This window comes from Onychostoma macrolepis, chromosome 01 (assembly GCF_012432095.1).
Source record: "Onychostoma macrolepis isolate SWU-2019 chromosome 01, ASM1243209v1, whole genome shotgun sequence".
In the NCBI taxonomy this organism is placed as follows: domain Eukaryota; kingdom Metazoa; phylum Chordata; class Actinopteri; order Cypriniformes; family Cyprinidae; genus Onychostoma; species Onychostoma macrolepis.
This window is the reverse complement of record NC_081155.1, coordinates 5,570,933-5,626,398: the sequence shown is the minus strand read 5'-3', so window position 1 is coordinate 5,626,398 and position 55,466 is coordinate 5,570,933. Positions and strand designations below refer to the sequence as shown.

At 37.6% G+C, this 55,466-nt stretch overlaps 2 protein-coding genes across 4 annotated transcripts; both read left to right on the top strand.

Moving 5' to 3' along the window:
• Positions 1-5,292: 5,292 nt before the first annotated feature.
• LOC131544493 (polymeric immunoglobulin receptor-like) lies at positions 5,293-41,603 on the top strand. Of its 3 annotated transcripts, XR_009272151.1 has the most exons (12): positions 5,293-5,390; positions 5,478-5,747; positions 5,845-6,486; positions 6,569-6,880; positions 6,960-7,277; positions 7,355-7,630; positions 8,089-8,184; positions 9,555-9,680; positions 39,227-39,317; positions 39,407-39,590; positions 41,058-41,177; positions 41,434-41,603. XR_009272151.1 is itself a non-coding variant. In XM_058782776.1 (9 exons), exons 1-9 carry the CDS (start codon positions 5,348-5,350, stop codon positions 13,951-13,953), a joined length of 2,103 nt encoding a protein of 700 aa, XP_058638759.1. In that variant the 5' UTR covers positions 5,293-5,347; the 3' UTR covers positions 13,954-16,596. The 3 variants fall into 3 exon arrangements, 2 of the variants coding, with proteins under 2 accessions (XP_058638759.1, XP_058638749.1); XM_058782776.1 differs by lacking the exons at positions 39,227-39,317; positions 39,407-39,590; positions 41,058-41,177; positions 41,434-41,603 and adding an exon at positions 13,934-16,596; XM_058782766.1 differs by lacking the exons at positions 39,227-39,317; positions 39,407-39,590; positions 41,058-41,177; positions 41,434-41,603 and having other exon boundaries at positions 9,555-16,596.
• Positions 41,604-47,668: 6,065 nt separating this feature from the next.
• Positions 47,669-53,222, top strand: LOC131544507 (polymeric immunoglobulin receptor-like). The gene is made up of 6 exons (XM_058782789.1): positions 47,669-48,495; positions 48,583-48,879; positions 48,977-49,294; positions 49,482-49,799; positions 49,877-50,152; positions 50,911-53,222. The coding sequence occupies exons 1-6, from the start codon at positions 48,453-48,455 to the stop codon at positions 51,024-51,026; spliced, it is 1,368 nt and encodes a 455-aa protein (XP_058638772.1). The 5' UTR covers positions 47,669-48,452; the 3' UTR covers positions 51,027-53,222.
• Positions 53,223-55,466: the final 2,244 nt, after the last annotated feature.

The following is a 55,466-nucleotide window of genomic DNA, read 5'->3' as shown; positions in this document are numbered from 1 at the left end:
TGAATATCACTCAATAAACCAAAGCAAGACACCTTCATGATGCTCATTTAAATGATTTAAAAGCAGAAAGTGTAAACTAAACTGCTACATCAAGTTCTTGATTCAGCAATGCACAAATGTTTGTTGTGAAACAATATTGCACTTGCTTAAAAGCAAATTACTTTGATTTACTAAAAGGGTCAAGAGCCCAACTAAAGCAAACACTGCTCTCCATGATGGTGGCATCATTTAACCAATAAAACATCAACATCTGATCCTCTGTGATTCTCAATAATAGCAGGTGTTCATCATTAATGCACAATCATAATTTAATTAGACACTTAATTATCTCATTAACTTTAACTCTTTGAGGACTTGGGATTTGACTTGAGACTTGCTTGTGACTTGAAAGGAATGACTTGGTTCCTCCTCTGGTGAAATCAGCTGCAGAGTTCATGGGTGGAACAAAAATATGGCAGGACTTTTACTTTCTGACCCCTGGATTGTCCGCCTCTGCTAATATGTACTTTTAAAGTACCAAAATGGACCCTTTAGGTACAAACATGTACCTTTTTGAAAGGGTACAGCCCCAGTGACAGCTTCTGTACCTTTATTTCTGAGAGTGCAGCTACTGAATGGCTTTCTTGAAAGAAATAGAAATCAGATTTAAAGTTTTTTGCATACAAAAATAAGGCTTTACGTTTACAAATTTGTCTCAACCCCCTGGCATTAAGTGAAACAATGGAAAGTGACATAACAACGTATAACAAATATGAACTAATTCGTTTTATGTGCAAGGCAAAAAAAAAAGTATTTAAGTGATCTACCTCAGCAAGGGATCGAGCTTTGCAGCATGAACTAACAATTTGGCAAAAACAATATAAACAAAACTTAAATTCTCATCTTCTGTGGGCTACAAAATAGAACAAAATAGTGCTAGATTGGCAGCAATATTATAATTATAATATAAAAATGTGTTCCTATTAAATAGTAGTTTAACAATGTGATGACTTAGAGCAATTCAAGGCGAACATAGCCTATGTAAGCTACCACTTTTGGTCATCCTGAAGATGGGAAGATTTCTGTCCCGTTAACGAATCCACGACATCCAACGTAGTAAGCTTTCTTGCCCTCGCTGCGAGCCTTTTCGATGATGGGCCACAACTTGTTCCGACGTTCTCTATCTTCTTTTGAGAGATCCTCTGCAAACTTCCAGTGGTTGTCTTTGAGAAATTGTGACGACTTTGTAGCCTTCCATAGGTTATCTCTGGTCACCCTTGAAATGAATTGAATGAGAATCGGTCTGGGCTTGCTGCTGTTAGGGAGCTTGGCGCCGCTACGATGCACAGTGTCAACGGTGTCACGGATGCGGTTTTTGCATTCAGGTAAAACGGCTTGACAGATCTCGATGGCAATCTGGCGGATATCGTTCTTTTCATTTTCTTCGACACCAAGGAGCCTCAGATTCCACCTCCGAGAGTACCGTTCCAGGTCAAAGATCTGTCGCTGGTGTGTGTCCATGCGACTCTCCTCTTTAGTCATCCTGTTTTCTAGCGTGCCCACTCGTTTTTTCACATCTTTTATCTCCTCACACGCGAAGTCCACAGTTTTTTTTACACCATCTAGCTGCAACGCCAGCCCATCCATTCTTTCATTTATTAGTTTCGACAGGGACGCGACGACATCTATGTCTTCCACCCTAGAAGAAAGCAATGGATTTTTAGGAGCTGGAGATTGTCTGGGTGACAGGGACAGAGGAGGAAATTCTTCCATAAGATCCTCCATTACTGGCAAAGTCACCGAGCCAATCGTGTAGTCATGAATGTTATCAATTAGAGGGTTTCCTCCTGAGGCGGCGTGGCTAGCATCACCTGTTGGCATTGTTAACTTTGCTTTTGTGTTTTTCAGCGGTCTTTTATTGTCGCGGGTCGACATCTTCAAATGTTAAATCCTCCTCACAAAGTTTCTTTAGCGTTAAGCACTATAAATGATTATAAGGTCCGAACAGAAAGGTTGTTTTAACCGTATTCAAAGTTTTCGGTTGCACAGCTCGACAGTAAGCGTCTACCTACTCGGCCATCTTGGTCCTCCCCCTCGCAGACCGAGAGACCCCTCGCTGCAGACTGTTCTAAATTTGCGTTACGTGGTGACGGTAGGTGTTTTCGCATCGTGCGTGACGTAACACGTCATAAAAACGCATGCGCATACTTAACAGAATACTCTAATTACGGCTGTTTCTCAAGCAGAAGGCTGCATCCTCCGGAGGTCGCATTTGTAGGCTGCATACGTCACAACCAAGAACTTATTTTAGTATATTAATGGTTATAAATTTGACCATTATTCTTAGTTAAGTGTAAATTGTTGTAATATGCTTTTGACTCGCAAATGTAATGCTCAGTCAACTGAAATAAACCAGGCTTGATGACGTATGCAGCCTACAAATGCGACCTCCGGAGGATGCAGCCTTCCGTTTGAGAAACAGACAAAATGTAAAAGTATTAAGAACGCTAAGGTGGAAAAAAAATAAAACAATAAAATGTAATACAGCACATATCCATGATTTTAACCATGTCTCATCTCAGGTAAAATGATACAGAATTACAGAGTTTATTCTGTAATATCTGTGTAGTGTTTTATTTACAATTTATTAACATTCTGTTGCTGTGTACTGTGTACTTTACTTCACTGTGTATATTGTAATATTACCCTTTAACGGCGCCTTATATATTTCTTATTAGGCTAGTCAACATTACAAAAGATGACATCAGTGGTCAGCTCTAGTGGCGCAGATGGTAAAACGTGTGTTTTTCACACACTCAAAAAAATGATTTGGTCTAATTTGCGCCAGTGTTCATGTGTTTCCACACTACAGAGTGTTCAAGTAGAATTGAAGCAGTGCTGGAGTTAAGGAGATAATTATGTGATGATTGATCATTAATGATGAACACCTGCTGTTATCAAGAAGAATCACCGAAGGAAAGAGAAACACAAGAACTACAACTGACTTCAGCCACAGCTGAAGATGAAATCAACTGAAATAAAAGAAGACATTAAATCTCTCAAGATCTGATTAAACAGCATCAGACTGACCAGATTGACTTTATTTCTGTCAGACTTCTAGAGAAGCTCTTATTGAGAATTAACAGAGGTTTAGATGCTTTATTGTTTTGTTTGAAATCACCATCAAAGAGACCAGTGTTTCCTTTTGTTGGGCTCTTGACCCTTGACATTTTGGTGTTAATATTACGCTGGTTGCTTTAATTGTGTAATCATTTGAAACACACTTAGCTTAACCAGCAAAGCCAAGTGAAAAAAGAGTTGTGGGTAGATCTTGTCACTAGTCCCTGACCTCATTTCAAGTCCAATTTCTGATTATATAGACATTTCTGATTATGTAGACATTATATGGTTTTAGATTTTTTAGTAGCTTCATATCTTGCAGTATTGTAAATATCAGATAATTTGAATAATTTACAAATCACCTTGTGCACATAAAATTTTCGTCTATACCAATACAAAGACCACAGACATCAAGAATCAGTGTATGAATCTCAACAATGGTGACAGTCAAGAAAATATTCAGATAAAACTCTGAACATCACAAAACAAGCTACTAAAAGTCACAACTATAACAGCATACGTAAAATAAAATAGTAAGAATAAAAGAAAATAATCAGACAATTCAGCTGCGTTGTTTATTCATGCTGCAATGCATGCTGGGATACATGGGAGAGTCTTGTACTATGCTGGTACCCAGCATGCATTGCAACATGAAGCATTTTGTTGACTGTCACCATTGTTGAGATTCATATGCTGATTCTTGATGTCTGTGATCTTTGCGTTGTCACAGATGAAAACTTTTTGAGCACAAAGTGATTTGTAAATTATTTAAATCATCTGATTTTACAAGCCTACTACAGCTGAAGCTATATAAAAAATCTAAAGCAGTACTACATCCATAAAATCAGATGTTGGACTTGAAATGAGATCGGTGGATCATTTGCCCACAACTTTTTTTTTTTTCTTAGCTTTGTTGGCTAAATGAAGTGTGTTCTATATAAACACACAATTAAAGCAACCAGTGCAATATTAACACCAACATGTCAAGGGTCAAGAGCCCAGAGCCCAACAAAAGGAAACACTGGTCTCTTTGATGGTGATTTCAAACAAAACAATAAAGCATCTAAACCTCTGTTAATTCTCAATAAGAGCTTCTCTAGAAGTCTGACAGAAATAAAGTCAATCTGGTCAGTCTGATGCTGTTTAATCAGATCTTGAGAGATTTAATATCTTCTTTTTTTTCAGTTGATTTCATCTTCAGCTGTGGCTGAAGTCAGTTGTAGTTCTTGTGTTTCTCTTTCCTTCGGTGATTCTTCTTGATAACAGCAGGTACTAATGAGAATTTTTAATTAAAGTATATTACAAACTTTCAATTTAGACCCTAAAGAATCATATTAGCTTGTAAAAAAATGGCATTATATGACCCCTTTAATGCATGAGGTGGCAAAATATGATATTTTGAATATGATATATTAAAATATGATGAATATTTTTTGGAGGTTTGATATGTGCCTAATGATGTGGGGTATTTAGAAGCTGAATCACATGTAGTTGAAAAACATGTATATTCCAAGTTGAAATGTTACCAAATCCCAGGAATTACCCTCCTGTCATTGATCAGAAGGTCTGTTCCTATTTTTTATTTATTTTTATTTTTTTAAGTAGGAGCACTAGTGCTCCTGAAAAGAAATGTAAGCATAGAGTCCTCAAGAATGTAATATTAAAAACTAACTGCAACCGTTTTTGCAACGTAATATGTGCAAATTCACACACAACGTATCTTTAAATTTGGCCAGAATTGCAGGTGCTTGTCTAAACTTGAAAGTTTAGAGAAAATATTAAATACGTTGTTAATAAACGTTATTATAGATTATAAAGTGTTTTATAATTAAATACATCCGAAAGGTCATCTAAAATTACCATTATTGCCCCCCCCCCTCCCCCTTTCCAAGCTAGAGTCCCCCCAGTGTGTCCATGTTTTGAAAATGGTCATCATTGCATTCATAGAGTTAACCTTTCGCTGGTTATTTACAGTGTAAAGAGAAGTTAATCACATAAATTGGGCAAAGAGGTGTACAGAGAACATGAAACCTGTATGAACTCTCAGTATCAGACACTGTATCCTCCAGTAGGTGGCGCTCTTTCAGTGTGATTAATGTGATATTCAGTCAGCAGTGATGGTGGGAGGAGCCAGTAAAGCTGCTCGTTACTTATAAAGAGCTGAATAAAGAGGAAGTAACTAAAGCAGCCAGATTTAGAGATTCACACAGAGATAATTCAGCATAAAGAAGACTGAACTCAAGTCACAATGAAGATCCTCCTCATCTTCTTCACTTTCTACCTGATCTCAGGTCAGAGCTTTTCTCTTTCATCACTGCAGTAATGATGCTGTTTTCTGTTCATCAGCTTTCTGATCACATTATCAATCTGATTGACAGATGCAGTGAGATGCTTTAGCGTCACTGGATATTCTGGAGGAAGCCTTCTGGTTGATTCTGGGAAACTTTGGTTCACTGATTCTGCTAAGAACATGTATAAGTTACGTGAATGGAGAAGAATAAAAAATGATGGAAGATTATTAATTTTTCACAATAACAAGGGAAACCTCTTGATCTTCATCAGAGAACTGAACCAACAGGATGCTGGAAGATACAGGATTGGGGTTTCTGGCATGAGGCCTGAATATTTGAATTTAATTGTGTTAGAGGGTAAGTTCCATTGACATCTATACGAGTATAATTAAATTGCTGATCAATTTTAAAGCCTCAATACATACAGATCTTTTATTTTCTACATGAATGATAGATTTGTGTTGTGGGATGTCAAAGATAATTGTGAATCGTGGAGATAATGTCATGATCAGCTGCAAATATTCAGAGAAACACAAAAATCATCCCAAAATCATGTTCAAAAAAGAAAAAGCCTCCATTGAGTTGATTTACACCACTGAGACATGGGAGAATAAAAAAGAATTGAGTTTTTCCAATGACAGTGAAGAAAACCTCTTCAGTGTGAGAATCACTGCTGTGACACCAGATGATGGAGGAGTTTATTTATGTGGAGTTTGGATCAACAGACACTCGTACAGTTACTCCATTATTAATACTGTTAATCTACATATTGTTGATAAGTATAAATCGGCTACATTTAGAGTGAGTGGCTACTCAGGAGGTCGTCTGATGATCAAGTGTGAACATCCTCAATACAAAACCAAGCCAAAATACATCTGTAAAGAATCAGCTGGATGTTCAGAGAGGAAGAATCCAGGAGTTCAGGATGAATGGATGGAGAATGAAGATGTTTCTTTATATGACGACACCAGAGCAGGAATCTTGATGGTGTTTTTTAGAGAGCTGAAAGCTGCAGATGCAGGAACATACAGGTGTGGAGTGAAAGTATCCGACTATACTGAGAGCTTCACTCAACTTCAGCTGAGCGTCAAACATGGTAAGGAACTGCAAATACTGTATCTTATGTGTATATGTCTAAGTATTTGTTCTGATTTTCTGTCATTTCTGATGGTTAACAGCTGCAAAATATCCAAAGAGAGTGACAGAATCTGCTCCTTTTGGTGAAGAAGTCAACATTAGCTGTCAGATCCCAGAGGAACATAAAGTTCATTTCTGCAAAGAGGATGATAATTACATCTGTCAGAACATCAGCTCATCTAAAGTGACACAAATGAGTGGTTCATCTGAGAGAAATGAAGAGAGAGTTTTTACAGTGAGTATCAGTAATGTGAGCGTGAGAGATGCTGGAGTTTACTGGTGTGGAGCAGAAACCAGAGACACATATTTGACTTTCATCTCCCTGACCACGGAAATACAGCTCAACCTCATCAGTGAGTCCATTCAGATGATTTCACTGTAAATACAGTATATTCAGAATAATTTGTGTGAAAGGTCTGTGTTTGTTTTTAGTGGCTCCAGTAGTGAGACATGAAGGAGAATCTGCTGAGATCATCTGTCCTTATGATTCAATCTATAAATCAAACACAAAGTCTCTCTGTAAGGGGAAGTGCTCCACTAGAGACAAAAATCCTCTCAGTGAGACTGTGAGAGAAGAGAAAGATACCAAGACTGACAGACTGACTCTGAAAGATAATGTCACTGCAAGTGTCTTCACTGGGACCATCACTGGACTGACAGCAGAGGATGCTGGGAAATACTGGTGTGCAGTGACATTAGAAACAGACCTCAATTATCTTTACACTCATCTGATGGTCATCATGAACGAGGGTGAGGAAGGTTTATTCATCTGAATATGTGAAGCTACGGCTGTGAATTGATGTTCTTGTGTTTGTAATCATTTCCAGAGCTGAACTTGACTAAGTATGAAGGAGACGACGTGTCAATCCAGTGCAAACATCATGATGAAGATCAGAAAAGCTTCTGCAAAGCACATGAAGCCTCCATGTGTGTGAAGGATGGAGTTTCATTGGAGACCATCAGAGATGATCGATTCTCTTTCAGTGATGAAGCATCTACTGGAGTCTTTACTGTGAACATCACTGATCTGAGAGAAGAGGATTCTGGGATATACTGGTGTGGCGCTCACGTCATGTCTAAAGTGCATTTAAATGTCAAAAGGGGTAAAATTACTTTATTTATTCTTGAATATTCAGATATCAACCCTTAACAGGTCATTTAATTGAACATAGATCGTTTAAAGGTATCTACAGACAACAATCACACTCATTTTGTTGGAACTTTATTTTTAAAACCTAAACTTCTAAATGTGTCTCTTTATAGCTTGAAATGTATTGAATGTTGAAATGTATAATAATAAAATGTATAAAACTCTGCATGGAAACTCTCTTAGTGATGTTAGTTAGTACCAGATCATCAAATGTTACCAACAGCATTTTATAAATATTTAATTTGTTTCATGGTACAGATTAGACCTTACTCATATTAAAGATTCATGTTAACAATGGAAATTGAAACTGAACATCATCAGTTTGAATATTTGTGTAGATTGTTATTTCATTATGTGTATCTCTGTGTTTCTCTTTCATTATCACTCTGTGTTTGTGTGTTTTATTCTCAGATTTCTCTATGATCATCATTATTAGTGTGTGTGAGATTCTGCTGCTGATCGGAGGATTCACTCTGACTGTGTGGAAATTAAGACACAAGAGACAAGGTGACACACACACACACACACACACTTTATTTAGTCTGATCATCTTTGTGTCCTTCACAGAATTGCCATATTTAAAGTTATTTGAGTGTCTCTGAGTGTCTCGCTGTCAGCGGCAGTAAATCATGCTCAATGAGTTTCAGACCCAGTCAACAATTTGATCTCACAGCGATGTCACCATGATCTCACAGGATACTCGTGATGAGGTCACAATGTGAGGTAACAGTGAGCTAAAAGTGTAACCTCACAGCGCCCTCACTGTGTGCTCATAGTAATGTGAGGTCAAAGTGCACTCACTGCACAGAGACTAGTTACCCAGCATGCATTGCAGCATGAAGCTTTTGATTGTCACCATTGTTGAGATTCATACACTGATTCTTGATGTTTCTCTTTGTGTTTAAATGACATAGTTAATAATGTTTGTGTCTTATGCTTTTATAATTCTCCATAAATGATTATGAAAGTGACGTGACTCAGAATTTGTGCTCTGCAGTTAACCCATCCAAAGTGCACACACCAAAGTGCAGTGGGCAGCCATTTATGTTGCAGTGCCCGGGGAGCATTTGGGGGTTCTGTACCTTGCTCAAGGGCACCTCAGTCATGGTATTGAGGGTGGAGAGAGTGCTGTACATTCTCTCTCCCCACCTTCAATCCTTGCCTGACAAAGACTCAAACCCGCAACCTTTGGATTAAGAGCCTGACTCTCTAACCATTAGGCCACAACTTCCCAAGACTGCATATGGAATCTAGGTGATGACTGTGTTGTTATCATCAATAACAAACCAATATCACCTGGTTGCAGTCTCTTTTTGGGTTTCCTTGCCATAACAAATGTGCTTTACAAACACAGTTACAGCAGCCCCAAAAAATATAATGTTATAAAGTAAAGGGTCAAGAGCCCAACTAAAGCAAACACTAATCACTATGATGGTAACATCAAACAAAACAATAAAACATCATGAGTGAATAATGAGTGAAGCTGTGGATTTGTCTATTTAAGTTGATTTCATCGAAGGCTGTGTCTGGAAGTCAGTTGTATGTTTGGAGAAGGTTCTTATAACAGAAATCTGTTCGCTGGGCGTGCACTCATGAGCTCATCATGTGAGAGCACTGTGATATCTCTGTGATAGTGTTGAGAAACAGGAAGTAGAATGTCCCCCAGCGACTGATATTTGAACTGCCTCCTCTCAACCTGCTCAACATTTTGAATTCACAATGAGCTCACATATTACTCACACTGTGAGTATCACCGTATGAGAATGGTGTGATGTCACTATGATCATCGCGTGATCTCATGTGTTGACTGGGGATGCTGCTCTGCGTCTCCAGTTTGATGCTTGATGTTAATCTGATTCATGTGATTCTTTTCTCAGATCCAGGACCAGTACAAATTAACACTCATGATGATCTACTCACAATCCCCTCTGATGGGCTCCTGTACGCTGCTGTCAGTTTCCAGAAGCATGAAAAGTCTCTCAGTGACGCTACAATCAGATTCAGTAAGAATGAGATTCACTCTGATTACACCACAGTCAGTTACAGCATGAGACTCAACTAACTTACTTATTACAGAGATCACAGATCATCATGTTACCAATATTTTTAAAACAGACACTGTTTTTTTTATTTTACATTTGTTCACATTCACAATTCATTGATAAAAATGTACTCATAATTCATAATTTAATATTGAAACCGATGTTTTTATTGATCAGTGTAGTTCAGTTCAGTGTGCGAATCAAGAGACACTTTAAAGTTTCTGCTGCTGCTCATGTTGCTTCTTGCACATGTTTAAAATAGTGTAAGCTCAGTGTATGTGAGGGTGTGATAAAAACAGGAAATACAAACACTTCTAGAATATATTGTCAAGTTTCCACTCCAAATGCAGAGACTTGGCACACTGTAAAAAAAAATCTGTTAAATTTACCGAAAAATACCGGCAGCTGTGGTTGCCAGAATTTTACCGTGAAAAATACAGTAGCTAAATTTTAGGATTTACAGAACTGTTCAAATTTACAGTGAATAACCGTATCTCATTAACTGATACAATGTTAATACACAAACCTTTCAGTTAACTCACTTTATTTGCAGAAACCCACTACGCTTAAATTATCCAACTGCCATTTGTTGATAAACTAATATTTATAATGTTTATGTAATGTGAGCATAAGAGTATTGAGAACTATTTTGTTTAAGTCCTTGAAGAAAATCTTACTGATTTATGCAAAGTCATCAACTCAACTCAAATCTCTTGCAAATAACAGTAGCACACATACGTGATCAAATCTAGCAAATATAATCTCATTACATCAGCAACTACACAGTTACTGCCTTTAAATAAAACAACATGCAGTATAACAACAGTGTCCCTCTCTCCGTCCTTGACTTAAACACAGGCTCTATTCTCCAGCACAATGGTGACCCACAAAACACAACAGGAAGTTGACTGTTAGGTTTTACAGTATTTTGCTGTTTTTTTGTCTTGATTTTACGGCGAAATACCGGCAGCTGTGGTTGCCAGTAATCTACTGTTTTTTTCAGTTTGCTTCCGTAACTTAAATTTACATTTCACAGTATGTTTTGTCATCTCACACATTTAACCCCTTTAATCCCACAGCAAAATCCTCAGTTTTAAAGAGCACTTCTATGTGTCCACACTACAGAGTGTTGAAGTAACGCTGAAGCAGTGATGAATTAATGAGAGAATTAAGTGACTAATTAAATTAGGATTGAGCTTTATTGATGAACACCTGCTGTTAACAAGTAGAATCACCGAAGGAACGAGAAACAAGAGCAGAGAAATATAACTTACAGCTAAAGCCACGATGAAATCAACTGAAATAAAAACATGAAATCTCTCAAGATGTCAGAAGAGGGTGATTAAACAACTCCACACCAGCATCTTATTACTAACCACTTTTACTTTATTTCTGTCATACGTGTACAAAAGCTCTTATTGAGATTTTAGTTGTTGTACTTTCATTTGAAGTCACCATATTGGCGATCAGTGGGTGCTTTAGTTGGGATCTTGAATCGTGACTCTTTAATGTCGGTTTTTGTTTGATTGCTTTAATTAGCTGTGTTTATTAAGCACAGTTTTTAAAGCAAAAACACCAAACAAATTTCTCATCACTTGGAGACTTATGTTTGTGATGTCAAAACCAACATGGTCTAGTTTAGTCTCTTGTTAAACATGTAATATGTTAATTACACCATTGATACTACAGCAATAAGATATTGAGAAACAGCTCTAACCAGAACATTCACAAATGAATGTATTGAACTACAGCAGAGCGTAAACACACACAGACATCAGCAATCGGCATATGAATCTCAAAATTGGTGACAATCAAAAGTGATATAAATTTTTTTTTAAAACGGTTCAAATCTGAACATCACAAAACAGTCTACTGAAAAGTAACAACAAAAACAACACCAAAATAAAAGTAAATAAAGAAAATATTAAGAACATTCAGCTGCATAATTTATTCATGCTGCAGTGCATGCTGGGAGTTTTGTACTGGCACCCAGCATGCTTTGTTTTTTTTTAAATTATTACTAGTCACCATTGTTGAGGTTCATGTGCTGATTCTTGATGTCTGTGTTTCTAAATGGTGCTTTAACTCCGAAGGTTTTGTGAATGAAAGGTTTTTAAATTCTTTCATGGTTTGTCAGTTTAATTTATAGCGTAATATTATTACCATAAGCAATGTAAAAATAATTACAAATTACCCATATTGTTTAACACTAACTGATGACGACCACCACTTTTAAGTTTTAACCAAAAGTACTTAACTACAATTTCTCTAAAACTTTTTTCGAAAGAAAAAATTTGTTATGACAAGAAAAGTCAATTGTCACCATTTTCATTTTGAACATTTTTCACACATTTCTTTTCATTTTTTCAACACACATTTAAAAAAACAAGCAGGAACAAATACACATGGTTTAAAAGAAAAATAAAATTTTTGCTAAAAACAAACAATTAAAACCATTGTGTGTCTTGTTAAAACATCCATTTTGTGTGTGTGTGTGTGTGTGTGTGAGCCAGGAGCGGTGGCGCCTAGCCCCCTCGTCGGATTATCGCCGTCCGGTACCCCTGCAGCATTGTTGTTACCTTTAGCTCGCATGCGGGTACCGTAACGCGCTTCCCCACCAGCAGGTTTCTGGTGGCCCAGATGGCATCCTTGATGACGTTGAGGGTGAGCCAGAGCGAGATAAATTTCTGTGCTGTCAAGTCCTTCAAGCCCCAGCCCACCCCAAGGATGGCGAACTGGTACCTAACCGGGCCCCACCCACTGGTAGGCACAGGAAAAACAGGGGGCTGTAGTAATAAATGTGCTTGTCATAACACATGTGCTTTACAAACACAGTTATAATAACCAAAGAAAAACTAACCTTAAACAGCCAAGGGTCAAGAGCATAACTAAAGCAAACACCGATCACCAAGATGGTGAGGTCAAACAAAACATTTGAAATAAAATATAAACCTCTGTTAATTCGTAGATATATGACAGAAATTAAGTAAAACTGGTTAGTAATAAGCGGAGCTGGTAATGCTGTTTGTGGAGTTGTTTAATCATCCTCTGCTGTTTTATTTCAGTTGATTTCATTTAAGGCTGTGGCTGTATGTCAGTTGTAGTTTTGTTTCTTGTTCTTTCCTTCAGTGATTGTGTTTGTTAACAGCAGGTGTTCATCAGTGTCTGAATTCACTCATATGTTCTCAATCACTCTGTCTAGTGGACTATATAGTGAAGTAATGTAGGACTAGTGAATGAGGGTGTAGGGAGTGGTTTCAGACACAGTCTATGAGTGTCAACTCTGAGGCTACTTTCTCGAAAACAAAGGTTAGATCTACTACAGTTATTCACTGTATATAGTAAGGAAACATACTCTTAATCATTTAACAGGTTATTACTGTGGTATTTTACAGTTTTTTACTGTTAAAATCACAATCATTTTTTACAGTGCAGCTTTTGACACATACACACTCAAAACTGAATTTTGCTTCTTTTGTTGTTTACTCAAATAAAATGATGTAATGAAACACAAAACAAACATTTTATCACCAGTTAATTTAATTACATTCATTTTTTTTTATTATTATTTGTGTGTGTGTGTGTGTGTGTGTGTGTGTGTGTGTGTTGCTACTGTGTGAATAATTTAATAAATAAAATAAATAAACAACTGAATCTGGACAGCGGATTCCTAGTTTCCCAGCATGCTTTGCATGGATGTGAATAAATGGAATACATGTTGAAAATAAGGGTTATTTCATGTGTTTGTGAGTGAAGGGAAATATTTGATTGGTGCTTAATGCATATTTTTGGTGGGGGTTTAAAAGAGGTACTGTTATGTTGGAGTTGGTATTGTTTGTGCAGAAGAGTGGAACCTAACAGGCACATACATGACATGACAATATAATAATATAATACTAATAATAATACAATGTAATATTGTCACGGCAAGACATTGATTAAATAGCATTACCATAGTATAGAGGTTGACTGAATCTAGCTTTCATACTGATGAAATAAACAGATACCAGAGAAACAACCAGAAATACAGAATAGGAACATGATAGAACATGACCTGATTATCGTCATGAAAGAGTGAGAAAGGTTTATAATTTCTGCAAAGGAGAAAGACAATTCTATCATTTTATGAATTTGATTTCACATCCCCCTCAAGAGGACTAATTTAAATATTCATAGTTTGTTCAGTCTCATGTCCATTGCATCTTCCCAAACAGAGGCAGAAGATGAACATTGATTGTGAGCAGAAGACAATATTATACTGTAGACATTCAGCAATTCGACTTCAAACTGATCAACAAGTGATCCATATGTGATTTGAAAAATGTAATTATTTCACATAAACAAATCAAATAACACTTAAAGCAACACATTTTATAGACATTCAATGTTATACATTTCTGTTGTTTAGGTTAGTAAATTGCAGTCGATACCATTTTAAACAAGCATAATTTTCATTATTATCTGCCTGGCTGCACTGTAAAAAGTGATCCACTATATTTACTCAATAAAATTGAGTGATACACTATATTTACTCAATAAAATTGAGTAAATATAGTGTATCACTCAGTTTTATTGAGTAAATATAGTGTATCACTCAATTTTATTGTCAACAGATTACAAGCAATATTATTAATTAAATTCAACACAAATTAATTAGAATTAATCAAACGAGATGATTACAAATTAACCATTCAAAATGAGTAAAATTGCACCAAAACATTAAGTAAAATTTAAACAAAAATATTGATTTGACTGGTCCAAAAAAAAAAAAAACCTAAATTCAAAATAAAGTTTATATTTATATGCTAGCTTGCTTTTCTGAATTCATATAAAGAAAAATATGAACATAACTTTCAGTCTAGGAAAATATGTAAGATTATTATTGTTTATTCTGTTTCTAATGTTGTGTTGTGATATACAGCAAAGGTTGAGCTCATCATCAGACATTCAAATACAAGAGCAAGAGACTGATGAGACAGTGAAGTGGACATTCTGTACAGTTGTGTTTGAATGTCTACAAAAGTACTATAAAGAACAAACGTGTTTGATTTGGTAACTAATTTATTTTAAATCAAATGTGTGTGCTGGAAGAGAAACCTGGTATTTTTATTAGGTTAAAGAGACTTGCTTGTATGTCTCAATGATTTATGTTTGCAGGGTTATTTAAAACTGTGGTGAGTGTACTAAAGAAGAGCCAACATGTGCTGCTCTCCAGCTTGTGTTTTTTTCTTCTTGCATCTAAATTATTTCGGTCAAACCAAGACATGCTTCAGCCGCCTGCAGGTGTGATAAAAACAGGAAAAGGTTTTTCAATACCCATTGTAACAGATGTTCTACTTCATAAGATGCTGTGAACTGTGTAATATATGAAAAAGAAAATACAATTCTTATTTATAATAAATCAGTTCCACCAAAAAGTTTAATTCAGGTCATCAGAAATATTTATAAGAGAAAAGTTCAAACTCAAAACTGCAGTTGGTTGGACTCGTAAAAAACAAAGTACAAACTTAAGGGGTTAAGCCAAGGGAAATTGATTTACTCAAACAGTTTGTTACCCTAAACTGTTGGGTTTTACAGTGTGAAAACATTGTATGTTAATTATTATTAAAATATTATCATTGTTGTATATTTTTCTGGCTTAATTTATGTTGATGCTGCTGTTGTTACTGTCAGTTATGCCAAGTTCACACTGCACGATTTTAGCCTGATTTTTCACTCGCCGACAGGTTTTGATAAATCGCCGACAAATGCCCGACATCGGAGGCAAATCGGAGCTCGTTCACGCGAGTGACAATCGCGCAGTGTAAATTATCAAAGACGCGATCTGAGGGAATCACCGACACGTCGCCGACGCATGTGAAATATTTGGCATGCTAAATATCTGGAGCTGTCGGCGATTCACAGTCACGCTGTGTGCAATGATTTCTGACTAAAAACTACATCATGATGACCTTCAGCCAATGAGAGACAAAGATACAGGGCAGAGGGAAGTTCGGTGAGAAGTTATAGACCATATCAGTATTTTAATATGTACAATTATATCATACAGAAACAAGCACAAACGCTTGACCAGCCGCAACATCAGCATAACAGTTACTGTTATTATTTACCACTCTTTGCAGAACACAATCCCTGTTCCCTGCATCTCCCTCCTGCATAATCTGTTTTTCTTTTTTTAGCTGGAAATCAGGGCACAGACAATTTGCGGGCTATATTTTTTTAATACTTCCAGTCTCGCTGGAGAACAACGGGCTGACGCACGCGGGTCCTCGCAATATTTCCTTATCACTTCTCGCATTTGTTTTGGTGTGAAACGTAGTTTGCAGATCAGACAGAGTTGTCGGCGATTCTTCCTATTGTGAAATCGTGCAATGTGAAAGCCCCTGTCGCCGATCCATCGTGCAATGTGAAAACAACAGCGATCCGACAAGTTTGAAAATCATGCAGTGTGAACTCGGCATTAGCTGTCATGTGGATCAAAGTTCATATTTTCACTGATTTAAAATTTGTTTATCCTCACCATGTTTGAGAATCGTGTGCTGAGTTACTGTATATTTGCATCTCATTACAACTTGTTTAAAATATTTGTTCATTATAGCATAAATGTTTGCTTTTACTTTTAAGAGGAAAAAAAAAGAGGAAAATACTACCCATGCTATATAGAAAACTTTGAAAATAAACATGAATCTAAAAGAAAGAATAGTATTGCTGAAATGTATTTGGTTGCTCTGATAGGTCTTTTAACACTCAGTAGACTGATTTTTATTCATTAGATGAACTAAAGTTTTTAAGTTGTCGGTTGCTAATTGAGCTAACTTAAGAAGTTGATTGTGATATTGCCTTATTTTTTTGAGTTAGGTCAACCTTTTTTTTTTTTTTTTTTTACAGTGCAGAACCATTTTAATGATCCCAAGATCATATTCAAAGAAGAAAAAAACTCCACTGAGATGATTTACAGCACATGGTAATCTGCAAATCAGCTCAAAAGGGAAATGTATATAAATAATTACAATTAATTATGATTCATTACAATTATTTATATCGGCTGACAGTAATAACTGTAGCAGAATTAAATTGCCATCAACTGATCTATTCGTCCAGCGAACATTCAGTGTAAGTTCATCCCAGTCAACACGTGAGGTCACACGATGATCACAGTGACATCACACCATTCTCATACAGTGATCCTTACAGTGCGAGTAATATTAGATTAGATTAGATTAGATTCAAATTTATTGTCATTACACAAGTACAGGTACAGGGCAACGAAATGCAGTTTAGGTCTAACCAGAAGTGCAATAGTAGCAAGTGCAGTATATACAATGGTTGAATAAGTGCAGGACAAGGATATGTACTGAGTATATGTATAAATATATATAGAAAGATGGTTATTAATATAAACAGAATTTACAGGTGAATATGTGTAGTGAATAAATATACAGAAATTACAGGTGAATATGTATAGTGAATAAATATACAGAATTTACAGGTGAATATGTATAGTGAATAAATATACAGAATTTACAGGTGAATATGTATAGTGAATAAATATACAGATGGCTATTACTATAAGCAGAATTTACAGGTGATATGTACTATCAATATAATATATATACAGATGACTATTACTATAAACAAGGTGTAAAAGTGCAGTGGAAGTGATTGCGTATTACAATTAGACATACGGTGCAAAATGTTAATGTAAGCATTGATAATGTAACAACAGTCGGCAGTGCAAATGAGCATAATCCAATTTAGGTATGGTAGTGCAAGATACAAAAGTAAACAGTTGTTACTGTAATAAAATTTACATTCAGTAGTGCAAATAAGGCAGATGTGAGGTAGGAGAGAAGAGTTAATAATATATGAGGAAGTGGATCAACGGGGTTAGAGTTCAGTAAAGAGACAGCTCTGGGAAGAAACTGTTCTTTAGTCTGCTGGTCCTGGTCCGAGGCACCTGAAACGCCTGCCGGAGGGCAGGAGAGAAAACAGTCTGTGGGCTGGGTGAGAGGAGTCCTTAAGGATGCTGCGAGCTCGATGCAGACAGCGTTTCCTCTGGATGTGTTCGATGGCAGGTAGTGGAGTCCCTGTGATGCGCTGGGCAGTTTTCACCACCCGCTGCAGTGCCTTGCGCTCCCCAACAGAGCAGCTCCCATACCATACTGTGACACAGTTGGTCAGGATGCTTTCTATTGCGCAGCGATAGAAGTTCACCAGGATAGCTGAGGAGAGCTGATTCTTCCTCAGTGTCCTCAGAAAGAAGAGGCGCTGGTGAGCCTTCTTGACCAGGCTGGAGGTGTTGGTTTTCCACAACATGTCCGCCGAGATGTGGATCCCCAGGAACTTGAAACTGGAGACACGCTCAACAGCCATTCCATTGATGTGGATGGTGTCGTGTGTGCCTCTTGACTCCTTCCTGAAGTCCACGATGAGCTCCTTCGTTTTGGTGGTGTTGAGGAGCAGGTTATTTTCAGTGCACCATGTGGCCAGGTGCTGGATCTCCTCCCTATAGGCAGTCTCATCGTTGTTACTGATGAGGCCAATCACCGTGGTGTCGTCTGCAAACTTGACGATGGAATTAGATCCATACACAGGCTTGCAGTCGGAGGTGAAGAGGGAGTAGAGAAACGGGCTTAGCACACAGCCCTGTGGTACACCAGTGTTAAGTGTGATGGATGTGGAGCAGGTGAATCCTGATCGAACATTCTGGGGTCTGTTGGTCAGGAAGTCCAAAATCCAGTTACACATTGAGGTATTGATGCCCAGGTCTCCAAGTTTGGCTATTAACTTGGTTGGGATGACAGTGTTGAATGCTGAGCTGAAGTCAACAAACAGCATACGTGCATAAGTGTTCTTATTGTCCAGGTGAGTGAGCACAGAGTGCAGTGCCATGGAAACTGCGTCCTCTGTGCTCCTATTGCTACGGTAGGCAAACTGGTGTGAGTCCAATGTGGATGGTAGAGAGTCTTTTAGGTGTTCCAGGACCAGCCGCTCAAAGCACTTCATGACGATGGGTGTGAGTGCTACAGGGCGGTAGTCATTAGGGCATCTCGGGCTAGAGTGTTTTGGCACTGGCACAATGGAAGTGCATTTAAAGCATGTTGGTACGGCTGCTTGGGCAAGAGACAGGTTGAAAATGTCTGTAAAACCCCAGCGAGCTGCTCCGCACATGCCCTGAGAACACGACCAGGGATGTTGTCTGGTCCAGCAGCCTTGTGCGCGCTGATCCGGCTCAGTTCCTTGCAGACATCTGTGGAGGAGAGTATGATTGGTGGGTGGTCATCTGAGGGATTGAGCTTGGTGGCAGTTTCTCTGTTGTCTCTTTCAAAGCGAGCATAAAAGTAATTTAGCTCGTTCAGGAAGTTGACATCAGTGGCTGCGGGGGTGGAGTGGGTGGGTTTGTAGTCACTGATGGCCTGAATGCCCTGCCACATGCGCCGAGGGTCAGAGTTGGAAAAGTGTCCCTCTATCTTTAGCTTGTAGCAGTGCTTGGCCTTTTTGATGCCCCTCTTCAGGTTTGCTCTGGATGTGCTGTAGGCTTGTGCATCTCCTGATCTGAAGGCAGCGTTGCGTGACTTCAACAGGAGTCGCACTTCCTTGTTCATCCAAGGCTTCTGATTTGGATATCTGGTGATCTGTTTCTGGGTTGTAACACTGTCAATGGTGATATTGATATGATCCAATACAGAGGAGGTGTAAGAGTCAATGTCTGTGTGAGCGCCACTGGTGGCTTGAGAAGCAAACATACTCCAGTCTGTATGTAGAAACCTTTCCTGGAGTGTGGAATCTGCCCCCGCAGGCCACACCTTGATGGTCTTCACTGATGGCTTCACACGGTTGATGAGGGGTGCATATTTGGGGTGAGGAACAAAGAAAGGTGATCTGACTGTCCCAGGTGGGGAGGGTGTCGCAACGTAGCTCCAGCCATGTTTGTGTAAACATGGTCTAAGGTTTTGTTTCCTCTGGTGTGACAGGAAACATGCTGGTGAAACTTGGGTAGCACTGACTTTAAGTTTGAGTGATTAAAGTCACCTGCAACAATAAAAGCCGCTTCGGGTGATCAGTCTGTTGTTTACTGATGGCTGCGTGAAGTTCTTTCATAGCAAGTTTGGCATCAGCATCCGGGGAATATAGGCTGCAGTTATAATGGTGGAAGTGAACTCCGCGGTAGATAAACGGTCTACATTTAACCATGAGAAACTCAAGGTTAGCTGAACAATGACTCCCAACAATAGCAGAGTTTGTGCACCAAGCTTTGTTAATGTAAATGCACAATCCACCACCTCTGGTCTTACCGGAGCCATCTAATGTTCTATCCGCTCGAGTGTGTGGCGTCCCGCTAGCTCAATAGCGGTGTCCGGTATTCCGCTGTTTAACCAGGTTTCCGTGAAGATTAGGACGTTACAGTTCAAAAGTTTCTTGCTGTGTGTGATGCTGAGTCGAATCTCCTCCATTTTGTTCACTAGCGACCGTACATTGGCAAGGAAAATGCTGGGTAAAGAGAGCCGGTGTGGTGTTAGCCTTAGCTAGCTCTTAGTCCTCCGCGCTTCCCCCGCCTTTGTTTACGATCTCGACGCCGCCTGCGAGCACTTCCGCCCGGCCGGGTAGGGTGCATAGCCTCGGGTGTCCTAGCGATCTCAGGAAGGAGTCGAAGATTGTCCATAAAAGTGTCGGAAATTCGCAAACCGATATCCAAAAGCTCACAACGGGTGTACGATGTAAAGGCACAACTGTTCTGCACGAACAGGCCCGAGATGAGTAAGAAAAATACAGCAAAATTGCAAAATCTGGAGAGACCCAGAGCCTCGCGATGTACTCGCGCCGCCATCTTGGGTGAGACAATAATATATGAGTTCATATATATGACAATAATATATGAGCTCATTGTGAATTCAAAATGATGAGCAAGTTGAGAGGAAGCAGCTCAAATATCAGTCACCGGGGGAGGCATTCTACTTCCTGTTTCTCAACACTATCACAGAGATATCACAGTGCTCTCACATGATAAGCTCAGGAGTGCACGCCCAGCTAACAGATTTCTGTTATAAGATACAAGTGAAACATTCGTTACCATCATGGTGAGTAGTGTTTGCTTTAGTTGGGCTCTTGACCCTTGACTTTATAACGTTTTTGGGGCTGCTGTAACTGTGTTTGTAAAACACATTTGTTATGACAAGAAAAACCAAAAAGAGACTGCAACCAGGCGATATTGGTTTGTTGTTGATGATAGCAACACAGTCATCACCTACACTCAACATGCAGTCTTGATGAGGTTTTATTAATCTATAGTTTCTAAATATAATAGCGCTGTGATTATACAGTATAGGATCCAGCAGTCTCATAATCAGTCATGAAGGATTATAAAAGCATAAGACAAAAACATTATTAACTTCTCTACCATTTAAACACAAAGAGAGACATCAAGAATCAGTGTATGAATCTCAACAATGGTGACAATCAAAAGCTTCATGCTGCAATGCATGCTGGGTACCTAGTCTCTGTGCAGTGGGTGCACTTTGACCTCACATTAGTATGAGCACACAGTGAGGGCGCTGTGAGGTTACACTTTTAGCTCACTGTTACCTCACTTTGTGACCTCATCACAAGTACCCTGTGAGCTCATGGTGAGAGAATGCAGTTATGGAAAGAGTCCGTTAACCACCTGAGTAAAACCATCAGCGCCGTTTATAACGGGGTCTATAACTTATACTAAACCTCTGTTTTGTTTAGCTAAATGTAGGATACTTGCATTGCCTTGGTCGTTGACCAAGTGTCCGGTTGCAGTCTTGGATGAAAGTTCTGATGGTTTGAAGGTGGTGGTGTTGGAGTGCTTCAAGTTATTCCGGGTTGAAGAGTGATAAACTCCAAAAGATGTTATTCTGGCTCAGTGGTAATTGGGAGTTAATTCCCAGGTAGAAAGGGAAAAAGAGCCAAGAAAGAGATCTGCTGAGATCCGAGGATCCTGGAAAGTCAAGGCCGCAAGGCCTGGAGCAAAAACTTAAGAGCCGCTGAGGAGCTCACATCCTTCTCATCCTCAGAACCGCAGACTCGGGGCGGGTCACTGATGTGAGAGCTTTATCTGATATAGAGGTCACACCTCTGGAGAGTCAAAGAGCCAATTGTGACTTGAACTTTTGGAGGGAAAGTTTATGACTCTTTGTCTCCAAGCATGGTAGTTTGCATATGAACTGGATTGGAAGTTGATATACAAACTATTAAAGATTCTTAGAACACTAATATGTTGAATACCCAGTCAACAATTTGATCTCACAGTGATGTCACCATGAGCTCACAGGATACTCGTGATGAGGTCACAATGTGAGGTAACAGTGAGCTAAAAGTGTAACCTCACAGCGCCCTCACTGTGTGCTCATACTAATGTGAGGTCAAAGTGCACTCACTGCACAGAGACTAGGTACCCAGCATGCATTGCAGCATGAAGCTTTTGATTGTCACCATTGTTGAGATTCATACACCGATTCTTGATGTCTCTCTTTGTGTTTAAATGACACAGTAATTTAAAATGTTTGTGTCTTATCATGCTTTTAAAATCCTTCTTAAACAATTATGACTTATTGCATTATACTGCATAATCACAGAGCTATTATAAAAATCTATTAAAACTAGATTAATATCTCCTCACAAAGACAGCATACTGAATCCAGGTGATGGTTGCGCTGTTATCATCAATAACAAACCAATATCGCCTGGGTGCAGTCTCTTTTTTGGTTTTCCTTGCCATAACAAATGTGCTTCACAAACACAGTTACAGCAGCCCCAAAAAATATTATATTACAAAGTCAAGGGTAAAGAGCCCAACTAAAGCAAACACTACTTACCACGATGGTAACGTCAAACAAAACAATAAAACATCATCTAAATCTGTTAATTCTCAATAAGCGCTTTTGTAGATGTCTGGCAGAAATAAGAACCCCGCTCATCTTTTTGGGTTCACAATGAACTCATATATTACTCACACTGTGAGTATCACTGTATGAGAATGGTGTGATGTCACTGTGATCATCGCGTGATCTCACATGTTGACTGGGAGTCTCTCAGTGACGCTACAGGCAGATTCAGTAAGAATGAGATTCACTCTGATTACACCACAGTCAGTCACCGCATGAGACTCAACTAACTCACTATTAACAGAAATTACATTTACACAAGTATTTTACACCAGATGATCTGCATATGCAGGCCAGTTTACATGAGACTACCGGCACTTTTTTCCCCACTTCAAGCAACTGGATGTTTGATCAGATTACGGTGTACACCACAGTCAGTCACCGCATGAGACTCAACTAACTCACTTATAACAGAGATCGCAGATCATCACACATTACACCAGTATTTAAAAAAAAAAAAAAGACTTTGAATTTTTTTTCTTATGCTCACAGTTCTTTTTCTATTATAATTCATAATTTAGTGTTGAACAGTTGTTTGGTATGATCAGGGTCGTTCAGTTCAGTGTGTGAATCATGAGAAACTTTTAAGTTTCTGCTGCTGCTCATGTTGCTTCTTTCACATGTTTAAATATTTTTTCATGTCAGTTTGAGGGTGTGACGAAGGCAGGAAATAAAAGCCCTGTGTGACACTTCTAGAATATAATGTCAAGTTTCTACTCCAAATGCAGTTTTTGACATATATTTAATAAAGTCACTTTTTATTAGCAGCTCTTAAACAGACACAAGTTCAACCAACTTTTATGACGAGACACATGAAGCTGAAGTATCATAATTTGTACTCATATTAAAATGTTTTCTCTTTCTCTCCTCTCTGAATATTAATTATCCTTGACCCGCTTTAAATTTGTACATGTAAGAGATGCTATTTACATTGGGATTGTGAATAACTTTTTTTAATAACAATTGTTTTAGAACAAAATTATTTGTTGTTATTAGGAAATTCAAAGACATTTAATGACATTTTTAATCGGATCATTTTTTTTGTCTCAAAGTTTCTTGTGAACGCTGGAGGTGTTTATTTTGTGTTTGTGTGGTAAACAGTTTTTTATTTTTTTTCCGTCCAGCTCAAAACCACAAAAAACAGATGAAGGTTCAGGGTCTCAATTTTAGTTTGACTGTAAATATTTAACAGGCTTATTCAGGAAACCCACCGTTAAAAAAGATGATGAACATCATTTGTGAGCAGACAATAAAGAATGCAGACATTTAGCAATTCATCTTCAACATTTCCTGAAAGTCATAAATTTAGAAAAATTATCAACAAATTATACATGTGTGATTTGACAGTTTTGTTTTTATAATAACAAATCAAACAACATTGAAACGAGCTCCTAAATCAATGACAGTGTCTGTAAATCTCATACATTTTTTTTTTTATTTGTATCAGTACCACTTTAAACAAGCGACATTGGAGGTTTTACTGTGTAGTAAAACATGTAAGTGTTAAATCAACACTCCCAGTGTATATATAATCCACACTCAGAGTGTTAAAAAATAACACTGAAGCAGTGTTAAAGTTAGTGAGATAATTAGTTTAGTAATTGAGTGATGATTGAGCATTAATGAAGAACACCTGCTGTTAACAAACTGAGTCACTGAAAGAAAGAGAAAGAAGAACAGAAAAAAGAGACGAGACGAGCAGAAATACAAGAACTACAACGGACTTCAGCCACAGCCTTAGATGAAATCAACACAAGATAAAAGACATTAAATCTCTCAAGATCTCAGCAGAGGATGATTAAACAACTCCACAAACAGCATCACCAGCTTCACATGTTACTAACCAGACTGACTTTAGATGTTGATGTTTTAGTTTTGTTTGAGTTACCATTATCGAGGTCAGTGTTTGTTTTAGTTGGGCTCTTGACCCTTGACTTAAAACATTGCAATTTTTTTAGCTGCTATAACTGTGTGTTTGTTTAGACTTGTTTGTAAATGTCTCAGTGCTTTGTGTTTGAAGGGCAAATTAAAACTGTGGTCAGTGTGCTGCTCTTCAGCTTGTGGTTTTCTGTACGTATTCTTTCTGTCAAACCAAGACGTCCTTTAACCACCTGCATGTGATAAAAAACAGGAAATGGGTTTCCAGTGCCAGTAGAGACAGTCTTTTCACTTTCCACCATCAAATAATTATATGAATGTGTGTAATATATGAAAAATGAAAATCTCATGCTGAATATAATAATAATAAAAAATAAAAAATAAATTCCCAGTGGTATAGCGAGACCCTGACTGACCCAGCCGAAGCCTTGGATCTTTTGTTAAAAGGATAGTTCACCCAAAAATGAAAGTGCTATTTGACTATTGAATATCAACCCCCATTCACTGCCATTATAAAGCTTGGAAGCTTTTTAAAAATATCAAATTCTCCAGTTGTATTTGTCCAAAAGAAGAAAGTCATATAAACCTGCTTGAGCGTGAGTAAATCATGGGGTAATTTTATTTTTGGGTGAACTATCCCGACCTGAAAGTTTTTTTCCCAGGTCTTCTGAAATGTTTACAAGAGGTCATTATGCTTCTTTTTGCATGTAGAATAACTTTGACATTGTGTAGATGACAAATATATTGATCTTTATGTAGCACTGGGACTATTCACATTGTTTTAAAATTCAACTCTATTATGTGATTAAAAGACTCCCTCAATTGCAGCTACACAAAATGAGACGTATTTTTATCTGCCTCTGATGCTGTGTATTTCATGGTTAACTGTTTATTTTGAGAAGCTTCAGTTCTTATTTAGATAGATTATTTATTCAAACATGGCATAACAACAGTACACGCAACAGCCAATGAAGTGTAAGCCCAGTTTCTACTCCACCCTTTTCTCTGGTGCTGCGCGCTGCACGTCCGTTTGAATCAAAACAAAGTTATTGAATAAAAATGTCATATGAACGGGAAGATAAGAAAGCAACATTTTCTGTGAGTATTTAAATTTTGTTCTGTTCCTCATACAGAGCTGTTTTATGACCTCAGAAGACGTGCATTTACAGAGCAGCAAGCACAGGGACAATTTTATGGGACTTTTTGGAGCTTGACAGTGATACAATAATTTACAAACTCAAACAACAATGAAAGTATAAACATGTCAAATTATGCACTATATACGCATTTCAAACAATACATCAAACTAGATTTATACATTTTCAGAGAGAAATGTGAATACTGCATGGTCATTTACTATTTGACCCAACGATGCAATATCGCCATGGTAAAATTGGGTAAACGTATAATTAATTTATATCCCGAATGTAGCTTTCTTAAAGCAAATCGCAACCTTTCAGCATATATAAACGGTGATATAAAAGATGATCATTATTATTTTTAGTGATATTATAATTTAAGGAGACACAATGAAAACAATGAACTATTTATAATCTGAAAAGATTATGTGAGAGCACTAACTTGGTCAATACTGTAAACAAGACGTTTTACATTTTTATGTTTTTAACCTCTAGATGATCTCTTTAGTGTTAGTGGTTATGATGTCCTGTTCACCATTGTATTTATTATTACCTTTTCGTACGACTTACAGTACAAACATGACCAGGGCCCATATGTATAAAACTTCTCAGAAATGCTCTTAAGAATAGTCTTAAGCTTTGACTTAAGTGTCAAAAGATTCTTAGTAAAAAGTAGGACTTTTCTAAGAGTAGGAAACTTTTATAAAGGAGCTAAAACCAACTTTCAGTAAAGTCTAAGAGTAATTCGTAAGTGTTGACTGAGGTGACACTTAAGCGTTGTGAACTAATGCTGCCTTCACGTGCTATCGGAATTATCATAAATACGAGTTTCCTAATCGGAAATGGGACACGAATGGCCTCTCAAGTCGTATTTACTACTGGGAAATTCGGAAATAATTTTGATTCCTGAGTTTCCGAGTTGGGCGGGTCATGAACTTTAAACATGGTGGAGGGGACAACCATTGCTGCTGTCAATGCTGTTCTCACAACAACTACATCCCTTTGTCTTGTCGCTAAAGTAGTGTATTTATAGGCTAGATATGAACGATCATGCGAAGCATATTGTATGTTTTGACCAAAATTCCAGAATTGTCAGCAGACTGCATGTATAGCGCGGTGAATGTTTATATGATTGTCAACCAATGGGATGCTACATTTTATTCTTTCCGACATTAAAGCACTTGAATACGACAAGCTCGTAATCACAACTTCACGTGCTATCGGGAATTTCCTATTTCCCACTTATGAAGTCAGCATAAGGACTACAATGATGTCAACACAAAATGGCTGACCTCGACCTCTGAATCAGCCAATAGTGAGCCTGCTCATGTAAAGTCACAGCAGCACAACATCACAACCAATCATTTAATGTAACTATACTAAAATCATTTAATTAAGACACTGAAAAATTTTAATATTTAAATGATTATTATTTTTTTTTAATGCTTTGCATTGTGCAAAATTATTACAAATTATTACTGATGCTTCGTTTTCTATTGGTATGTCTCCTCGTTTACAGTTGGAGCAATGATGTGAACATGAGTTCCATCAATGGCTGCAATCAACTCCAGGAAAGCCCACAATCCTCATAAAACTGGCTTGTTTTTTTTTTTTTTTTTTTGTGGTTTGGTGGTCAGTTGGAAAGTCAATAAACTGCCATATAGTAGTGGCCAAAAGTGATGTCCAGCCTAGGTAATTGGAAACCTTCACCCTTAATTTAAAAAAAAAAAAAAAGTGCAAAATTTTGTAAGCATATTGCATAGTTGCTTAGAGTCAATTGTTTTATTTGTGATAATAATGCAATGAAACATGCCTAATTGTGTGGTCATAATTTTTGGCCATGCTGTCATACAATGAAATTATGAAAATATGCAAAAACAAGAGGACCAATGAAATATAAATAACTTATGTTGTAGTCAATGTACCAGTGTTGCCAATTTAGTTATTTTGTCACTAGATCTAATGACTTCCTCACCCCTTTAGAGACTTTTTTTCAAAAGCCTAGCAACAAAATCAATTTCTTGGACAAACCTTATCTACATTCCGAGACTCTACCACAGGGATCCTCAAATCTGGACCTCGAGATCCACTTTCCTGCAGAGTTTAGCTGTAACCCTAATCAAACACACCTGAACATGCTAAGCAATGTCTTCAGGATCATTAGAAAATCACAGACAGGTGAGTTTGATCAGGGTTGGAGCTAAACTCTGCAGTGGATTGGACCTCCAGGGTAAGATTTGAGGAACCCTGCTCTACCATGACGTCATAAAGGCGAGTCAATATTTTATATAAATATAAATATAGATCAGTGAACTCACCTTTATGAGGACATCTAGCAACATTAAGTGACCAAAACATGACCAGTTTTAGCTACTTTCAATTGAAAGCAGTTGGCAACACTGGTCAGTGTTTTTTTTGTCCTTTGTATTTTGATGATTTAAATCAGTGGTTCCCAAACCTATCCTGGAGGCGCCGCTGCCCTGTACCTTTTGTATGGCTCTCTCATCTAACACACCTGATTCCACTTATCAGCTCGTTTGTAGAGACTGCAAGAACTAAATTGGGTGTGTCTGATTAGGGAGATATACAAAATGAGCAGAGCAGGGGGTCCTCCAGGACAGGTTTGGGTGGGGGACCACTGGTTTAAATGAAATGTGGGGTCATAAAAAAAAAAAAAAAAATCCACACATCACTTTTGACCACTATTGTGTTTGGTGGCGTTAGTCTTAAAATATGCAAGACCCTGCTCACCGGTGCATTTCAGCATTTTTCCAATTTTCCAACCAAAAAAAAAAAAAAGTAGTTGTAATTACTACATTCATTTCTGCAGTTAGAGCATTGACTTGTTGGATGGAAGAGGTTATTAAATTTCTTACTTTGTCAGTTACAAAAAAAAAAAAGATTTTTTGATCTTGAACTCGTTTGCTCAGAAAGGCTTGCAGAAGAGCAGAGAGAAAATGGTGTAAAGGTAAGTTACAGGTCTCATATGAAATGTGGAGAGACTCCCTATATATGTATCAGAGAGCTGTCAAGGCCGCCAAGTCCAAATATCTATCTGAGTTTATTGGTGACAATTTACACAGACCTAAAACCCTTTTCTCTGTTATTGATTCTGTGCTCAGTCCCCCTGTCAACATTTTTCCTGATGCTTCCGTATTACTGTGTGAAAAATTCTGTAAATTTTTTAATGAGAAAACCGTTCAATTAAGATCTAACCTGCCCTTGTGGAACTCTGTTCAACCTGAGAGATCAAGTGGTCCAATGCTGTGGAACGATTTTCAGCCTGTTTCCTTTGAATCCTGTTAAGGCATTGTTGAATGTCTACCCAGTCAACAATTTGATCTCACAGTGATGTCACCATGAGCTCACAGGATACTCGTGATGAGGTCACAATGTGAGGTAACAGTGAGCTAAAAGTGTAACCTCACAGTGCCCTCACTGTGTGCTCATACTAATGTGAGGTCAAAGTGCACTCACTGCACAGAGACTAGGTACCCAGCATGCATTGCAGCATGAAGCTTTTGATTGTCACCATTGTTGAGATTCATACACCGATTCTTGATGTCTCTCTTTGTGTTTAAATGACACAGTAATTTAAAATGTTTGTGTCTTATCATGCTTTTAAAATCCTTCATAAACGATTATGACTTATTGCATTATACTGCATAATCACAGAGCTATTATAAAAATCTATTAAAACTAGATTAATATCTCCTCACAAAGACAGCATACTGAATCCAGGTGATGGTTGCGCTGTTATCATCAATAACAAACCAATATCGCCTGGGTGCAGTCTCTTTTTTGGTTTTCCTTGCCATAACAAATGTGCTTCACAAACACAGTTACAGCAGCCCCAAAAAATATTATATTACAAAGTCAAGGGTAAAGAGCCCAACTAAAGCAAACACTACTTACCACGATGGTAACGTCAAACAAAACAATAAAACATCATCTAAATCTGTTAATTCTCAATAAGCGCTTTTGTAGATGTCTGGCAGAAATAAGAACCCCGCTCATCTTTTTGGGTTCACAATGAACTCATATATTACTCACACTGTGAGTATCACTGTATGAGAATGGTGTGATGTCACTGTGATCATCGCGTGATCTCACATGTTGACTGGGTAAGGTCGACTTCATCTTCTCAAGATATCATTCCATCTAGATTTCTAAAACAGATTTTCAATACCGTTGGACATGATCTTTTAACTGTTTTTAACACTAGTCTAATTACTGGGGTTGTTCCTGACTGCCTAAAAACAGCTATAATAACTCCATTATTAAAGAGGCCCAATCTTGATTCTTCAAATTTCATTAATTTTAGGCCTATATCAAACTTGCCATTTCTTTCTAAGATTCTTGAGAAAATTGTGTTGACCCAGCTGCAGTCCCATTTGATGTCAAATAATATTCTTGAAAAATTCCAATCGGGTTTTAAGTCTCAACACAGCACAGAAACTGCACTTTTAAAAGTTGTAAATGATATTTTACTAGAAACAGATAAAGGGAATGCCGTGGCTTTGGTGCTTCTAGACTTAAGCTCTGCATTCGATATGGTTGACCACAATATCCAGGCTGAAGAGCTGTGTTGGGTTACAGGGAAAGGTATTGAAATGGTTTCAATCTTTTTTAACTAACAGAAGCTTTAGTGTTTCTATTGGCCAACATAGTTCGTCCTCACACCCACTTGCTTGTGGGGTGCCACAGGGCTCAATTCTTGCTCCAGTTTTATTCTCTATATTCATGCTGCCAATGGGTGCTATCTTTGAGAAATATGGAGTGTCCTTCCATCTTTATGCGGATGATACTCAGCTGTACTTTCCCTTGCAGCATAAAAGTAAAGAATGCCTAGGACCTCTGTTAAATTGTCTAAACGAATTACAAATATGGTTAAAGCAGAATCTTTTAGTGTTAAACGAGAGCAAAAACGAAATCATTTTGTTTGGTTCAAAGTCATATGAAGACTAAACTCTTCAATTTGGTCATCTCTCTTCCTACTTTACACCCTGTGCTAAAAATCTTGGTGTTCTTTTTGATTGCAACCTGGGTTTTGAGAAACAAATTAGTGCAGTGATCAAATCAAGTTTCTTTCACTTACGGCGTTTATCAAAAATCAAATCTTTACTTTCTGTAAAACAGTTTGAACAGATTATCCACTTGTTTGTTCTATCTCGTTTAGATTACTGTAACTCACTATACTATGGTATAAGTCAGTCTTCTATAATGCGTTTGCAGATGGTCCAAAATGCTGCCGCAAGATTGATTACAGGCAGATGAAGGTTCGACCACATCTCACCCATTCTTATTTCCCTAAACTGGTTACCAGTCAAATCTAGAATTACTTTTAAAATTGTAACTTTTGTTTTCAAATCTCTGCAAAACCAAGCTCCATCATATCTCTCAGAGGCAATCTCTAATTATAAACCAAACAGGTCCCTAAGATCAAGTAATCTTGGCCTCCTCTCTGTTCCTAGATCTAGGTTCCATTGCAGAGGTGATCGAGCTTTCGCTGTTACTTGTCCTAGTCTATGGAAAAAATGACCAGCTTCTATCAGAGCTGCGCCCTCTTTGCCTGCATTTAAATGCTGGCTGAAAAAACATCTTCTGTCAATAGCTTTTGTCTAGCCATGTCAATTGTATTGTTATGCTGTGTTTTGATGTTCTGTTGTCTCTTATCTGTTTTATTTTATCTGTATTGTACAGCACTTTGGATCAACTGGTAGTTGTGTGAAAGTGCTTTATAAATAAAGAAAGAAAGAAAGAAAGAAAGATTTTTTGATCTTGACAATCAAGTTTGTATAATTGTATCCACTCCATATCATCATATAACTCCAATATGTCATTTTCAGCCAAGTGATTCACAAAAGGGTTAATTTCTGGAGGCTTCTTTGCTCACAATACCACCTGGTGGCCAAAGAGTGTAAAACAAGCAGATATATTACTGACAGAGGTGTAAAGTCCAGGGGTCAGAAAGTAAAAGCCCTGCCATGCAGTGGCGCCTCCAGGATTTTTTTTATAGGGTGGCCGAAAGGGGCCAGTATAAAATGTTAGGGTGGCACAATACAAAAAAGTGTTGCATGCCTAAATCTAATGGCAGACAATAATTTTTGGTGTTACCATTCATTCTGGGAGCATATAAAGTCAGTAGGCTATTACTATACAGAGCAAAATATAAAAATTCTGTATAGAGCAAAATAGAAAAAAAGTCACTCTGCAATTCAACTGCAAGTACCCTCATATTTATTTGGAGTGCAAATTCATTTCAAATGAGAGTAAAAGTAAACAAGAAGCATGGATGTTTAACCCATCACTTCATCAAAACAATTGGTACACTGACTGTTGCAGTAAATTAAGCCCTAAATGTTCTCAGAATTTACAGACCTTTTGCTGAAGAAGGTGGATGTTGACTGCTTTCCTCTTCATTTCGATTATTTATCATAAACCCTACATTTGTGTGGAAATATGCTGTCAGTGCTTAATTTAAATATTTTCTGTTTCTGTTGTCAGACATAAATTAATAAAATACTACTCGTCTGTCTGGGTAACAAAAACTGTTCTACATGTGTGACTTTAAGAGCCAAAGATAGTGCATTAAATGTTGCCCAAATCTGCAGTAATTTACAGATCAACTGATGGAGTAACAGGGCTCTACGCTTACTTTTCTTTTTAGGAGCACGGTCAAAAATTTAGGAGCACCTTCTAATCAATAATTAAAAATCAATAATTAAAAAATCAACCTTCCCATTACGAGGTGATATTTGACTCCTTAAAGTGATTTACAGGGAATTTTGTTTTTACCTTTATAATGGCATTTTTCTAACTTTGTTAAAAGTATGTCATCTTTTATTTATCAATTCAAAAATGTATAAGCTTTTTAAAATTTCTAATTAAAACAACAGAATAAAAAGTATAATAAGAATAAGTTATCAATCAAATGAAATCAGTATTTAAGGAATAAATTTGTACTACAGAGGTGGCACCGAAGAACACAAGTGGCACATGTTTAATGAGGCTGAGAGTGCAATTAAATTAATAAATTCACGAGGTTAATGTTTTAAATATAAATTTTTGAATATAGAAATATTAAATGATTTAAATAAGAGGAAACACACTTTAAAAATTAAACTAAAACTGCCAGCAGGTGGCGGCATGTCACTGATTTTATCACTGAATCATTCATTTATTTGATTCCTTTGAACGGCTGATTCATTCAGGAACGAAGTACATGGCTGTCTTCATTGACACTAGATTCGTTTAAAAACGCAGCTCATGCATAAACAAAACACCGCTGTGTTTGAATGGAGATGCGCAGCGGCTCAGCTGTTACTTTGTCGGAAACTATTTTCGTTGACGAAATAGAGCAAAATAAGGCAATACTGTTGTAGTCAGAAAATATAAGTCAGTGAATTGAGAGTGAATTCTACGGTACACATAATACAAGTTTATTATATTTATTTTTAATGTAGTGTTTCGTCAATGTCCGTGTTAATTTATATATATATAAAAATATATATTATTCTAAAAAAAATCCACTCTTTCTGTTTGGGGGGGCCCTAAAATGTTTTATTTTTTTTAATCTGATTTCATGCTATTATGTATTTAAATTATGCATGAATATTCCCAAACACTATGACAGTGCGATCTCTGTGTAAGATGTGATTGTTGTCATATTTTCTATAAAAATCTAAAATACATGTTTGAATTAAAATACAAATGGATGATAAATACGCGTTTCCTATGGTATTAAATAGCAAGCACTTTGAGTGTCTTGTTCATCATATTTATATTCATATAAAAGCAACAGAACTGAAATTATATCATGTTTATCAGCAGCACAGCATATGAGTGAAAATAACGCAATATCTGCCTTTGATCTCGTTGGTATCTGTTCCACTTCGAGAGCTCAGAACTGTCTGTCTTGACTGCGCTTACTTCACTCCTCCCCTCACTGCACTACATTTCAGGCGAGGTGAGGCGCATCTCAAACAAGCCTATTCCTTTCAACATGATCTCACAGAATTCCGTGTAATGTTCACGGGCTTAATTAACCTCCGAATCTGTGGAGGCATCACGGAATCGCCGAAAATTCCGTGATGGGCTCACAGAAAAAATTCCGTGATGGGCTCACAGAAGTGATACCAATGTAAGTCAGTGACAGGCATCAGCCGTGCTCCACGCACGGAAACCCTTAGCATCAATATGCCGACGCGATACTGGGAAATTTATCGTCATCATTATTGTTCAGAACTGGGTAGGTTTAGGGTAGGGGTGGGGTCAGGTACTCCAGTGAAAGTATAACTGCATCGGAGTCACTCTTTTTACGTGGTCCGATGCAGCGCTGGTGTTGAACCAGTGAATCCGTGCATGGACCACGGCTGATGCCTTCTGTGAGCCCATCACGGAATTTTCGGCGATTCCGTGATGCCACCACAGATTCGGGATTAATTAAGTCCGTGAACATTACACGGAATTCTGTGAGATCAGGTTGATTCCTTTCAAGTCACAAAGGAGTCTAAAGTCAAATCCCAAGTCCTCAAAGAGTTAAAGTTAATGAGATAATTAAGAGACTAATTAAATGATGATTGTGCATTAGTGGTGAACACCTGCTGTTATCGAGAATTACAGAGGATCAAATGTTTATGTTTTATTGGTTAAAATGGTGCCATCATCATGGAGATCAGTGTTTGCTTTAGTTGGGCTCTTGACCCTTTTAATAATTCAACGTAATGTGCTTTTAAGCAATTACAATAGTTAAAAAAAAAAAAAAAAAAGTTGATTAATATTTTCTATATTTGAAGTGCTAAGGGGTCAACGTTTTGCCAATGAGCAAATTCTCAGGGGCCCTGCGCTGGCAGCCCGTAAAGGGCCAGTGCATGCTTGTTTGCAGGATACATTATTAGGCTACTTTGACCATCATAATCTAGGTGACAATCGATATATTTTCATATTTCTGTGTCACATGACAACCCCCGAAATCGTAGATTAAGATATTTAATTTTGAATAAAATGTAGCATCCCATTCGTTGACAACTATATAAACATTCACAGATCTTTATAGTTAGCTTGTTGATGATTCTGGATTTTCAGTCAAATACATGCTGTTTTGCTGTGTATAAAAATGCTTGAAATGGTTATTGCTCTACTGTGCGTGGCACACGCACATTTGTTTAATGAAGCTAAAAAAAAAAAAGACTTGTCTGAGTCTTGCATATAATGAAAATGTGCGCCTTAAATTAATTCAGTCGTGTTCAAATGATCAATAAATGTTTGTCATGAAATCTCTCTACTTGTATGATAATTTTTAATGTTATATTTTAGAACACTGAATAGGGCAAATAGTCGAAACAAATATTTTTCCATACTCTGTTCCCTTTTTTCCATAGCCTACTTTTCCAGACCTGCAAATTACTTAAGTAAAATACTTTTTAAACTGCGCAGGAACCGGTGAGCCAAAGTAAATCATATTGTTTTACATAAACCTCTAAAATTACAACCGCGCTGCATTTCGAAGCACTGCCTATACAATACAAGGGTATCGGCTCCGACTGTTAGAAGATATTTAAATAAATTTTATAATCATAAAAAAAATAATTATCTTAGTTAAACACAACATATTTGTTTAATGATAACTACGAAAAAATATAGGCTGTAATACCATGAATATAACGGTCTTATCAAGTATATCTGCACAAAGTTCTGGTTCAAGCTCTGCCTATTTCCGGTTTTATCCGAATACAGATACAGATATGAATAATATTGTGATCGTAACGGATACAAATACAGATACAAATACTGGCTTCGCTGCACACCCCTTAAAATTGCAGTAGAAAGTAGAAAATATGACACAAGCATTCATGTCCAATTTCCAACTAGAAAAGTCATATTTACAAAAAAATTAATAAATAAAAATAAACAATTGGGATAGCCTGTGAAGACAGCATGAGATAAGGTGAGGATGTCATGGTCGGTTGTACTGGTTGATTAAGGTTAAAATGGAACACCATTCAGATTTGCATTTAGTTAGCAATAGCATGAAGGGAAAAAAAGAGCACTAGCAAGGTACACATTAGCACTAGTCAGTATTGTTATTTTTTTTTGGTCAGATTTTTGTTTTATCAACTAGCTAGTCAAATGTGTTCATTAAACTTTAAGCATTACTGCTTGCTATGGCGAAATGACAATATATATGTTGGCGATGATATAAAGTGTTAATCGACTGAACTTTTTGTATATCATTTATATATTGTCATGGTATGCAAATATATATGTGGCACTTTTAGTGGGCAGGAGCTATTGACACGTCAGAGCAATAAAGAAACATGGATAAATGAGTAATGAGTAGCTTTCTGTGTGTGTGTACCCCAAGACAAAGACAACAATAATGCTAATAATAAAGATATAAAGTTCAAAAATTGTTCTAAGGGCATACTCACACTAGGCACAATTGACTTGTAAAGCCCAAGCATGGTTGTCCTTTCGCTAACAGACAGATATCAGAGGATTATTACAGAGGTAGATGAGGATAATGGTGGAATTTGCAGCTTTACTCACAAACTACAATACCTGTTCATCAATAAGAGGAGAACCAGACCCATTATGAATCTAAATGTACTCGAAATTAAATTAATTGAAAAGTGTGATATCCAAGTAGTAATAAAGATTTTTGCTGTCATAATGCATAGCACATAGAAATAGCGCATACAAAAAAATAGTAAAATAACTGTTCCATACTCTGGCGCGATTAGCGATCACACATGCATATCGCACCAGAGCCACCTCTTCAAGCGGGCCAGGGCATGGTTAAACAAACCGCACTGGACACGGTACAGAGCAGTCACACTTGTGAAATTAACTGGACTTTGGGGGTCAATCGCGCTCAAGCTTAGATCAGATCCCCTAGTGCAAGTACATCCTAAATTTAATTGAATAGCAGATAGCACACCACAACTATAACCATAACAGCACAAAAAATGATGAATGATAAAAACATTGACAGCCATTTGGAATTATTTATGCTTTAAAGAGCTTGCACATTTGGATCCAAGATGGCGGCGCGATCAGACGCAGCGGCTGCTCCAGGTCCCAAAGACGGTGCTTTTTTGTCCTTTAATGTCGTCTGTTTGTCTCCAAATAGTGTAAATTTACCGCTAGTTCATAAGGAAATCACTCCTAAACTCAAATATGTTCGCCAAAGACTTTTGGATATCGGCAACGCATACAAAGACCAACTCTCGCCGGCGGCTACTGAGAAGCTACGAGGCCTCTGTTTACTGCTGAAGCCGGACCTCGAGACCGCGGCCTCGCCTACTGTCGCTACCCGCACAAGGCGGCGTCACAAGCGGTGTGAGAGAGGACGGAAGCGCGGTAAGCGCGGAGGTATACGAGCTAGGCTGAGGGAAAACCCCACAAGACCGGCTCTTCCAACACTCATGCTCTCAAACGTTCGCTCTCTGGAAAACAAACTGGACTTAATTCAACTCAGTCGATCTACACAGCATGAGACAAGGGATTGTTGTGTGTTTGTTTTCACTGAAACATGGCTGAACGACAACATCCCGGACTCCGCCATTCAGCTGCACGGACTAACTTGCTACCATGCGGACAGAGATTCATCACTGTCTGGTAAGACTCATGGCGGTGGCTTGTGTGTGTACGTCAACAAAGAATGGTGTAACAATGCTGGGGTAGTGACAAAACACTGTTCATCGCTGGTGGAGTTTATGTTTGTGAAGTGTCGACCGTTCTATCTGCCGCGGAGTTCACGGCCATTGTTATTGTCGCGGTATACATCCCACCGTGCGCAAAGCGCAAAGGATGCGCTCATGAGCTGTACAGCGCCATCAGCGAACAACAAACAAATAACCCCGACGGCTTTTTCATCATAGCCGGTGACTTCAACCACGCAAACCTAAAGACAGTTTTGCCAAAGTTCTACCAACATGTGAACTTTGCAACAAGGAAATAACACACTGGACTTTGTTTACACAACAGTTAAGAGCGCATACAAAGCTGAACCCGCCCCCACCTCGGGTACTCGGACCACATCTCTGTTATGCTAATCCCAGCATACAGACCACTTCTGAAACTGGCCAAACCGGTTCACAAACAGATCAAGGTATGGCCAAACAATGCCACCTCAGCACTGCAGGACTGCTTCCAGGACACAGACTGGAACATGTTCAAAGAGACGGCCACCTACAACAACCACACAGACCTGCAGGAGTACACTGAAACAGTGACTGCTTACATCCAAAAGTGCACTGATGATGTGACAGTCACCAAGACCATCACCACACGCGCCAACCAGAAGCCATGGATGACAGCAGAGGTTCGTGGGCTGCTAAAGACCAGAGATGAAGCATTCAGATCAGGAGATAAAGCAGCCCTCAAAACAGCAAGAGCCAATCTGTCCCGCAGCATCAAAAATGCAAAACGGTCATATGCTCAAAAAATCAACAATCACTTCACAGACAGCAGTGACACACGGAGCCTGTGGCAAGCTATTCAGACCATCACAGACTACAAGCCCCCGCCACAGGCCTGTGATGACGACACATCCCTCCCAGATACACTCAACCACTTTTACTCACGGTTTGAAATGCAGAATGACACACCTGCACAAAAACTGCTCACACCTCCCAACGACCAGGCGCTCTGTCTGTCTCCAGCCGACGTAAGGAAGTCCCTATCTAGGATCAACCCACGCAAGGCTGCGGGTCCCGACAACATACCTGGCCATGTACTGAAAGACTGTGCTGCACAGCTGACAGATGTCCTAACAGATATCTTCAACACCTCGCTGAGCCAGGCAGACACAGGCCCCCACATGTCTCAAATCCACAACAATCATACCGGTACCAAAGAAATCATCTGTGTCCTGTCTAAATGACTACCGTCCCATAGCACTGACTCCAATCATAATGAAGTGCTTTGAGAGGTTAGTCATGCACAACATCAAAACCAGCCTCCCCAACACACTCGATCCGCTCCAGTTTGCATACCGTCCGAACCGCTCTACGGACGATGCAATTTCCTCCACTCTCCACCTGGCTCTTACCCACCTAGAAAATAAAGACTCCTACGTTAGAATGCTGTTCATTGACTTCAGCTCAGCATTCAACACAATAATCCCACAACAGCTCATAAATAAACTCAACCTGCTGGGCCTTAACAATTCCCTCTGCAATTGGATCCTGGACTTTCTAACCGGAAGACCTCAGTCAGTCCGTGTCGGCCACAACACCTTGAGCACTACCACACTGAACACAGCTTTGAAACAATCTGTATTGTATAAAGCGCTATATAAATAATGGTGACTTGACTTAAATTGGTTCAAATCTTCAAAAAAAAGTGCATGAAACCTGAATAAACACAAAATACAGTTTATTAATGATAACTGTATTTGCCTTTGTTTTATGTTAATTTTCTTAGGAATATCCGACAATATTTAGTGCTGGATATACTCAAAAATAGAATAAATCAGGATTTTTTTCACAGCACTGTACACCAGCATTTATGTGCAGTTGTGTGACATTAATGTGTGGAAATGGACATTTTATCAGTGCGTGATTGCTATTTTCAGGAAAATGCGCTGGTAACAACTAAAAAAAGACGACCAAAAATATAATTCAACAGAGGATGATGGCTGTGGTGAAACAAACACTCAAATAATGGTGAGCAGTAATCTACTTTATTTAATTGATATTTTATTAACTATTATCTTTATAGTTTAGAATACATAATAACTGCTATTGTATTTCAGAAACTAAGACCTGTGGGAGTGCTGGAGAAATCAAGTGTACCAAGTACTGTCTCCTCAGCCATGGAAGAGATCTTCAGACATGAAGAGATGGAGGAGTTAAATGAAATCAAAGAGCTAAAAGAAGATTTACAATACTAGTGCCATTTCAGTATGAAAAGAGAGAGAGAGCTGAGGCAGTGGAAAGGTAATGAAATCTAGATATAAACAGCAATTATTCTCAATGCTTAACATTAACTTGGTTTTACGCTTCCAGTCAAAAAGGGTTAGTTCACCCAAAAATGTGAACTCTGTCATTAATTACTCACCCTCATGTCGTTCCAAACCAGTAATACCTTTGTTCATCTTCAAAACACAAATTAAGATATTTTTGATGAAATCTGAGAACTTTCTGATCCCTCTCTATAGGCAGCAACGCAACTTACACATTTAAGTTCCAGAACAATAGGAAAGACATTGTGAAAGTAATCCATGTGACTCCAATGGTTTAACCTCAGTTTTGTCTTCTGTCGCATAAACACAACACTCATGCGTTGTGATGCTCTCATGAATGCACATTACAGATCAATATTTGGTCACACTTTATATTAGGTGGCCTTAACTACTATGTACTTACATCAAAAAAATAATACAATGTACTTATTGTGTTCAAACTGTATTGCAAAACACTTCTGCTGCTATTGAGGGGGATACGGGTAAGGTTAGGGACAGGTTTGGTGGTATGGGTAGGTTTAAAGCTGGGTTAAGGTGTAAGGGATGGATCAACAGTGTAATTATAAATGTAATAACAGAAATTAATTACAGATGTAACTACATATAGGTATTTTTAAAAATATAAGAACAATGTAAAAACATGTATGTATACAAAAAGTGCATTGTATCAAATGATTAATTTAAATGTAAGTACATAGTAGTTAAGGCCACCTAATATAAAGTGGGACCCAATATTTTTGTAAATAAGTGGTAAAGTAGTTTGTTTGTTTTTTTGGACGCAAATACTTGCGCCACTTCATAAAATTGAGTTGATGAATTACTTTAACGATGTCTTTCCTACCATTCTGGAACTTGATTATGTAAGTTGCATTGCTGTCTACTCAGGGTCAGAAAGCTCTCTGATTTCTTTAAAAATATCTTTGTTTGTGTTCCAAAGAGGAAAGAAGGTCTTACGGGTGTGAAACCACACAAAGGTGACTAATTAATGACAGAATTTTCAGTTTTGGGTTAGCTTTAACTTAACTTTTTAAACTTGCTGTAACAGGTGTGTATTACACAGTTTTAATCAACTTCAGTGGAGGCAACCTGTTTCATGTCGGGTGGTTCTTTGCCTCCACCTCATGTATTAAAATCATGTAATGCACACCTAGCCATGGATTAGCACTTATGTGTAGAGGGTTATAGGTTATACACAGTATTAAATGAAGGGGGCACAATAACTGTGGGACACATATATTCTATATACTGTATTCTAGTAGCATACTTAAATTATACACTTGTATATTTGTAAATTATGTTTTTTTCTATTATTATTATTATTATTTTTTAATTTATTTAAGGTTAGAATTTTGAATGAAAAACCAAAATGATAAAGTGGGCAAATAATTTTGGAGGACTCTGTACAGTATTTAAACATGATTGTGTCTATGCTTTTTCCCAGAAATGCATGTTATTGTTCAAGGGGTAGTTGCATGGACTGTCAGTGGAGGAACAGAAAGCTCTGAGATTTCATTATAAAGATCTTCATTTGTGTTCTGAAGATGAACGATACGATATGAGGGTGAGTAATTGATGACAGAATTTTTCATTTTTGGGTGAACTAACCTTTTAACTTCTGTTACCTGGAGTGTTCAAAGACATTCTTAATGCAGACCAATATGTCATAAGAAATTAATTGGGAGTAGAATGAATACTTTACACAAACACTTGGTGACATCACAATTCAAGATTTATTTTAAGGATATTAAATATGCCTGTAGTGAAAAGTGTAACTGAAACTTGAGAATTTCTGAGTTTTTGTTTGTTTGTTTTTCCAGGCTACATCAAAAATAGTTTCCACATCTGAGATGAAGGCAGTCATAAGAACCATGCGGAACGATGAGGATTAAGCTCTTCAAAAAATGAAACCTGTCAGAATAATGAGGGAAGAAATGTGCATGATTGTGTGATTTGTAAATAAACACTAAATACATTTAGTGTAACTCTCAGCCTGTTATTTTAAGTTTAAAGAAAAGTAAAATAATTTATTGTTGCATTGCTGTTTGAGACATTCACTGTTGTTTTGTACCTTAATCTATTATATTGCAGTTGTGTGCAAATAAAACTTGTTATTCTGAATATTCTGGTTGCATTTCAGTGTTACTGTGCAGCATTTTATTAGTATTGCACTTTGGTAGTACTGAATTGTACTTCAGTTGTATTATTACAGTACTACTGCAGATTTATTGCAGTATAACTGTAGTAATACTTCAGCTGTATTGCAGTAATACTGCAGTTCTATTGCAGTTGTTTGTTAGTAATACTACAGCTCTACTGCAGTTGTATTTCAATAGTACTTCAGATGTATTGCAGTAAAACGACAATAATGCAGTTTTTTCGTGTCCAAAAAACTGCATTTTTCTACATGTAACAAAAACTGCAGTATTACTTTTTTTAAAAACTGCAGTCATTTTTTGTAAGGGTCAGAAAACAGGATACAGGTTTTTACACTGTCAGATATGCAAAAGAAATCTCTCCTATCTCTTGCTCTGGCTACTGTGTATAGACCGCCAGGGCCATATACAGAATTCTTAAAAGAATTTGCAGATTTCCTCTCAGATCTATTGGTTAATGTTGATAAAGCGCTAATTGTTGGAGATTTTAACATTCACGTTGATAATACAAATGATGTGTTAGGACTTGCGTTTACTGACCTAATAAACTCTTTTGGAGTCAAGCAAAACGTCACCGGGCCCACTCATCGTTTCAATCATACGCTAGATTTAATTATACCCAGTCAACAATTTGATCTCACAGTGATGTCACCGTGAGCTCACAGGATACTTGTGATGAGGTCACAATGTGAGGTAACAGTGAGCTAAAAGTGTAACCTCACAGCGCCCTCACTGTGTGCTCATACTAATGTGAGGTCAAAGTGCACTCACTGCACAGAGACTAGGTACCCAGCATGCATTGCAGCATGAAGCTTTTGATTGTCACCATTGTTGAGATTCATACACTGATTCTTGATGTCTCTCTTTGTTTAAATGAGAGGGTAGTTAATAATGTTTGATGCTTTTATAATCCTTTGTAAACTATTATGAGACTGCTGGATCATATGCTGCATAATCACGGAGCTATTATATTTTGAAACTTTAGATTAATAAAACCTCACCAAGACAGCATATTGAATGTAGGTGATGACCGTGTTGTTGTCATCAACAACAAACCAATATCACCTGGTTGCAGTCTCTTTTTGGGTTTCCTTGCCATAACAAGTGTGCTTTACAAACACAGTTACAGCAGCCCCAAAAAATACAATGTTGTAAAGTCAAGGGTCAAGAGCCCAACTAAAGCAAATACTACTCACCGCGATGGTAACGTCAAACAAAACAATAAAACATCATCATCTAAATCTCTGTTAATTCTCAATAAGCGCTTTTGTAGATGTCTGACAGAAATAAGAACCCCACTCATCTTTTTGAGTTCACAATGAGCTCATATATTACTCACACTGTGAGTATCACCGTATGAGAATGTTGTGTTGTCACTGTGATCATCGCGTGATCTCACGTGTTGACTGGGTATCGCATGGAATTGATCTTACTGATATAGATATCGTACCTCAAAGTGATGATGTTACTGATCATTTCCTTGTATCGTGCATGCTGCATATTACCGATATTAACTATATGGCGCAGCGTTATCGTCTGGGCAGAACTATTGTTCCAGCCACCAAAGAGAGATTCACAAATAACCTGCCTGATTTATCTCAACTGCTCTGTATACCCATAAATACACGTGAACTTGACAAAATGACTAGCAACATGGGCACTATCTTCTCTAATACATTAGAAGCTGTTGCCCCCCTCAATATGAAAAAGGTTAGAGAAAAACGTACTGCGCCATGGTACAACAGTTATACCCATTCTCTCAAGAAAGAAACTCGTAATCTTGAGCGCAAATGGAGAAAAACTAACTTGGAAGTTTTTAGAATTGCGTGGAAAAACAGTATGTCCAGCTACAGACAGGCTCTAAAAGCTGCCAGGGCAGAGCATATCCACAAACTCATAGATAATAACCAAAACAATCCAAGGTTTTTATTTAGCACAGTGGCTAGATTAACAAATAAACAGACGCCACCCGATCTAAATATTCCCTCACAGTTTAATAGTGATGACTTTATGAATTTCTTCACTGATAAAATAGATAACATTAGAAATACAATAACAAATGTAGGTTCTGCACCGTCTAGTACTTCAGTTTCATTCACAGCTCCCAAAGAAAAACTTCAGTGCTTTACAACTATAGGACAGGAAGAACTAAATAAACTTATCACTGCATCTAAACCAACAACATGTTTATTAGATCCTGTACCCACTAAACTACTGAAAGAGTTGTTACCCGTAGCAGAAGAACCGCTTCTCAATATTATTAACTCATCGTTATCTTTAGGTCATGTCCCAAAACCATTCAAGCTGGCGGTTATTAAGCCTCTTATTAAGAAACCACAACTAGATTCTAGTGAACTGGCAAATTACAGACCCATTTCAAATCTGCCGTTTATGTCTAAAATTTTAGAAAAAGTTGTGTCTGCTCAATTGTGCTGCTTCTTGCAAAAAATGATCTCTATGAAGAATTTCAGTCAGGTTTCAGGCCTCACCATAGCACAGAAACTGCACTTGTTAAAATTACAAATGACTTGCTTCTTGCGTCAGACCAAGGCTGCACCTCATTGCTAGTTTTACTTGATCTTAGTGCTGCTTTCGACACTATAGATCATGACATACTCATAGATCGATTACAAAACTATACGGGTATTCAAGGGCAGGCTTTAAGATGGTTTAGATCCTACCTATCCGATCGCTACCACTTTGTTTTTTTAAACGGGGAGCCATCTCAACTATCACCAGTAAAGTATGGAGTACCACAAGGATCTGTCCTAGGTCCTCTGCTATTTTCAATATACATGTTGCCCCTTGGTGATATTATTAGAAAATACGGGATTAGTTTTCATTGTTATGCTGATGATACTCAACTATATATCTCAACAAGACCAGATGAAACTTCTGAACTATCTAAGCTAAGCTAAGCTAAAAATGTAAAAGATTGGATGACCAATAATTTCCTCCTATTAAATTCGGATAAGACCGAGATATTACTTATTGGACCAAAAAACAGTACTCAGAATCTTTTTGATTACAATTTGCAACTAGACGGATGTACTGTTACTTCCTCTACAGTCAAAAATCTGGGTGTTATATTAGACAGCAACTTGTCCTTTGAAAATCATATTTCCCATGTTACAAAAACAGCATTCTTCCATCTTAGAAACATTGCCAAGCTTCGAAACATGCTACCTGTTTCAGATGCTGAAAAGCTAGTTCATGCATTCATGACCTCTAGACTGGACTATTGTAATGCACTGTTAGGTGGTTGTCCGGCATCTTCAATAAACAAGCTACAGATAGTCCAAAATGCAGCGGCTAGAGTCCTTACCAGGTCAAGAAAATATGATCATATTACCCCAATTTTACAGTCTCTGCACTGGCTACCTATTAAGTTCCGGATCAATTACAAAATACTATTACTTGCCTATAAGGCACTAAATGGTTTATCTCCTGCGTACCTAACTAGTCTTCTAACACGCTACAATCCAACCCGCTCCCTGAGGTTGCAAAATTCTGGACTTTTGGTAGTACCTAGGATAGCAAAGTCCACTAAAGGAGGTAGAGCTTTTTCAACTCTGGAATAGCCTTCCTGATAATGTTCGGGGTTCAGACACACTCTCTCTGTTTAAATCTAGATTAAAGACACATCTCTTTAGCCAAGCATTCACATAATAATCTTGTACTGCATTTATATCTAATCAAATGTACATTATAATTTTTTAGATTGGGTTGAACAAATCATTTTTGCTTGAATAGAACAGCATCTACGCTAATTACGTCTCTATCTGTTTCTCTGATTCTGCCACGGGATTAACATCCCGTGGTAACTAGGAATTACTGAAGCGTCAGTCTGGATCCAACCCTTAAAAAGATCCGGGATGACCAAACACCTGAGAAGAGATGATGGCAACCCCTCAGAGGACCACGGAGGATGCCAACCCTCAGACAACATACAGAATTACCAAGTTAAGTCTGTCATAACTTAAATATATTGGGTTTCTTCCTCACATATGTATGTGTATATATGTGTGCATGTGTGCATATGTGTATGCATGTATGTATATATATGTGTATGTGTATAGTAGAAACTTAATTTCCTGTAAAGCTGCTTTGCAACGATTGTATCGTAAAAAGCGCTATACAAATAAACTTGAATTGAATTGAATTGAATCACTCTTATTCTTAAGTCTAGGAATAAGAGTTAAATTATGTCATTCTTAGGATTTTGACACTCTTAGGACTAAAATTTTACTCTGAGTGGCTTTATACATACAGCCCCTGGTCTTAATGAAACTTTGGCTCCATCTAGTGGCAAATATGAGTTCATGTTAAATTTCTATAACTAAACCATTTATTGGTTAAAATTAGCTTTATGTGGTTGCATGGTAACTGATAAAGAAAAAACAAAATCTTGTGTTCTGGTTTGATAAATTGTAAAATGTCACTAATGCATGTCTGAAAAGAAAGAGATAATTTGTTGTAATGAATCTTTAGCCTAATATTTGACAATTACATGGAGCCATTGTTCATGCAAATGTTTTTATTATGACAGTCAAAGTGAAGAAAACAGATAAACTCAAGTTCCAGGGACTGTTTGTGTTAAACTGTCATCAGTGATATCTGATTAACAGCTGCTGTCCGTGGTGCTGAATCCATGTTAACTTATGGTATTTTTTTTTATTAATAAAGTTTCCAGGCAAATCCAGTTAAATGTGAGTAAGATCTATATGCTCCTAAAAAGTGGTTAATATTTCTTACAACTGATAAAATGTCAAAAAATCAAAGTATGAGTTGTATTTCATTTCCAGGAGTTCATTGCATGTGCTAGAGAACCTCGATGTTCAGTTTACTAATGCTCTCTAGTTTATGTTTTAAACAATGTAGATCAAAACCTCAGTGTTATTTATTCTTAGAACATGAAATATGTATGAGCTCTCCGTATCAGACACTGTATCCTCCAGTAGGTGGCACTCTTTCGGTGTGATTAATGTGATATTCAGTCAATGGTGATGGTGGGAGGAGCCAGTAAAGTCATGCTCACTGTAAAAAAGGGTAAGAAACATGTTTCATTTTTCATCAAGATCATTTTATTGTTTGCAGAAACAATTTATATGCAAATATATGCATATGTGAAACATATATGAAACAGTACACGCACCTGACAGTGCAATTTTCTCTGACTCTACCACTGTCAGTTGAATTCATTCACTCACAGCAGAAATCGCAGATCATCACAAACGACCCTGTCATTCACCCAGTCAAACAGAGAGTTGTTCTTTGGAAATGTTTTTTTGTGTTACGTGATAGACAGGACATTTATCTTTCCAATTCAAAGCCAAAAAAACAGATAAAGATTCAGGGTTTCAGTTTCGTTTGATTGTGAAGATTAAACAGACTTATTCAGGAAAACCACAGTGAGACTGAACAGAAACATAAGTAACACATTGTGAGTAGAAGACAAAGACTAAGCTGCACATTCAATAATTCATCCTGCATATAATTAAATTGTTGAATTAAGACTGTTTTATTATCAAGAAACTGTCTTACTGTGTTAAAGTGAGTGACTTGTAAAGGTCTCAATGCTTTGTCTTTGCAGGGTTCTATCTAGTGTGAACTGCTTCTGTGCCTGTGGTTTTCTTTTGCTCATGCAGTTAAATCATTCGGGTCAAACCAAGAAGACCTTCAGCCACCTACAGATGTGGATGGGATAAGAACAGAAAACTAGTTTCCATAGACATACATTTTCCACTCCATAAAAAGATGATGTGACTCTGTGTACTATATGAAAAATTAAAACGTTTTTATAATATATATCTTAATTCTTCCTCCAAAATGTTTTATTAAGGTCAAATGAAATACATAATAAAGGTCAGGAGGCTTATGTTTAGTTGTTACAACATGACAGGTGTTGGAAACTCAGAAGCGAAGACCAGGAGACTCTCTGGTATCTCCAGCAGGCTTCTTTATTGAGAACGTGCTGTGTGGTGCTGCAGTCATCAAAAGTCTAACTAAGGCAGCCATTATCCATACTGACCTTACACCCAGGGTTAAACAGAAGTGAGAAAACATACCCCAAAACAGGCAAACAGACCTAATTTACATCAAATGGTCCAAAGCCTTGTGAGCACCAGCTTGCCTAGACCTTGTAGATAACATTATCTCCAGATGTTTTAAGCAGCACCTGGTCATGAGAACTAGAGACATGTAAACATTCACACATAGTTTGAATCTCAGTAGGAAGATCAGAGACTGCAGAACCCCCTCACTGGAAACTTATACCTTAAACTTCCTGTAGCTTTTGGACCATTGTTTTACATTGAAACTCAACTCTGTATGATTAAAACACCTAATAAAACCACCCCAGTAACAGTGGGACTAATAATGCATTGTATTTGTGACCCTGTGTATCTCATCACACATGGTCAATTCTTGCTTGTGAATCCCTCAAAACATATTTACAAACTCAAGCAACACTGCTAAATAACTCAGTGTCGGACACTGTATGTCACTCTTTCAGTGTGATTAATGTGATATTCAGTCAGTGGTGATGGTGGGAGGAGCCTGTAAAGCTGCTCATTACTGATAACGACCTGAATAAAGAGGAAGTAACTAAAGCAGACAGATGTAGAGACAGAGAGATTCACACAGAGATCATTCAGCATAAAGAAGACTGAACTCAAGTCACAATGAAGATCCTCCTCATCTTCTTCACTTTCTACCTGATCTCAGGTCAGAGCTTTTCTCTTTCATCACTGCAGTAATGATGCTGTTTTCTGTTCATCAGCTTTCTGATCACATTATCAATCTGATTGACAGATGCAGTGAGATGCTTTAGCGTCACTGGATATTCTGGAGGAAGCGTGCTTGTTGATTCTGGGAAACTTTGGTTTAGTGCAAATGTTAAATATATGGCCAAATTACCTGAGTGGAGAACAATAATAAATGATAAGAAACACGACAAATGGATAAATGATGGAAAATTCACACTGTTTCGAAACAAAAAGGGAAACCTCATGATCTTCATCAGAGATTTGAATGAACATGATGCTGGAGGATACTGGATTGGTGTTCTTTATGAGTGGGGTTTAGATATGACTTTATATGTGGAAGACGGTCAGTCATTTTCAGATGAAAATTTCTGAATAGTAGAACAACTGAACATTTTAAAGCCTTTATGAAAGTAAAATATGTTTCTCTATGTGAACGACAGATTTATATTGTAAAGTGTCAAAGGGAGAGATGGTGAATATTGGAGAAACTGCCAATTTCAGCTGTGAATATTCACAAAATCATATTAATGATGTCAAGATCATACTCAAAGAAGGAAAAGACTCAATTGAGATGATTTACAGCAGATGGAAGAAGAAAGAAAGATTCAGTATTTCTGATGACAAACAGAAAAATGTCTTTCATGTGAGGATTACTGCTGTGACACCAGATGATGGAGGAGTTTATTTGTGTGGAGTTTGGATCAACAGACACTCGTACAATTACTCCATTATTAATACTGTTCATCTGCATATTAATAGTAAGTAAAATAAATTCTCAACCAAATCGCATTTACAAAATTCTGATGTTTCAATTTGTAGCAGAATTGATTTGATGTGATATTTGTGAGGAACGTGGGCAGTTAAAGTATTATTGTCTACGTTGTATACGAAATGCAGAAATATTTTAGAAGCACAATAATTAATTTACCTGTTATTTATTTAAAGTGCCTCCAGTAGTGAGACATGAAGGAGAATCTGCTGAGATCATCTGTCCTTATGATTCAATCTATAAATCAAACACAAAGTCTCTCTGTAAGGGGAAGTGCTCCACTAGAGACAGAAATCCTCTCAGTGAGACTGTGAGAGAAGAGAAAGAGACCAAGACTGACAGACTGACTCTGAAAGATAACGTCACTGCAAGTGTCTTCACTGGGACCATCACTGGACTGACAGCAGAGGATGCTGGGAAATACTGGTGTGCAGTGACATTAGAAACAGACCTCAATTATCTTTACACTCATCTGATGGTCATCATGAACGAGGGTGAGGAAGGTTTATTCATCTGAATATGTGAAGCTACGGCTGTGAATTGATGTTCTTGTGTTTGTAATCATTTCCAGAGCTGAACTTGACTAAGTATGAAGGAGACGACGTGTCAATCCAGTGCAAACATCATGATGAAGATCAGAAAAGCTTCTGCAAAGCACATGAAGCCTCCATGTGTGTGAAGGATGGGGTTTCATTGGAGACGATCAGAGATGATCGATTCTCTTTCAGTGATGAAGCATCTACTGGAGTCTTTACTGTGAACATCACTGATCTGAGAGAAGAGGATTCTGGGATATACTGGTGTGGAGCCCACGTCATCACTAGTGTGAACCTCAATGTTAAAACAGGTATGAAAACTTTAGATAAAATGAAGATGTGTCTTTTGACAATGTTCATGATTGTTACAAAAACAATTGAAAACATCAGAACAGCTTTATTAGGGGCCATGCATCGAAGGTGCATAGGCACCTATTGTATCTGTTAGCGTTCTTCTTATTATTATTCTTCCGTTTCTTCCGCTCGAAAGTCAATGGCAGCCCATAGAACCGCTTGCAGGAAAGTTGTAAAATGTGGCACTCTGGTAGAGGATAGTGTCAATAGTAACCACAGCGAGTTTGGAGTCTCTAAGTCAAACTCTCTAGCGCCACCCCTTGTCTAAAGTTTCACTCATGTTTATGCTAATAACTTTTGAACCATAAGGCAGAAAATGAAAATAATTTTTTTCTCTGAATCCAATGAAGTCCAAAATTCAAAAGTCGTAAAGTTTAGTTTTTTGCTATTTTCAATTGTTCGTAAAACCTCTACAATGCTTTGGCATACTGACCTAACTTTGTGTGTGTCATTGCCACCTCACACAGAACACACCACATCGATTTGATAATGGTTCCACCTATTGGATGCCATGAATCCTAACATTGAAAAGTCATTCAATCATATTACTAGTAGTTTTAACTGATTTTTCAGCCATTTGTACTATAATCTTAAAATGGCTTCAATTACTCATTGCTACTTGCAGCTATATTTTTACCTTTATATTCATTCAGAAGTGTGTATATATTATTCTCTCTAGTTACAGCGTAACTGTGTGTTTGTGTTTTATTTTCAGATTTCACCTTGATGAACATGATTTGTGCTTCTTCAGCTCTAATGCTGATTGGTGGATTCTCTCTGATTATGTGTAAACTTAAGAAACCTAGATTTCTATTGTGTTATATAAAGTAAATAATAATCACTACTGACTAACCCAATCCTTAAAATAAAGGCCAAAACATTTTTTTGTGAAATGAGGGCAACCTAAAATCTCTTCAAAGGGAAGTTTGTCTCAGGTGTGTTGTGAATGTAGGGACAGATGAGACTGGTGACTGAGTAAATTATTGTGTATCATCAGTTTAATTCTCCACATTCAGACTCTAATCCTGGAGTAGATCCAATTTTCATCCTCTGACAAGACTCTCTACACCACCCAGAAAACATGAAGTTTTCAGAAGTGTGATGACTGTCATGCATGATGATACACTCATCTCTTGATGATACACTCATCTCACAGCTTACAGACCGTTGTGTTTGAATTTTTAAAAATATTTTATATAACACACAATTTATGTTTAATTAACATGGTTTCAATCAAATTTGTCAATAATTTCAGAAAGAATAATAAATAAAATCCTCTAGTAGTTTAAGTAAATGGCCCTCAAGGTTTGTGCTTAAATGCTGTTGTACAGTGACTGTGTGTTAAAGATCAACCAACATGCTCTCCAGCTTTGCGGTTTTCTTTGCTGTTCTTTGTGTCATAACCAAGAAGCCCTTCAGCCACGTGAAGGTGTGATAAAAACAGGAAACAGTTTCTTTAGTGCCAATGGACAGAGAAGTTTCCATTCCACAAAAAACAAACAAAAACATGTTTTATTGTATATAAATATAATATAGTTCAGCTGCAATTCTTTCTACAAAACCTTAATTCTAAGCATATTTACTAGAAGCCACGATGAATGTGTAACTTTATCGCATTTTTATTGCATTATAGGGAAGTAGGTATATGCTCAAAACTATTATTTTATGTAAATCATATTAACAGCAGTCATACACAAGTATGCATTATAAAATATCTGCTTTCTTTTCAAATGCTATGCCAACACCACTGCTTGGATGGTGGCAGTTGTTATTATAGAACATATTGCATATTCAAATTTGCCACAAAGACAATATACACGAGGGCCATGAGGTTTAACGCCAGTTTCGACTAATCCCTTTTGTCCTTATATGGCGATGAACGCTGCACGTCCGTTTGAATGAAAACAAAATTTGCGGGTGAATCAGAATTTGAACAGTCAGAGCAGAGAGGAAGATTTTCCATGAGTATTAACTTACACTCAGACCTGTTCTTGACACAAAGGTAGTTTGAAGCCTTGTGAAGACTTGCAATACAGATCATGAAGCATATTAACAATTTTATGGTATTTTCTTTAAGTGCACCTATTATGCCCCTTTTTACAATATGTAATATAAGTCTCAGGTGTCCCCAGAATGTGTCTGTTAAATTTCAGCTCAAAATACCCCACAGATCATGTATTATATCATTTTGAAAATGCCTATTTTGAGTGGAAGCAGAAACATTATAGCATGTCTCTTTAAATGCAAATGAGCTGCTCCTCCCTGCCCTCTTTTACAGAGTAGAGAAAGTGCCTTTACAGCGCGTAACAGCAAAAAAAAACAACAACATCTGTTTGATTTTGATTATCATGTCTATCGCGTGTGCAGCACACTCAGGACAGTGTCTCAACTAGAATACGGCAGTATCAAATCAACAGTCGTGGGTGGGGCTGGTAAACTGTGATGTCACACTTTACGGATTCTGTGATCGGCTTGCTCTGAGACGCTGCTAATGATATATGGAGATTAAAAAAAAAGGAGCAGTTGGATTTTTATCATTATAGGGTGATTGTGTACACGCACTACCAACACACATTTATGTCCTAACAACATGTGAAAGTGAATTTCGCATAATAGCACGCTACAACTCTATATTATGCTGATTGAGGCTGCCAAATATGGACGAGATTCCAGTAAGAGAATCATGGATTGGAGAAGAGATTCTTCAAAAAGATGCATTTATTGAACAGTCTTTAGGTTGTCATCTGCACCAGTTATTCTTTTACAATGATATCTGTATTAATGGTCTAAAGGAACAATAAATAAATATAATTACAACCATATTCTGAGAACCATTTACGCACTGGCATGATAATCAAACATATGCAAATAAACAATGATGCATCCTTAATATTAATAGCAGCCTAATCAATGCAAATAGGCATGATATAGTTGTGCAATGATGCATTATTAGATTGGAAATTATAACTCTGTAATAAATACAAATGACAAAGGCAAATTTTGATCAAGTTGTTTATTTTCATTGAGCTATACTTTCACTATCATCATTGTGATGTTTCTAAGCTGAAAATAAAAAAAAAATGCACTTCATTCAGATTCGTTTTTCACTCCGGCCATGATAGCAGATAGTTCATAACACAGCAAGCATTCTCCATTCTAATGTGTTTTTTAAGTGTATAATTGAAATTTTAACTTTCTACCTCCACTTGCAGTCCCCACAGAGTACCGTTACCGACATCACATTCACATTCTGACGACCCAACCTCTTGACGTAGACGCAAAGTAATCGGTTTAACGCGTTTACATGGCAGGATTTTAATTTTGCTCGGTTTATAGAAAGGTTTATCCCACCCCTCTCAAACCGATTACAATTTCATTCGGTTTGGACATTTTTATTACTTTATCGATTGGAATTAAAAACATGGCATTTCATATTCATGATACATTAATACGTTTTTTTTGTTGTTTTTTTTTTTAAATGCCCCTGGACATCAGTTTACGGGTTTGTTTCTGATGCTGTCAATGTTGTTTTTGGTTACATTAAAACATTGCAGTTAGCTCAAAAAGGTGAGGGCACATGACAGACGCTGTTTGGATGAGCATGATGCTTGTATGTTCAATGCATGGCGTGTGTTTCACTAGCTCCGTTCCCATGGACACCTCTTGTTTGACCTAATTCTGGATATTTCCAGCCAAAGACGTGTGATTAATCCATATCTAAAGCTGTGTCTACACCAAGAGAATCCATTATAATCAGTTGATGCGGTGACTGTCCACACGGGAAGTGGTGCGAGGCGACAAATCTTCTTTTCCGAATCTTGGAAACATGCCTTGTATGCCTTGAAAGTGAAACCTAAAAAAACAGCACGCTTTCGCGAGCTTCAGCAAATGCACGCAATCACAATTTACACGCTTCCCGAAACAACCCCCCACATGAAACTGAAATAATAACCGTTATTTAAGATTTTGGCCATATCGCCCATCTAAGTCATTTATCCCACACTATCAACAGGCGCGTCATGTAGGCTACACTTCTTGTACTTCGTTTGGGCACCACAAGGTGTCACTGTGGCCTCAAGCTTAGTCCTCGACTACTCTGCCTTGATTGCTTTTCCTGATGTAAATCACGCCCTCCTCATTACCCTACAGACAAAGAAATGTATAAATAAATAAATGTGGAAATATATAAATGTGGAAATAAATAATTAAATACATAAATAAATACATGTGAAAATAAATAAATGTATATAAAAAATAAATAAATGTGGAAAAAAAATCTATAAATAAGGACATGAAACTATAAATAATTATTTTTAATTTTTATTTTTGATTTTCTAACCATTACGCCACAACTTCCCAAGACCGAGACTGCATATTGAATCTAGGTGTTGACTGTGTTGTTATCATCAATAACAAACAACCTGGTTGTAATTTCTTTTTGGGTTTCCTTGCCATAACAAATGTGCTTCACAGCAGCCCCAAAAAATCTAATAGTATAAAGTCAAGTGTCAAGAGCTCAACTAAAGCAAACACTAATCACTATGATGGTAACGTCAAACAAAAAAATAAAACAACATCATCTAAATCTGTGTTAATTCCCAATAAGTGCTTTTGAAGATGTCTGACAGAAATTAAGTCAGTCTGGTTAATAATGAGTGAAGCTAGTGATTTGTTTATTTCAGTTGATTTCATCTAAGGCTGTGTCTGGAAGTCAGTTGTATGTTTGGAGAAGGTTCTTATAACAGAAAGCTGTTAGCTGGGCGTGCACTCATGAGCTCATCATGTGAGAGCACTGTGATATCTCTGTGATAGTGTTGAGAAACAGGAAGTAGAATGTCCCCCGGTGACTGATATTTGAGCTGCCTCCTCTCAACCTGCTCATCATTTTGAATTCACAATGAGCTCACAGATTACTCACACTGTGAGGATCACCGTATGAGAATGGTGTGATGTCACTGTGATCATCGCGTGATCTCACATGTTGACTGGGTGCTGCAGCATCTGAAAGAGAACGTGGCTTTTGCTGAAGCGGGCACTGCTGCAGCAGTGGGGAAAAAAACTGAAAAGGCTCCTGCGGGAGAAGTCAATGCTGCGGCAGTGGGGAAATGGCTGGAGTAATGATCTGGAGTGGCTGGAGTAATGATCTGAGTTTTACTCCAACTCCAATAACAGAGAAACCCAGTTGACACATATGCCCTTTAAAGGGTTACTCCACCCCAAAATGAAAATTTTGTCATTAACCCCTTAACTGTCACCCACAGTTTTGAACAG

Coding starts and splice junctions, on each gene's coding strand:
- LOC131544493 (XM_058782766.1), top strand. CDS start 5,348: ATGAAGATCCTCCTCATCTTCTTCACTTTCTACCTGATCTCAG. Junction 5,391..5,477: donor CACTTTCTACCTGATCTCAG/GTCAGAGCTTTT, acceptor TCTGATTGACAG/ATGCAGTGAGATGCTTTAGC. Junction 8,185..9,554: donor ATTAAGACACAAGAGACAAG/GTGACACACACA, acceptor TTCTTTTCTCAG/ATCCAGGACCAGTACAAATT.
- LOC131544507 (XM_058782789.1), top strand. CDS start 48,453: ATGAAGATCCTCCTCATCTTCTTCACTTTCTACCTGATCTCAG. Junction 49,295..49,481: donor TGTTCATCTGCATATTAATA/GTAAGTAAAATA, acceptor ATTTATTTAAAG/TGCCTCCAGTAGTGAGACAT. Junction 50,153..50,910: donor GAACCTCAATGTTAAAACAG/GTATGAAAACTT, acceptor TTTTATTTTCAG/ATTTCACCTTGATGAACATG.